Source organism: Acinonyx jubatus, chromosome A1 (genome assembly GCF_027475565.1).
Source record: "Acinonyx jubatus isolate Ajub_Pintada_27869175 chromosome A1, VMU_Ajub_asm_v1.0, whole genome shotgun sequence".
NCBI classification, from domain to species: Eukaryota; Metazoa; Chordata; class Mammalia; order Carnivora; family Felidae; genus Acinonyx; species Acinonyx jubatus.
This window is the reverse complement of record NC_069380.1, coordinates 60,472,222-60,544,310: the sequence shown is the minus strand read 5'-3', so window position 1 is coordinate 60,544,310 and position 72,089 is coordinate 60,472,222. Positions and strand designations below refer to the sequence as shown.

The following is a 72,089-nucleotide window of genomic DNA, read 5'->3' as shown; positions in this document are numbered from 1 at the left end:
TGCTTAAGATTCTCTTTTTCCCTCCCTCTCTCCTGCTGACACACTCTCTCTCAAAAAAAGAATAAAACCAATATAGCATCATTTTGAACATGTGTTTTCAATGTCTCTTCTTTAACAATGGACACAATTGGGGGCACCTGGATGGCTCATTTGGTTAAGCATCTGACTTGGCTCAGGGCATGATCTTGCAGTTTGTGAGTTCGAGCCCAGCGTCAGGCTCTGTGCTGACAGATCAGAGCCTGGAGCCTGCTTTGGGTTCTGTGTCTCCCTCTCTCCCTGCCCCTCTCCTGCTTTTGCTTCTGTCCCTCTCTGCTGCTCAAAAATAAATAAATATAACCAAAAAATTAAAAAATAAAAACCAATGAATGCAATTTAAACACTGCCATTTCACACTTAACCACATTTGTCGATTTAACAAAAAATATGATCTTCTTTTTTTGTTTTTCTTTTACCTTTTCAATCCTGTTGAGAATGGTTAGGATGTGTTCGCTGGGCTATGGTGATATTTCCCTACATAAAGTTTGGTAAGACATTTTATGATTGTTCATACCATTTTCTAACTAATAGCAAAGGGAAAACCTCTGCGGATACTCTTTGATTTGAATGTTAGGAGATCCTTTGTGACATAGGGGCTTCATATTCTATGTGCATTGATAGATTATATAACAAATGAATTTGATTGCTGTAGTCTGATGTTTCCAAAGCTTGGCTGGCAATCAGAATTATATGAAGGACTTTCTAAAACTCACTTCTAGGCCCGACCAGTGAGATTCTTTTTTTAGGGCTGGAATTCAATTAATATTGGTTAAAGAATTAATTTTCTTCAAAATCTCTATCATGATGTTGATAGAAATCATGATCAATAAAAAATATCCAAGGTTTTAAGAAATGCTTATTTCAGGTTCTCAGGAATTTTTGGTTCTTAACTGCAGTGAGAAAATCCTATTGTCTGGTTTAGATTAAGCTATTTGACAAGTGAAAATAAGAATATGACATCAATTTAAAAGTCAAATATATTTGTAAGCACAGATAAAGTTATCTTATGTGGGAAAATAAAAATATATGCATGATTATCTCTGAATTCATTTAATTACTCCCCTATTTCACAGTATTGAAACAGCCATCTGTTTATTTGATGCAGAAAGGAAGAGAATGTTTATTCTGGCAACTTACATACTATCATAATAAAAAGAGCAGGAAAGACTTCATAAATATCTACAAATGAAATTATGTAGATTCAAACTGGGAACAGGATAAAACGAAGACATGATGTATACAAGTAAGAGGTTTAATTTGAAGGAAACATCAGGTGATACAAATCGGTGTTGATGTTGGTTAAAGAACTGACAGGATAGGGGAAGGTGATGGTAGTTCCCAGAGTTGATAGATATTCTCATAGTGTAGTCCATACTGTGATGCATGTAGTCCATGCTGTGATAGAACCCTTAGCTCCCAGACTAAACCACTGTTGCCCTAGGCACCAGAACTGTTGGCTGCCAATGGCTCATAGCTTAATCTCTTTCTAGATACTGCTTCCATCTGTACCGAGTGGCCAGCAGGTTCGAAGCCCAGCCCCAATTGTCCACATCCATGATAACTCTGCGTTTCAAGATGTTCCCCTAGAGCTCTCACATTCCTGCACGTCTTTCAAGCACAGGCACTAAGTATGCATGCATAATAAACTCACTTGCCGTGAATTCACAGATATAGGGCACCTCTCTGGAAAAAATGGAAAGTTTGCCCAACATCTTGGAAGACAGATAGTATCTCCTTCAGTAGCAGCTACAGCATATATACTGCCACTATAAATGATTAGACTTCCTGAAGTTCAGGGTTTCTCTTCTGTACCACAAGCCACTGAGTATGCAGCCATTCACCTTTACCCACTGCGTTGCCTCCTTGGGGTTTGGTGGCAAGGGGAACTGACACACATACGCTGATGCTCATTTGCTGCTCTCTGTGAATAACGGAGTCCTTTTTCTCTGGCCCAGGAATCTTGTGCCTTCTGTCAACATCCATAAAACTGTAGGAGGGTAACTGGTAAACTAGCAAATAGGGTAAAATCTTAGACTCTTCAACCTTCTGAAGGGTCCATCCAGCTGCAGATCTTCTGTGTGATAAGTCGAGGCCTCTGTTGCAATCTGAATCCAGATGAACTTTTTCCTCTAAGATTCCCTCATTTCTTTGCAGTGATATGTTTGAAAGCACTCTTCGATACAATTCCTACAAGCAGGTGTCTGTCTCAGAGTCTGTTTCTGAGAAAACCTGACTTGAGTCAATGGATGCTGAGTTATACAATGAAACAGATCCTACAATGATATTTGGGGACTAGACATCTCCTAACGCAGTAATGCAAAATAGGGCCTCATCACTAACAGTCTGTGGCATTCTGTAGTAATGACGCTGTTAAAAGTTCTATTGTGATAAACTGGAATGAGATAATGCACTGGTGAGCGCTTTATCAGTCAGGATTTAATCCAAGAAGAACAACTAGAAGTTATATGTAAGGGATGTGCCACAGGGATCCTATCTTACACAATTGTTTCCGAAAGCTGTTGTGTTTATATTGTACATGGAGCTTGGCGTCCACAGGGCAGCACTTAGGAAGAAGACAGATGTGAGCTGAAACTGCAGAGAAGAAACTAACAGACTAGAGCTCATGCTGGTTATCTGCACCTCTACTCTTGGTGAAGTGAGTTTTCCATGGAAGAAGCTGGCACCATTTGTCATAGAACTAAACATACATCTGTCCAGGAGTCAGAGAAGCTGAAGGAAGATCCAGGGTAGGGTGGGGCACTTACAGGCATAAAGGTCCCATGTCAATAAGGTAAGCCAACAGGTAAGTGACATGTGTGAGTTGCAAAAGCATTTTCAATGAACTTCTCAAAGAAAATTAAACAACAACAAATAGGACTTCTGTTTCATTTCGGCCCTTCAAGTTTCACACAAAATTGTCTCTTGTGGCCCATTCTAATTAGAACAATACAGGAAAAGTTCTGGGAAACAGTTTAGCTCCAAACAAACTGATACAATTTAAAGCCACAACATGTAAAATATCCAATGTATATGGAAGGTTCAAGGAAGTATGATTTATAAACACAAAGAGATGTGATGCCTATTGCTAGCTATTGCTGAGTATTATTGATGCTCTGGAAAAGATAATAAATGGCTGAACAAGATTAATTACCAGAGTAAAACCAAGTAGGAGAGTCATAGAGCATTGGTCAACACATTTAACGGAATTTTCATATTTATTAGTCAGAGAGCAATTTAGTTTAAGTTTAAGACCTAGGAATTCAATGGGTGGGAAAGTAAGTGTAGGTTGAATTTTCAGTAGATCATGGTCCTGGTTGGGGAGGAATCAGACCTTGAGACTTGGAAGGGAACTCAAGGTCTTCCTGTATTCTCTGGGTATGCAGAAATGGGCCCTGTGTCTCTAATTTAATGAAATTCCTTCCTTGAATACCAGTACGTGCTCTCCTCAGGATCATCCCTAACCTCCCTATTGCTTGGCTGCCAGATCAATAGCTAAGGTCAGGTCACAATGTAATGTGGTCAGAGATATGCTGGGCCTGCTAAGGGAGGTAAGAGGTGATATATGTTGATGAGAGTAGTATAGACTCTAGCCAAACAGAGTCAGGAGAGTGTCAGGATCCTGAGGATCCAAATGAATCCAATGAAATGGAGAATTATGTTGGAAGGTAGAGCTTTTTAAAATGACACCACTGGCCCATGATAGATGAAGTAAAACCTGGCAAAGACTAATGTGCTATTCCTGTTTAGTTCTTGGAAGCAATACAAATAAAAGTAAAATAAAAAAACTTGATCTTTCACTTGTGACTCTCATGGCAGTTGGCAAAAGGAGAAACCAACAGGTTTAGAGAAGTACGTGTGGGACACTGAAACTGCCACATCTGGCCTGAACACAGACCACACACTATCTTCAGGAGAAAGACCTGCAGAATCTGCAGGACATTCTATTCACTAAATGACAAGGAACATACTTGTGCAAGTGGCATAAGCATCATTGAGAAGCTCCGAGGACGCTGCCATCTGTAGGATAGGGCTGAGGAAAGGAGATACTTACATAACCAGAGCATATCAGAGCCGTGGTGATAACAGAATGTCAAACTTGAGGAGGTCAGGAGATATGGCTTAACAATCAGAATCAAAGGAAGTCAAAAAACAGAAATGAGCAGCAAGGTCACAGTGGCAGTCAGCGAGGGTGTAGGAAGGATGTTTGAAGACATTTGAAGATGGTTAGTAGAATATATAAAGCTTAAGGACATACATACATACACACATGCACACACACACACAAAACAAAAACAAAAACAAAAACAAAAACAAAAACAAGAAAACAAAACAGATAGCAACCAAGAGAATTTCCAAAGTTAAGCAACCTACAGAGATTAAGGAAAGAATGGTCAGGAGGTTGAAAACAGATGTCCAATATTAAGCCTTGACCCTTTCCCTAACTTCTAAACCTTAGCCAGTTTTCAGACCCAGAACTCATCAACTAAAGGAGAAGCCAAATCCTCATGAGGAGTGTCGGTAACAACCATGTAATATATGGTTATGATTTCCCAAGTCCTAAGGGGCTTACAGCCATTTATTCAGATAATTGAATACGTGGTAAAGAGAATATTTCCACCTTTAAAGCACTGTTGAAAACAGTGTCCACCTCTACATTTATATCCAGGGATCCACAATATCATCACATTATGTTCCCCATTCCATTTGGGGACAAATGGGGCATACATAATAAGAGGAGTACTGAACCAGGTCCTTCTCATAGTCATTTCCCCATCTCCAACTGTGTAATTAGAATCATCATACTTGATCATTAACAGAAGCCTTATACTGAAAATCTCTGAAATCTACCACAATATCACATTGCAGGGGAATGGCAGAGTTTAGTGCCCCCTTGAAGACTAGAGCATGACTGAGGTGATGGCTCCTACGCTATCACACTTGATTCATCATTCTAGCCCTTAAAAAAAAAATTCTTCCAGATGATATTTGACAATATATATTCAACCATGTGGTAGCCTCAATTTCAATTTTGTGAAAACATGTGTTTTCCAGAGCAGATGAACACAGCCTCATATACATAGTATGTGGCATAAGTTTTGGCTATAAGGAAATAATAATCACCTCTACTCCACATACCAAATGTTCACATTCAGAATAATGTAAATACATATAGATATTGAATATAGAATATATAGAGATATAAATATACATAAGTATATTATGTAAATTATATTACATATATGCTCTATATTACATACATATAAAGATAAAATCAAACATCGATAAATATGAAAACAGAAACGTTACAGATAAAATAGCTATATAAAATATAGGTAAGTTAATATGAATATAGATATTATTAGATATAACATCTAAATAAATATACAATAGACAAATTAAAAACTTAAAATTAACTCATGTTAATAAACACATATATTAAAAACAACACTATGTGTAAATTTCTTTTTATCTTTATTTTTGGGATATTACTTAGATGTTTTGATTGGTTTCTTTCATCACTTCTACATATATTTTCAATATTTGTGTTGCAGTGTGGACTGTGTCCATTTTTTACTTCCTTTCCTTAGGGAATTCCCATCATACTTATATTACATAAATTACAAATTATCTTTCCATATCTTTAGGGTCTGTTCCATATTTCCCATTTCTTTGAATACCTATGTTATATTGTATAAACATTTCTTCAACTATATTTCCCAGTTTTTTAATTCTCTCATCAGCTACAGTTATATTGCCCTGAAGCCTGTGTTTGATTTTAAATTTCAATTATTCAACATTTTATTTCTAAAAGTTCTAATAGTTCATTTTCCATGCCTAGCATTAAATATAGTCTATTGCTTCTCATGTATTTTAAAATGTGTAATTCTTCTTTTTAAGAAAAATAATCTTAGCTATTTTTAATTTTCTATATCCATATCCCAGTATCCACAGTCTTTGCAGAACCCATCTGCTGGTTTTCATTATGGCAGCTCCTTCCTTGTGTGCTTAATAACTTTTTACTGTGAGTAGCTCATTTTAATTGGAATTTATCTGTGATATTAATTTGAATCTGAAACTATGTAAGGGCTTCCATGAAGAACTGATAATTATATATAGTGATTAACTAATTCCTCTCTCAAGAATAAATATAACCTCATTTTAATTGATAATTTTGGACTGCTGAAATGCTAAATGAAGACTATATTATGTTTAAATATTACAGGGGTGAGATTTTGGTTTTTTCCCCTAATTTCTTATAAAGCCTAAGATAATTTCCCTTAAATTCCCAAGAGTATTGGGGTATTATTTTTATGTTTACCTTTAATTTATGAATAGTTCTACAGGGTTAATTATCTTATAAACTCATACATGGCTGGGCCTAGAATTTTATTTTCTGAATCATAAACTCCAAGAACTAGTGAAAACTGAAACCCTAATTTATTCCTTCCTCCCTTCCTTCATTTCTCTCTCTCTTCCTCTCTCTTTCTTTCAGATGATTTAGCAATGCCCTTATCACCAAAACCCTCTTTAATGCTCTGTTTGCTTTTCTCAGTTCCCAATTTGTTAGAATTAGCATGAGAATTCCTTAAATTTTAGTGAGCTCATTGATATGTTTCATACCATATTTTAAAATATTTTTCCACATTTTATTTGTTTTCTCTTGAATGAATTTGTATAGGCACCTAGTATAATAGTTTCCTAATCAATAACTACTTTAATCTAGAATTTGTTTTTATTTCAGAGAGGGGATTGGAATACTCAAATCACCTATCTAAGTCAGCTGCTCCATCTATTGTGATCCTTAATTCTTTTTTTTTTTTATTTTTTTTTAACGTTTATTTATTTTTGAGGCAGAGAGAGACAGAGCATGAACGAGGGAGGGTCAGAGAAAGGGAGACAAAGAATCTGAAACAGGCTCCAGGCTCTGAGCTGTCAGCACAGAGCCCATCGCGGGGCTCCAACTCACGGACCGGGAAATCGTGACCTGAGCCGAAGTCGGCCGCTTAACCGACTGAGCCACCCAGGCGCCCCATGATCCTTAATTCTTAAAATAATCTCAAAACAATGTTTTTTCTCATCAACTTTAAAATCAATAATTTATCTATGTTATATGAGATGAAATTACTTTTATTACATCAGGGGCACTGTGGCTGGTTCAGCTGTGCTGCTCTTAATCTCTCCTGAACGTGAATTCAAGCCCTATGTTGGGCATGGAGCCTACATAAAAAATAAAAAAATGAATAAAAAATAAAACCCTTTATTACATCAACTTCCACTGGCTTCCATTCCATCTTTATGTTACCTGTATGGTTACTTTAATATTGTCAAAGTTTGCAGTTTTTAGAGTCTTTTCATTAAATATATGTCTCTTCTGTGTTTTTCTATAGAAAAATTGAATACTCTTAAGAATACTTCTATCATTTTTATGTCACTACTTATTTTAATGTTTATTTATTTTTGAGAGAGAGAGTATGAGCAGGGGAGGGGCAGAGAGAGAGGGGGACAGAAGATCAGAAGCAGGCTCTACACTGACAGCAGTGAGTCTGATGCAGGGCTCAAACTCATGAACCAGGAGATCATGACCTGAGCCAAAGTTGGACGCTCAACTGACTGAACCACCCAGGCACCCCTGTCACTACTTTTACCTGCAGTACAAAATGGCAGTATTAGTTAGAGGCTTACAGATTTAGATTATTTAGCCTATTAAAGTAAAGGTTTACATTTTAAGACCTCTAGGCTCCTCAATACAGGGCACATGCTTTTTGTCTTATAACTTGACTAACTCACACAGCATGTATTCCTTTTTTACCTGATAATTTCAATAAACTCATTAAATGATATGTGTTTATCACTTGCATGTTGGATGCATAGAAAAGGAAAAGCAATCATGTGTCACTTTAAACCCGTTCCTCTGAAGAAATTACGCTAGAAAACAATTTCAAATCAGTTTTCTTTTCATAAATCATGTCAGTTCCTTTAGCATTTTGTTTCAGTTTGTTTTTGTATTTGAAATGTGTTCATATAGGATAAATTTTGTGTGGTATGTGTGTGTTGTAAAGATTTTCAACACCTGTGCTTTTCCCTAATAGAGAAAATACATGCTTACTTTCCCCAAACAATATAGTTTTTGCCCTTCTAATCATACTATTAAAAAAAATGAACCTACTTTCGTTGTGAAAACACTTTTAAAGCACTGTGGATTCCTGTTACAATAGAGACCAATTGCTGTGCAGATACCAACCTCAGTCTCCTTTTATTGAATTTTGGCGATAGAACCTCAATCGGCTCTCTTTTTTCTTTCTAAAACTCTTTTAAGATGTTGTTTCTTTTACACAAATGATGAATGACATTTAAACTTTGAGTCCTTGATTATTTAAAAAATCTTATAGTGTCCATTAATGTAAAAATTTCATGTGGTATTTAAGAACCAAATCTAAGGATAAATTACAGTAAAACCTTGGTTTGTGAGTATAATTCATCCTGGAAATATGCTTGGAATCCAAAGCTCTTGTATATCGAAGTGAATTTCCCCATGAGAAATAATGGAAACTGAGATGATTCATTCCACAACACAAAAATATTCTTATAAAATGATTACAATACTGTAATAGAACACAAAATAACAAGAAAATGCAAAATATAAAGAAAAATAAATTAATCTGCATCTACCTTTGAAAACCTTTGCGCTGATGTGAGGAAGAGAGAGAGGAGGATGGAGTATGCTCACTATCACTAACGGCATCATTGCTATCTATTGGCTCAACAGAATCTTTTTCTTTTCGTGCAACTTTAACAAGGAACCTATCCAACGACACTACCTTTTGCCTCCTTTTGAAGATTTCACGGAAACGTGACATTGCATTGTTGTTAAACAGATTCATCGCTCACTCTGCTACAGCCTCGTTTGGGTAGTGCGTTTCTACAAAATTTTGCTGTTCCCAACATTTTACACATCTCCCTAATGTCATTTGAAGTGAGGAATCCCTCCGCCTTTTTCTCCTCCTCCTCTGCATATGGGATGCAGACGAATACTTCTTATAAAATCTTGCAGTTTTGACAAGTTGTATACCTCATTCATACTTCTCAATGATTTTCTTCTTAACTTCCACCATAGTCATCTCCTCCTTCTTTCCGCCTTTCTTTTCACCTTTTTTTTCTACACGGGGGCCATTGTATACGCTCCCATGGATATTGACTACAGTAGAGTATTAATAAACTTTTGTCATACGCTATATTGAATGTAATTGGCAATAAGGCAGCAGAGGAAAGGGTCTATATCTGCAGACAGCCTGACCTAGAATGAAGCAAAGCCTTCCTAAGCCTACTCTTATGTAGAAAGCAAAAAACTGTCCACAGGTGCTGTGAAATGACAAAAATACACCAGTGCCAGTTGTGGGCACCTTCCAATGTTCTGAAAAAACACTGACTTATGCTAAATACCGTGGCTTGAGACCTAGCAGCCAAGCACGGGAGATGATCACCCACAATCCCACAGCGAGAGAGAGAGAGAGAGACAGAGACAGAGACAGAGAGACAGAGAGAGAGAGAGAACCATTGGTTCAGTAGTGATCATGTGAAGTTCCGTATCATGAACTACTTGTATTGCAAGACATTGCTAGCTTATCAAGTTACAATTTAGTAGAGAGGCACCTGGGAGGCTCAGTAGGTTAGGTGTTGGACTTATATATATAAATTACTAAAGACTCTTGATAGTTCTGACATGTATAATATCTGTGTGCATATTCATCTGTCATTTGAGGTCATAAGTATAGTAAAATTTTATTTTCACATTTTCCAACAGACTTGAAATTGACTTGAGATGTCATACTTTTGAAGAAAATTATAGAACAAGAACTATCTCTATAAATATAATTACTATGATTTATAATATCAAACTATGCATTTATCACAATCAAACTAAGTTTTAGTCACAAATTAATTCACAGTGTTATATATTTCAGCCACAAAATTATGTATCATAATGACAATATGCAACTTCTTGTCCAAATAATAACACCTCTAGGCAAGAGTAAGCACTTAATCCAGACAATACTGTGAACCCTTCTAGGAAAAAAATATATATTAGGAAATGAGATTTGTTATGCTTCACTGAAGAATTCTTATAAATAGGGTCATTTAGAGTCATTGCAATTACATTGAAGGTGACAACTGAGGACGTTCTTATGCACAAAATGTCTTAATACACAATAAAATATTTTGCCAGTGGTATAAGTACTGAATTGTTTTTAAGTTGAAGCAATTTTCCTGTGTTGTGAATATTTGATGTATTATCTTTAAATACTTCATATGCAACATTATTTTTCTTATTATGAAACTTTGAATTTCAAAAAAGATATGATACATATAATTCAGAAAAGGGACAAGTAGAGAAATATCTTATTATGTGTATGTTGTTCTTAACAGCAGACCAATCTATATAGAGTTTGGACTTGAAAAACATTAAAAGAAAACTCTAGATGAAACTGTTAGTGTCACTGTTTATGAGTGTTCACTGAAGTCCTCCTCGTGTCCATCTTTTGCCATTTCAATATGAAGCTTCTGTTATGTTAGGAAATCTATTTTTGTCATCTCTTAGGTCCAGATGGAGAGTCCACCTGTATTCCAATCTGCTTTGATTCTTCCATGGTTTTCTGCATATTTTTTTCCCTATGGACCACTGGTCATTTTAAAACTGTTTTTGGATTAAAATGACCTTTGAAAGTTAAGGAAAAGTATTTCCTCCATATCTTCTTACCAAAATAATATTTTAAGTTACATGACTAATATATGAATAATCCATATTTATTTATTATGTCTGTTTGTAAAGACACATTAACGGAACAGAAATCACAGAAGTTATTTGAACAGGGAAAATTTTAAGATAAAATTATTAATTTGTAGCCAGAGATAAACTAATAGTATGAGTGAATAGAAAGCTGAAAGGTAATTTTTTTTTAAAGAGCGTATATAAGAGGCAGCCACTTAGAGGAGTTTCCCACCTCCCAGTGCTTAAGACTGAGGCTTAGATCTCATTCAGAAGAGTGAAGTTGTGGTCCACTAAAAGGCAGAACAATTTGTTGAGAGGTTGCAGGCTGGGGCTAGCAGGAGAGAAATCTCCTACTGGGATAACAGTAAAACTCAGTAGGAAACTGTCCACTAGAGTGCCAGCAAACTTGCTAAGAAGCCATTCACTGAAATATAGCAACATTCACTAATATGCCTCCCCCACTAGGGGCTTGAGAAACTTAACTGAAGGATGTTCACCATCGGGGTCACCTACAGACAACTGACAGGGAATGCTCTCACTAGCAAGAAACCTGCTGGCAGCCACATCCTTTGAGCAAGAGTAACCAGAGGCAGCTCAGGCCCATCTCCTACTTTTAAATTTCTCCAGCCAAGAGTTAGAAATGTTTCTTTAGCTGAAATCTACAGAGAACTTGGAGTTTAAACAATGATTTTACTGCAAAGAAAACAGTTGTGAATGTGTGTGTGTGTGTGTGTGTGTGTGCGCGTGGGTGCGTGCATGACTGTGCCTGCCTAACATGATTATTTGTTTCTTGCTTCATCTTCAAATGCCACTGAATACAGAAGATACCACTATGCATTTAAGATTATACAAACCACCAGAAATAATCCATTTTACTTTCAGAAGACAAGATTCTTCACCAGTTTAACTAGGCTCTCAAGGAGAATCTTGTTGCTTACAAATATCAAGGAGGTATTTATTATAAAGCAAAAAGCTTTGTGTATGTCTTTCTAAAATGTGCAAAGAAAGGGAAAGATAAACAATTCCATGCATAATTGTTGGAAATATTAATATGAGTTATACTTTACTTAATGCATGTGATATTTTCATTTTAACTTTAGTATTTTACTGTTACTTTTTTAAAGTTTATGTATTTGAGAGAGAGAGCATGAGCAGGTGAAGGGCAGAGACAGGGAGAGAGAAAATCTCAAGCAGGGTCTCCATTGTCAGTGCAGAGCCTGATGAGAGGCTTAATCCCATGAACCATGAGCTTGTAACTGTGATCATGACCTGAATCGAAGTTGGATGCATATGAGGCTTTCTTGTTACTTCTAAAGGAAAAATCTGTGTTTCTTAATATTGTGAAGCATTTTATGTGTCTGATAATTCCTTAACATTATAACATAGTGGAAGTTGAAGCCTGAGGTTTCAAAAAAAAAAAGAAATGATTAGTATTACCATAGTTCACAAATAACTGTAATAACAATAATCATGATAACAAAAAAAGTGGGTGAAAAATATAAAATGATATCTTGTTGCCAGTGTGAATGACAAACACTTTCAAATCAATTGGTACAAAAGTCAAAATGATAAATTGAAAGGAGTTCACACTATTTCAAGCCTCTGCCTCAAATGAGGTACTGTTGTGATAGACCAGCTATGAATTAGTAGAGTTCTAAATCTATTTTCTAAACAGATTTCTAAGTCATCCTTATGATTCTAAAATAAAGTACCATTAAATAAAACTAACTTCTTTGATTATCTTACTAGCATTTCTATGATTATTTTATTATGTTTTGAGATTTGATATGTAAGCATAACGAAAGAAGTGTCAGGAAAACACATGCACAATGGTATTTTTAAGGAAAACAGAAAATTCTAGATCTCAGATTTTTTTCTATAATATAATAAGAATAAAGAACAAAAAGAAAAGGAACATTTTAGTTTCTACCATTTCCTACCATACTATTTCATTATCTCAGTCCTCTCAGAAACTCCTGGTTGTTATGTATCTCTGGAGTGACCTTTACCTTCAATACAGTATCTATAACTTATGTGAATTTTTTAAATTGCTGAATATGTATGGGTATATAATGAATATCATTATTTTGCACATTTTCAAATATTAATGTGACAGTGTATTAGTTTTCTATTGCTACATACAAAATGACTCCCAAGTTTAGCAGCTTAAAGCAGGAAACACTTATGTCACAAAATCTCTGAGGAATCCAGAGTCCAGGAGTAGCTTTGCTTCATGGTTCTAACTCAAGATCCGTCACAAACATTCAATCCAATTGTTGACTGAGGCTACTGTCATCTTAAAGCCTTGCTTCCGACAAGTTTAATTGGTTACTGGCCACTCTCTGCACTCTCCTTCCCACCTTCCTTAGCATAATATGCACTTATCAGACAATTATGGAATAATGCAGAATAAAAAAAAATTTGGTATAAAGCCATTGACTCAAATCCTAGAAAAAAAGGACAATGAGATGTAAAGCTAGGGGCCTCATTGTGCTATAAACATGAATATTAATTGTGATAACACATATATCATGATATACCATAATGCCGTCCAGAGCAGTTATTACTACCATAAATATTTTAAAAGCAAATGGAAGGCAGGATAATAATATTAGACAAGACAACACAAAATAACTCAAAACCGTTTTTATGATTCAAATATGTTAATGCTTTAGCAAGAAAGAAACAATTTTGACATCCATGTCGATGCTATGGCTAAAAAAATGAGAGTCAAGGACAGTGAGTGAAATGTATGGGAACAAAGGGTTAATCAGAGCATGTCAGTCAGACCAAGTTTGAGTTTATTTCCGATTTTATGTAATACTGAAGAGACGTTATTTAATCATGAAATTCTCTGTCAACTACTTCAAGTTCTCTGGGAATAAAAGACCTAAATATATGTTTTTTCTCTCCACTTTCAACTCCACTTATCTCACTTCCCTCAGCTAAGGTACTGATGAGACCATGAGCAGCTGAGCACATGTGAGAACTTAAGACTCTGCAGGAGTCAGGATGAGAATCGCCGTAGAACTTCATCTGCTGTAGGATTTACACAAAAGACTACTTGAAAATTCTGGGCACTGTCTTCAGCTTGCCCAGCAGCGATGTATGAAATAATTGGGGAAATATTAAAATCAGCCTCATATTCCTATGACAGGTTTCTACTAAAAAGCCTAAAAAATGATGTCCCTCCCGAAGGAACAGCTGTGCCACGCAAGTCCCTTTGGTGTGAATGTGGCTTGCTTGTTCAAGGGACACCAGAGTGAACAAGTGCAAAAGTGGTGACAACAAGAGGGCAAGCAATAAGTGTGAGGTCACAGATGTCACTTGAGGCCACAGACTCAGAGCCATTGAGCTACTGGAAGGACTCCACTCTTTCCTCTGAGGAGTCTGGGGATCCACTGCAGGATTTTGAGCAGTTGTGCCAAATTGTCTAACAGATATTTTAAAAGAATCGTTCTAGCTACCTCTAGATGACTAAAAATGGAACATAGGTGGACAAGTGGAAAAACAGTAAGAGATTATGGAGATACGATGGTTACAGATGATGCTGACCTGAAGGAGGTTGAAAGGGGTGGAGAAAGTTTCTTGATTCAGAATATATTTTAGAAACAGAGCCAATGTGGGGCACCTGGGTGGCTCCATGGGTTAAGCGTCAAACTTCCGTTCAGGTCATGATCTCACGGTTTGTCCGGCTCTGTGCTGACATCTCAGAGCCTAGAGCCCCATTTAGGATTGTGTCTCCCTCTCTCTCTGCTCCTCCCCACCCTCACACTATGTCTCTCTCTCCTTCAAAAATAAATAAACATAAAAAAATTTTTAAAGAAACATACCCAATGAGATCTGCTAGCAAATTGGGTATAAAGTGTACAAGAAAGAGAAGAGTCAGGAAGAGCCCAGTCTTCTAATAAAAGCAACAAGACTGAGCTGTTATTAACTGGAAAGAGACAATTTGCATAAGAGGTAGATTTTTGCAAGGTAAAGATAATTTAAGATATATACAAACATATATCATATGCAGTCCCTTGGAATCTTGCAAGTTGAAAATATCTGTGCTTGTACATGTCAACTAAACACATAAATAATTTCCATGCTTATCCACAAAGAAAATAGTTTCTAATATCTTGTGTTCTTGAACAAAAAATAAAGTAATAATTCTTCCGAGTTGATTTATTACTAATTGGAACTGCTGTGAATTTATATCATAGATATAAAGGTACTAATACACATGTAGAAAATTTTTGCTTCAATATTGTGCCTACTAGCTAAAATTTAAAATGGGTAAAAAAGGAAAAGGTATCACCAACAGTGAAATATTCATAATTAATCAACATTATGGGAGGTTTTAAAGCAAATGAATGGTATTCTACTAGTGGATTGAAAGAAAATTCAAGAGGTGTTTTCAATAATAAATACAAGGTAAATGTTCAGTTTTATACATATAATCACAGTTAATATGTGTGTAAATGTGTTTATAAATATGCATCTATGTGTATATTTATTTGATTATATGACCATGGTTAAAAGTATACTGAGGAGGCATAGAAAGCAACTGTGTATAGAGAGTATGAGAAGCAACGGAAAAGAGTAGATGAAAAGAGGGAAATCAAGTAGATTAAAAAAATGAGACTATTAAAGTCATATGCATGGTGTGTTTACATTATGAATTTATTATTCTATGTGGCAGCATATATGTTTAAAGGCTTTTAAAACTTAAAGATGTAAAGAAAAAGGAGTGCAAAATATTCTCATAATTCTGGAATGTTCATCAGTAATGAATCGGTTTAAAGGTGGTGATATTCCACACCCATTCCAAGTTCATCCTCACTAAAAGAAGGGGCAATAGGATATGTATTAGTTCAGTTGAAAACCAAAATAATAAAACAGGGAAAGAATAAAACTGGCATGAAGGACAACTAGATCCAGGTGTTAGAATGCTGTAGCAGCTCTTCTGCAACTCTGATATCTTTTTTGTGTGTATTGGTAGGCTTGATATTTCTTAATCCTTCTTTAATGGCTTCCTTCACATAGTTGGGAATGTTCCTATAAATGAGTGTGCTTTACCCAATCCCTGCTTAGCAACACCAAAGAACAGAAGGAACCGTTCTCTCTCTGTCAGTCCGTAAAACCCAGAAAAGATCTCTGATGGGTCTGACTTTGGTCATGTTCTGTCATTGCACCATTGTTGCCATAGGGACAGTCTATTATCATCTCCACGGTTACTCTCACTAAGTGTGGTCCAGGGACCAGTTAACACTGATATTATTTCAAAGCTTGTTAGAAATATATAAGCTCAAGGGATGTCTAGACCTACTGATTCAGAATGTGCATTTTAAAGAGACTTCCAGATTATTTGCAAGCACATATAAAATTTGGGAAGTGCTTTCCTGACAAATTGAGCAGTATATTTGGACAGAATATTCCAATACATTTCATTTTTATTCTTATCTTTCTCTCCCAGCTTCCATTTTTACTCTCACCTCTATTCACAGCTTCTGTCTGCCCATGCTGAATAGCTAGGGGAATGTGCAGAGTGCCGGGAATTTCTGGGGTTGCCACATGATGATCCTGAACCCCACAATTCTATAGCCCCAAATAGCTTAATTCCTAAAATGTATTTCTGTGTGGTATGGTTCAAAATGAAATTGTTGGGAGCATTCTTTTTGAGAGCTTTTTATCTAAAAAAACATTAAGATTGTCACACAATGATTTAAGATTTTGCAAACAGAGAAAATATCCAATATTCACATATGAAATTGATTGAGGTTGACCAATGGACAAACATGATACAGTTTTGTGCAAGCAGGTGTGCATGCCGAAGATTCGAAACAGCTTGTTGCTATGATTCCAAAGTTGTAATTTATAAACTTACTTAATTATTTGTGGAGATAAAATGCTGCTAAAGATTATCTCTGAATCTTGATTTGTTCAACTACCTGAATTATTTATAATTCAAACATGTTTGAGGAATGTTGGGCTCATTGGACAATCAAAACAATTACATTGTCAAGGAGAATTAACTTTCCCTTATTAATCACAAGCTTTCTTGCACAAAAATGCTTATAATACTGCTATGATTTTCAAGAAAGGCTTATGTTTCTCACATAATTCATATCTAAAAGGACTTTGACTTAGTGCCTAGAAAGCAATTTAGCAAGAGATTTCATTTTTCAAGAAAGTACTAAAGCTCTAGTTCTTGAGAAAGAAAAAAAAAGCCTGAAAGAAAAAGATTAATGCCTATTTTATTTTATTTTATTTTATTTTATTTTGGTGAAAAGTACTTTCCAATACATTGAACTGTGAGAAGGTAATCTACAGTGATCTTTATGTGATGGGGAGAAATACTCTCATTATTATACTCTTAATACATAGAACCAAAGGAAAAATCATACTCAATTAGTTGTTACAGATATGAAGGCATTTACCCAAGTAAACTAAAGTTCTTAAAGCAGAATGTAATAGTTAAAATAATATTTATATGTGCTTATCCCTTCCACAGTTTTTTAAATTAGGCTTAATTTTTCTAAGTATAATTTTAATTTATTCAAAATTTTACACAGATCATTATTTTCCTTCACATTTTAAATATATAAATATAATCTTATGACAAATATTATTGCCTAAGAAAAAGCTTTGGAATAATATTGGTTTAATTGGTTTAATTGGAATAATTATTGGTTCTGTGATACACATTCTAATATGAACACCAATGCAAATATTTTTCTAATTTATGTCTAGGTGTCTTTTTTTTTCAACATGAATGTATAGATTTTACAATAGCATTTGCCCTAGTTATTGACATAGTGTATACATGGTCTCCTTGAGTAGAAAATATTACTTCTCATCTTACTGATGAATATATGGTGTTTAAAACAAGTTGATTTCCCAGATTCACAGGCCTAGCAATAATTAAAACTGAGGTCTGGCTTCAAAACTCATATTCATGACACAGTACAAGGCTACCTCACTATCTACATAGAAATTTCATTTACATTATCTCATCTCATCCTCTCAAAGAACTTTTGGAGCAATGCCTTCCCATATGCCTATAGGAAATGACATTGTATATAAACACAGTTGTTATTGTTCCCTACTCCTTCAAGGCAGGTAGTCAAGTGAGGGGGATGATGATGAGAGAAGAGAAAAGATACTAACCTGATCCATTTTAAAATAACTCTGTAGGGGGGCTTGGGTGGCTCAGTGGGTTGAACATCTGACTCTTGATTTCAGCTCAGTCATGATCTCAGAGTCATGGGATCAAGCCCCATGTTGGGCTCCACACTCAGAGCGGAGCTTCCTTGAGATTCTCACACTCTCTCTTTCTCTCTCTCTCCCCCTCTGTCCCTGTCCTCTGCTCCACACACACACACACACACACACACACACACACACACACTCTCTCTCTCTCTCTCTAACATAAAATAAAAAATATAAAATAAAAATAAAATAAAATAAAATAAAATAAAATAAAATAAAATAAAATAAAATAAAAACACTATAACACATGCCACTACTATTCGGACCACTAACTTTCCCCTAACATTTATTTGTGTGATCCACTGGGCTAACTACTTTACATTTTAATTATACTGTATTATTATCTTGTTTTGGAGATGGGAAAACTGCGATAATGTATAGTAATTTTTTCCACAATCATACAAGTTGAGAACCTAGAACTTGATTGTAAGTTATTCTGATTCCATAAAACAATATAGTCTCCCGGAATTGGGCTATAACATATGCATCTGATGATCAATGACTGTTTCACTGTAAACAAGGAAATTATAGTATCAGATTTGTAGAATTCAAAAGTCAATTTAATTGCAATGTAAATAATGAGTTTTAGGGGAATATGACTAAAGGAAGAAAATTTAGTTAGAGGATTATTTTAGTAATCTAGTTAAGACTATGATTGCTAGACATCTGGCTTGGGCAACAGGGTGGGGAGTATTCCCTTTCATAAATTAAAAACTCAGTCGGAGAATATTTCTGTGCAAAATGATGAGATCAGTTTGGAGTAATCTGACTATGACATGCCTGTTACATAGCCTGGTAGGGATCATCTAGATGGAGATGGCTGAGTAGTTCTGGAGTTCTCCATCTGGCCTAAACAAATTTGGTAATGATCATAAAAAAATATAGTTACTGAAGCTTGGAGCAGTAAATACATCCAGGAAAAGGATTTCAATTTTCTCAATATAAAAAAAATCTATGTATACATATCATTAAATGCACCATGTTGACTGCAAGCTGTGATAAAGAACTGTGGCTAACTCACTAACAGTGACATAAAACAATTGGCAAACTACTTATAAATAATGTTAGAGTTGTCAGGGAGTTTCAATTAAGCAAAAAGAAAAAAGAAAACCTGGAGGTGTTCCTTTGGAGATTTCTTGAAAATAAGGCAATAGAAATATATTTCATTCTGAGGAGTTTAGGAGTTAAATTTTCCAAAATAGTGATCATGATGATCTTACCAGAGGAAAAAAGAAAGGGGGAAAGGAAATGTAAAGCTTGTCAAAAATATATACATTAAACTGAAGAAAAAAAAAGTGAAATCTCTGAAAACAAGTGGTCCTAAATTAAAAATAATTTTGTATATAATTTTGAAAGTAAAAGGTAATAACACTGTTAATAGTATTGAAAAAGGTTATCAACACTTCTTTATGGTTTGTACTTATGCAAAACTGTTTGATAACAGAGCTTCAAAAATAGCTAGCTACATGACTATATCTTATCAACTATATGATCTTTATATTTCAGTTGGATGTATTTTAATAAATTTTACAATGGGGAACATTAACTAAGGGAAGTGTCATCAATAAAAAAGAAAATTAATCCACTGTTACATTGTAGTTTACTGTTTTGATGAACAAATGAATAGGTGACTGAATAAACAGTATAGATTTTCAAGTAATATTGATAAAAATATCAAGGGCAATATCACTGGCTCTAGGCATGCAACTGTCTCCTATGTAACTATATAACAGTGAATAAGATATATAAAGTAGTATCATATATATATATATATACATATATATATATACACACACACACACATATATATGTATATATATGATAATACTTTTGCTGTGAATTTAAAAATGTAAGTGTGATCTTACTATCTACTGAGATAGCTGTTGCACCTAGTTTTTTTGCAGTAATAGCACTGAGACAAAAAAAATCAGTGGGGGATAACCTACTTTAAAAATTATAGCTTTACTTCTTTTTTTAAATTTAGTTTAACTTCTTAATTATTTATTTTCCATTTGTACTTCTTTATCCTCTAGCACAAGTGATCACCAAAAAATCATGGAAAGGGAAAGATAAAGAAATTATAGTTCCTGTGGATTACTATTTCTTACTTCAGCCCTATGTCAATTTCCTCAACCTACTAGAAGCTATTCTTTGTCTCACTGTTGCATTAGTTATATATCCTGATATACATACATATATAGATACACTTCCATATATATACAGAAATATACATATATGCATATTCTTGTACATACATTTGCATATGCATATTCTTTCAGAAGTGACTGCAATTTATGTAGATCTGTGTACATACTTTAGCTAGGAGGGGCATATGCATACATGCATATAATTGCCTTTTGCAGAAACTCATATAATTTATATAAATCTAAATGTATTCTAGCTCTTCATTACATAATAGGCAACATTAAATGAACTCTTCTATCATTGATAGTTGTGTTCTAGTTTTACTAGGAAAATTGTGTAATACAGTGCAAAGGGCATGAGAAAATCTGAAGTTCAGTTGTTGAATTTACAAAAACTGGAGTTTTTAAGTGGCACTGGATTACTAATGAAAGGTATTTCTTATACACTAGCCATATATGCATTTTTAAATTTTATTTTGTTATATTTAAATTTTGCTATAAGTGAAATATAAATTAAATTTCTTACATTATCTTTTAAGTTATTATGACAATATCTAGTTATTTTTAAAAATATGCAGAGAGAACCATAATATAAACTAGATAGTTAATAATAATCAATATTGGGAAAGAGTATATGAGAACTCTATACTATCTGCCTAACTCTATTCTGAACTTAAAACTGCTCTAAAAATAATGTATTCTAATGTATTCTAATAAAAAAGTGCAAATTCCATTTTACCTATAATTCCACTTGTAGATATCTATTTTAGGTAAGTTGTCAGAGATGTCAAAGATGTCTGAGAAAAAATTTCAGGATAATTAAGAACTATGACATTGTAGCATTATTTTAACTAGAAACTGGAATCATCCTAATTTTTATTTATTTATTTATTTATTTATTTATTTATTTATTCATTCATTCATTCATTCATTCATTCATCTATTTATCTTTTTAACTTTTAGTTTATTTACTTTGTGAGAGAGGGAGAGGGAGCGCATGTGAGGGAGGGGTAGAGACAATTTCAAGTATGCTCCTCACTGTCAGTGTAGAGCCTGATGAGTGGTCGCGAGATTGTGACCTGAGCCGAAATCAAGAGTCAGACACTTAACAGACTGACCAATCCTAATTCTATACATATGTTGAAGAAATAGTACAGACATTTTTAACTATAATATACTAATTTTGCTTATGACTTAAAAGAATAATGACTTTGGGGAATGGTTATACTTGTACATAAATGAAAAATACTATATCTATCAACAAAATTATAACAAAAGGTAAAGAATGTATCAAGAATATTACCATCGCTTATTTTTGGATAGTGAGATTATGATGCTATTTATATAATTCTTCCAAAATAATTTCAAAGTACTTTTTTCCAAGTATTGACTGTAGTAATTTAAAAAATACACTTAGTTTTATGAAGACCTGCTGTTTATAAAAACACGCCTTTGTGATATTCATATAAATGAGCTTTGTCTTTCATTTTGTCAGGCCAACTTTGACACACACATGATGTCTTGTAAATTTAAGAGCCACAGTGCTACTGCAGTCTTGGTGGATGTAAAGTAATCCCATAATGATGCTAGGATTCCAGGCTGAATGGGGATTCTCTTTTCAGTTGCTTCTGTTAGCATTGCATTTATTATCTCCTGCTGGCTCTGTGGCATAATGTTCATATTTCCTTCAGGCTTTCATTTTAGTATGAGCCAAATGGGGGCAGTTGTGCTTTGCAGTGACTAATGAACCTTTGAAATACAACAGCAAGACTGTGAGTTTCCCAAACTTGTGCTGTGCTCTTACTGGTGGGATATACACATTAATCAACATTTCTTTGTTAAGAAAGGCTAGTGCAACATATCTTAAATAATCATGCTTCCAGGCAAAGCTCTCCATTGAGCACAAGTTAAATAAACGTAAGATAATGCAGATATTTACCTTTTAGAATTAATTAAATTTGTACTAGGAAAAACATCCAGATTGATATGCAAGAATAATGTTTAAACATTGTTCTGTAGCTTTCATTTCTTCTAATTTGAAAATAAAATCTTCAAATATTATATCATGTATTCACATTTTTATGTATTCCTATTTTTAAAACTTTTTGCATCAACAGTAGTATAGATAAAAGATACTGCGACAAGCTACATTGATTTATCTAACTGCATGTGAAATAGAAAAGGAGTGCATGTGAGCTCTGTGGATTGCAGTCTGAAGAACAAATGAAACGTTTCACTAATCTTTGCTGGGAAATTCAGCCAACTAAACCTCTGTTACTAACTCCCATTAGCAGTACTGAAATTTACACATGAAATTAGCCATGCATTTATTCATTTGCAGAAAAATGAGGACAGAATTCTATAGAGATAATGCTAGGTCCACAATAGGGACATTGAAAACGTATTCAAACTAATAAATGAAAACAATGAGCCAAAAGAATGATCTTCACTCACACAAACTGTGTGACATGAGCTACACAATAGATTTACTACATATGAACCACTTGATTTCAAATTCTCAAACAATGTGGCAAAAACGTATTTTCTTATTTATGGATGTATTAGCATATTCTAATCACACTGAAAATCCTATTAAATTTTAATCTAAGAGAAGGTGGTATTTTCCCTGCTAGCTTTTTAAAGCTATATTAATCAAGGGAATTAAAATTTCTATTAAATTCACATGAGTTGCCTATTAGGCTATTGGAGTCTTAAATGGAAACCTACTAAACCTAAAACTGCAAAATAGAGGTAGTTCCATAGGGCAGAATATACTAGAAAGCAATTTGTTATATTAGAAACTCTATCCTTAGGGTTGCATTTTTATCACTTGGGAGAATATAACTATAGAATACATCAATTTTGATGAATGAGCTTCTCTTTCTGAAGTTATATGTCAAAATGTATGAAACAATAAATAGGAAAAAACATACGGTAAGTTTTTCAGGAAATTCACATTTCATAGTCAGCTACTGTTGTTTTCTACCATTTAATTACATAAACATAAGGCATCTGAAGCATTTAATAATCATGCATGATTTCCCGCTTAGATTTGGAGTAAAAGAAGGGCTGGTGCATCGCATAATTTCAAGCTGAGTCTTGCAAAGCATGGTCTATATGACTAGTAGACTCTGAAATAATGCATTGCACAGTCAGCTTGGCCACATGCTGTGGTCTTGGACCCTGAAAGGAAATATGAATTCTTACTTTGTGCCACAATGAATTATTTGAAAGTATTATAAAATGTCTTGCAAGAATATGGAAATTTATGTTTTCAAGTGAATGGTATTTTAATTGGGCATCATATTGAACCAGAATATATGTACTCTAAAAAAATATACACAATCTTACAGGCTTTGGTCTTTTAAAATAAACACAATGTACTAAGAGTTAGAGTAGTAGTTTTTAACATATATTGAAGAGAGATTAAAGAACTCATCTACTTTAGAACCCATTTAAAATAAATTATTCACAAAGTCTCCGGAACAGGAAGTTTTAAGATAAACATATGTAAGTTCTAATGCCATTAACAAATTTCAGCTTTTTGAACTTAAAAAACTAGGCAATTAAATTGATCATTTGAAACACAGATTCTTCCACTAAAAATGAAGAATTTACAAGGTCTAACTATTAGGGGTATCCCAAAGATAAAAACGGAAAATATTTACAAGATGCTCAACTGAATGCTAGTTACACAGCAAACTTCTTGTTTGTGCCCTTCTTGTCTATTCCGGCAAATTAATGAATGTCATTTATTTTTCCTTTTATTCCTATGATCAGTCAGTAATCACTTCCTTTAGTGCCTATTAAACTATGGATTCTTCGAAAACTGTCTTTTTCATTTCTGTGATCTAAAACTGGAATGTATTAGGTATTAAGGAACTATTTTTGAAGCACACTACATCCCCAATTTTCTCTTTCTGTATTGTTATTGTATTTCTTAAAATAATCTTTCTATCTAGCATCTACATCTTTGAGATAAATTAAGAATGAGATAAATAATAGATTTATTCTTTTTCCTATGCTGTCCCTTTCTTTATATACAGCTGAGTTACTGGCCTTTATCACGTGCCTTCTCACTGAAGAACTAACTACTTTCAACATTTGTCCAGGTCAAATCTGCTGATAATGAATTCCCTTAGTTATTTTCTAAGAAAAATCTTTATTTCTCCTTCACTTTGGAGGAATAATTTCACTGGTCATTGAATTCTAATTTGGTGCTTTTTCTTTCAACACATTAAACACTTCACTCTTCTTACATTGTTTCTGATGAGAAGTCTGCTTTAATTCTTATCCTTTTCTTCTACAGGGAAGATTTTTTTTTTATTGTTTATTTTTATTTTTTATTTTTCTGACCACTTCCAAGTCTTTCCCTTTGCATTTGATTTTCTGCAATTTGAACATGATACGCCTCAGTGCAAATTTTTGGTGATTTATATTTTTAATATGCTTTTGTCTTTTAAAGCTACCTTGTGTTAATTTTTGAAATATACTTACTTTGAACAATTCTAGAATGGATACATTATGCAATATTACAGCAACTTATTCCAATATATTCACCTTTAATTGCACATTTGTTAATACATATGTAGTCTTATATCTCGATATATATTTTGAATAAATTTTATTATGCAAATCAAACTTTTTACCTATCAGAATAACCTGCTTCCAAGAACAAAAACAGCAGGTATTTTTACTGCATTGTAATAGGTTTAACAACAATGAGTCTCATTTATCAAAAGTAGAAGAAATATGAAAAATTAAATTTTAGGATTTTTCAGAAGCAGAAATTACTATTTCTGAGTTGAGCTTGGGGTTGACGTATTGGGACAAAGGACATTTTCTTGTTTTTGTATGCAGCTTCTTCACGTTGCATTCCTTTATAGTTAATATAAATCTCATTCAGAATATTATGCTATTAAACATTTATCAGAATAAATATTAGCCAAAAAATAATAACAATATCTACATCTCTCACAGTTTAAAATTGGTTGCAATGATTCTTTTAATTGTGAAAATCCTTTTGGGGGATTAATAAGTAAGAATCTAATTTATAAATGAGGATGGGAACCTCTGTCAAAGCCTGGACACACCATTCACTTTTAGCACACATTTGATGAAATTTACAAGAGATGATATATTTATGAATCAGACCTTTGGGTATATATTAGATATAACTCAGTTCCTTAATATTCTATCTGTACACTGTCGCCTCCATTTTAATAGCTGCTTACCCAAATACACATGCTTTTAACACTTAATTTAAATGAATTGAAATGTGTTGAAATTCCAACATATTAATTAGGGTTTCCAGTTATGACAGTTTCTTTCATATATATATATACATATATATGTATGTATATATGTATGTATTATGTATGTATGTGTGTGTGTGTGTATATATATATATATATATATATAATTTATTGTCAAATTGGTTTCCATACAATACCCAGTGCTCATCCCAACAGGTTCCCTCCTCAATGTCCATCACCCACTTTCCCCTCTCCAACACCCCCATCAACCCTCAGTTTATTCTCAGTATTTAAGAGTCTCTTAGGGTTTGCCTCCTTTCCTCTCTGTAACTTTTTTTTTTCCCCCTTCCCCTGTCCCCTGGTCTTCTATTAAGTTTCTCAGGATCCACATAAGAGTGAAAACATATGATATCTGTCTTTCTCTGTATGACTTATTTCACTTAACGTAACACTCTCCAGTTCCATCCATGTTGCTACAAATGGCCAGATTTCATTCTTTCTCATTGCCAAGTAGTATTTCATTGTATATATTAACCACATCTTCTTTATCCATTCATCAGTTGATGGACATTTAGGCTCTTTCCATAATTTGGATATTGTTGAAAGTGCTGCTATAAACATTGGGGTACAAGTGCCCCTATGCATCAGCACTCCTGTACCCCTTGGGTAAATTCCTAGCAGTGCTATTGCTGGGTCATAGGGTAGGTCTATTTTTAATTTTCTGAGGAACCTCCACACTGTTTTCCAGAGTGGCTGCACCAATTTGCATTCCCACCAACAGTGCAAGAGGGTTCCCGTTTCTCCGCATTCTCTCCAGCATCTATAGCCTCCTGATTTGTTAATTTTAGCCACTCTGGTATGAGGTGATATCTCAGTGTGGCTTTGATTTGTATTTCCCTGATGAGGAGTGACATTGAGCATCTTTTGATGTGCCTGTTGGCCATATGGATGTCTTCTTTAGAAACGTGTCTATTCATGTCTTCTGCCCATTTCTTCACTGGATTATTTGTTTTTCAGGTGTGGAGTTTGGTGTGTTCTTTATAGATTTTGGATATGAGCCCTTTATCCAATATGTCATTATGTCATTTGCAAATATCTTTTCCCATTCTGCCAGTTGCCTTTTACTTTTGTTGATTGTTTCCTTTGCAGCGCAGAAGCTTTTTATCTTCATGAGGTCTCAATAGTTCATTTTTGCTTTTAATTCCCTTGCCTTTGGAGATATGTTGAGTAAGAAATTGCTGCAGCTGAGGTTAGAGAGGTTTTTTCCTGCTTTCTCCTCTAGGGTTTTGATGGTTTCCTGTCTCACATTCAGGTCCTTCATCCATTTTTAGTTTATTTTTCTGAATGGTTAAAAAAAGGGATATAGTTTCATTCTTCTGCATGTTGCTGTCCAGTTCTCCCAGCACCATTTGTTAAAGAGACTGTCTTTTATACATTGGATATTCTTTCCTGCTTTGTCAAAGATTAGTTGGCCGTACATTTGTGGGTCCAAATCTGGAGTCTCTATTCTATTGCATTGGTCTATGTGTCTGTTTTTGTGCAATACCATACTGTCTTAATGATTACAGCTTTGTAGTAGAGGCTAAAGTCTGGGATTGTGATGGCTCCCACTTTGGTTTTCTTCTTCAATATTACTTAGGCTATTCAGGGTCTTTTGTGGTTCCATGCAAATTTTAGGATTGTTTGTTCTAGCTTTGAGAAGAATGCTGGTGCAATTTTGATTGGGATTGTGTTGAATGTGTAGATTGCTTTGGGTAGTATTGACATTTAACAATATTTATTCTTCCAATCCATGAACATGTAATGTTTTTCCATTTCTTTGTATCTTCTTTAATTTCCTTCATAAGTTTTCTATAGTCTTCAGCATACAGATCTTTTACATCTTTGGTTAAGTTTATTCCTAGGTATTTTATGGCACTTATGGTATTTTATTCCTAGATATTTTACGGTATTTATTCCTAGGCATTTATGGTAATTAATGGTGCAATTGTGAATGGGATCAGTTACTTTATTTGTCTTTCTGTTGCTCCATTATTGGTGTATAAAAATGCAACTGATTTCTGTACATTAATTTTGTATCCTGCAACTTTGCTGAATTCATACATCAGTTCTAGCAGACTTTTGGTGGAGTCTGTTAGGTTTTCCATGTATAGTATCATGTCATCTGCAAAAAGTGAAAGCTTGAATTCATCTTTGCTAATTTTGATGCCTTTGATTTCCTTTTGTTGTCTGATTGCTGATGCTAGAACTTCCAACACTGTTAAATAACAGTGGTGAGAGTGGACATCCCTGTCATGTTCCTGATCTCAGGGGTGAAAGCTCTCAGTTTTTCCCCATTGAGGATGATGTTAGCTGTGGGTTTTCATAAATGGCTTTTATGATGTTTAAGTATGTTCTGTCTATCCCGACTTTCTCGAGGGTTTTTGTTGAAGAAAGGATGCTGAATTTTGTCAAATGCTTTTTCTGCACTGATCCTATGGTTCTTATCTTTTCTTTTATTAATGTGATGTATCACATTGATTGATTTGCAAATATTGAACCAGCCCTGCAGCCCAGGAATGAATCCCACTTGATCATGGTGAATAATGCTTTTTATATGCTGTTGAATTTGATTTGCTAGTATCTTGTTGAGAATTTTTGCATCCATATTAATCAGGGATTTTGGCCTGTAGTTCTCTTCTTTTTGCTGGGTCTCTGGTTTAGGAATCAAAGTAATGCTGGCTTCATAGAATGAGTCTGGAAGTTGTCCTTCCCTTTCTATTTTTTGGGACAACTTGAGAAGGATAGGTATTATCTCTCCTTTATATGTCTGGTAGAATTTCCATCTGGTCCTGGATTCTTGTTGAGAGATTTTTGATAACTGATTCAATTTCTTCACTGGTTACGGGTCTGTTCAAATTTTCTAATTCTTCCTGTTTGAGGTGTGGAAGTGCGTGGGTGCTTAGGAATTTGTCCATTTCTTCCAGGTTGTCCAGTTTGTTGGCATATAATTTTTCATAGTATTCCCTGATAATTGCTTGCATTTCTGAGGGATTGGTTGTAATAATTCCATTTTCATTCGTGATTTTATCTATTGGGGTCCTCTCCCTTTTCTTTTTGAGAAGCCTGGCTAAAGGTTTATCAATTTTATTTAATTTTTCAAAAAAACAACTCTTGGTTTCATTGATCTGCTCTACAGTTTTTTACATTCTTCTATATTGTGTATTTCTGCTCTGATCTTTATTATTTCTCTTCTGCTGCTGGGTTTGGGGTGTTTTTGCTGTTCTGTTTCTAGTACCTTTATGTGTGCTGTTAGATTTTGTATTTGGGATTTTTCTTGTTTCTTGAGATAGGCCTGGATTGCAATGTATTTTCCCCTCAGGACTGCTTTTGCTGCATCCCAAAGCGTTTGGATTGTTGTATTTTCATTTTCATTTGTTTCCATATATTTTTAAATTTCTTCTCTAATTGCCTGGTTGACCCATTCATTCTTTAGTAGGATGCTCTTTAACCTCCATGCTTTTGGAGGTTTTCCAGACTTTTTCCTGTGGTTGATTTCAAGTTTCATAGCATTGTGGTCTGAAAGTGTGCATGGTATGGTCTCAATTCTTTTATACTTATGAATAGCTGTTTGTGACCCAGTATGTGATCTACCTTGGACAATGTTCCATGTGCACTCGAGAAGAAAGTATATTCTGTTGCTTTGGGATACAGAGTTCTAAATATATCTGTCAAGTCCATCTGATCCAATGTATCATTCAGGGCCCTTGTTTCTTTATTGATTCTCTGTCTAGATGGTCTATCCATTGTTCTAAGTGGAGTATTAAAGTCTCCTGCAATTACCACATTCTTATCAATAAGGTTGCTTATGTTTGTGATTAATTGTTTTACGTATTTGGGTGCTTGCGAATCAGTTCATAGAAAGTTATAATTGTTAGCTTTTCCTGATAAACTCTGTAATTATCATATAGTACCCTTCTTCATCTCTTGTTACAGCCTTTAATTTAAAGTCTAGTTCATCTGATATAAGTATGGCTACTCCAGCTTTCTTTTGACTTCCAGTAGTATGATAGATAGTTCTCCATCCCCTCACTTTCAATCTCAAGGTGTCCTCAGGTCTAAGATGAGTCTCTTGTAGACAGCAAATAGATAGGTCTTTTTTTTTTTTTTACCTATTCTGATACCCTATGTCTTTTGGTTGGTGCATTTAGTCCATTTACATTAAGTGTTATTATTGAAAGATATGGGTTTAGAGTTATTGTTATATCTGTAGGTTTCATGCTTGTAGTGGTATCTCTGGTACTTTGTGGTCCTTGCACCATTTCACTCACAGAGTCCCCCTTAGGAACTCTTGTAGGGCTTGTTTAGTGGTGATGAATTCCTTCAGTTTTTGTTTGATTGGGAAAACCTTTATCTCTCCTTCTATTCTGAATGATAAACTTGCTGGGTAAAGGATTCTTGGCTGCATATTTTTCCTCTTCATCACATTGAAGATTTTCCTTTGTGGCCTGCCAAGTTTCAGTAGATAGGTTTGTTACTACCCTTTTGTGTCTACCTTTGTATGTTAAGGCCCATTTATCCCCAGCTGCTTTCAGAATTCTCTCTTTATCCTTGTATTTTGCCAGTTTCACTATGATATGTCATGCAGAAGATCGATTCAAGTTACGTCTGAAGGGAGTTCTCTGTGCCTCTTGGATTTCAATGCCTGCTTCCTTCCTCAGATCAGGGAAGTTCTCAGCTATTATATGTTCAAGTACACCTTCAGCCCCTTTCTCTCTCTCTTCTTCTTCTTCTGGAATCCCTATGATACGGATATTGTTCTGTCTGATTGCATCACTCAGCTCTCTAATTCTCCCCTCATACTCCTGGATTTTTGTATCATCTCTCTTTTTCTCACCTTCCTCTTTTTCCATAATTTTATTTTCTAATTCACCTATTCTCCCCTCTGCCTCTTCAATCTGTGCTGTGGCCACCTCCATTTTATTTTGCACCTCATTTATAATATTTTTAATTCATCGTGACTATTTTTTAGTCCCTTGATCTCTGTAGCAATAGATTCTCTGCTCTCTATGCTTTTTTCAAGCCCAGCAATTAATTTTATGACTATTATTCTAAATTCATGTTCCGTTATATTGCTTAAATTGGTTTTGATCAATTTGTTAGCTGTCTCTACTTCCTGGAATTTCTTTTGAGGAGAATTCTTCTGTTTCATCATTTTGGCTAGTTTTCTGTCCCTTATGCATTTTAAAAGCTTGTTGTGTGCTCTGCACCTGCAAGCCCTGCTATATTAAAGGAGGGTCATACACTGTCCACAGCCTGGCCCTTCAGGAGGTATTTTTTCGGATATTGTTACTTGCTCTCTGCTGTTGTGACTTTGATTATTTTATTATCCTACTTGTAGTGATATTTTGGGCCCTCCACCAGGTGTTCTTTGATTTGTTCCTTGGAGTAGCCCTATCTTTTTTCCAGCTTTCACATTTTCTCCTAGTAAATTCAGTCTCTTTTCCTCCCAGGCTTTGGTGTTCAAAGTCCTTTGGCTTCTGCACTTCTTTGTTTGAGAGATGCAAGAAGTATGGATCCCCCTACTTCTCCGCCATTTTGGCCCCTCCAAGTTGAATCCTTTTAAAATGGCATTTTGACATTCAGGAAAGCACCATGGATGAAAGGAACTGAGCAATATTTACCTAAAGCAGAGAAACTCCAGAGGGAACTGCTGGAGTCTGAAAAGTGTGGGTCTGCGGGCGCCAGACCCTGTGTCACTATGACAGTTTCATAAACTTGAGAATGAAATATTGGCTAGAAGGAAATCTCATTGCTCAAGCTCAAGGAAATGATAATTCTTAGGACTTTTTATCTAACAAACTCAAAATTTTTGTTTCCCAAGACATAATTGTAGATATAGAGTCCTGTGTTCTGTTTTGTCATGCTATAACGAATATGAGTTATACATCACTATTGAAAGTAATTTCAGACTGTCCCCAATTTATGATGCTTTGACTTATGATTTTCTACTCTACAATGGTGGGAAAGCAATGTGCATTTAGTAAATACCCTGCTTCAAATTTTCAACTTGGATTTTTTTCCTGGGGTTAGTGATATATGAGACAATATCACATCTCTCATAAGGCTGGGCAGTGGTAGTAAGCTGTAGCTCCCAGACAGCCATGCGATCACAAGGGTCAACAATCTATACACTGACAACCATTTTATACCCATTCAGTGATTCTGCTTTTTCACTTTCAGTACAGTATTCAACAAATTACATGAGCTATTCAACACTTTATAATGAAATAAGCTTGGTGTTAGATGATCTTGCCCATCTGTAGGCTACTGTGTGTTCTGAGCACATTTAGGGAAGGCTAGGATAGCTGTGATGTTTGGTAAGTTAGGTATATTTAATGCATTTTCAATTTACGATATTTTCCACTAACAGTGAATTCACTGGAATGCAATCCCTCTGTAAGCAAAGGAAGATCTGGAATTTACAAGTCTACTTAAAAAAAAAAAAAAAGAAAGAAAATTTACCTCAATAAAATTGGTTTAGGACTTGAACTAAATAAAAACATGTTTCTTTCCCAGAAGTAATTGTTCAAAAAATATAAGATTTTTTTCACTCTACTCCAGCCTCACTGGCTTCCTTGTAACTCCTCCAAAAGCTAGTTCTTCTTCCTGGAAGTTTTCCTTAAAGTATTCATTTAACTAGCTTCCTCATATCTTTCAAGACAGAATAAGGGAAATCAGAATTACTATCCCATATGAAACAACACCAGGCCCCAGAATTGGACAAAATATATGAAACAATGGTTTTCAACAGCGGATATTAGGAAATGAAGGACAATAAGCCCTTAGAAATGGTAAAAAAAAAAAAAAATGAGGTAAACTTTCATTTGTCACACTTTACTGCCTCAAGAAAACTCCTTAACTGAAAGACCAAAACACCTTAAAAAGATTTAGTCATTAAAAATGAGGAAATCCGGGGAACCTGGGTGGTTCAGTCAGTTAAGCATCCCACTCTTGGTTTCGGCTCAGGTCATGATCTCATGGTTTGTGAGTTTGAGCTCTGCATCAGGCTCCGCACTGACTGTGGGAAGCTTGTTTGGGTTGGGATTCTCTCTCTCTCCCTCTCTCTCTGCCCCTCCCTGCTCATTCTCTTTATCTCTCTCAAAATAAGTAAATAAACATTTTTTTAAAAATGTGGAAATCCTACCATTAATGACAACATGAATGAACTTGTAAAGGCATTATATTAAGTGAAATGAGTAAACAAGAGAAAGACAACTACTATATGATCTCACCTATTTGTGGAATCTAAAACAAACAAACAGACAAACAAACAAACAAACCCAGATTCACAGAAAAAAGATCAGACTTGTGGTTACCAGAGGTAGATAGTGGTGGAGGAATGGAGGGGGATGGAGGAACGTGTCCCAAAGATACAAACTTCCAGTTATAAGTTTAAATAAGAAGTACTAGGAATATAATGCACAATATGAGGTTTATCGCTAACACCACAGTACAGGAAAGTTCTTAAGAGAGTATTAAGAGTTCTCTTAATAAGGAGAACTTTCTTTTTTTTTATTATACCTATATGAGAAGATGTATGTTAGCTGCACCTATTGTGGTAATCACTTCACAATATATGTAAATCAAGTTGTCATGCTGTATACCTTAAACTTATATGGTGATATAGATCAGTTATTTCTCAATAAAATTGGAGAGGGGGAAGATGTTACAAAGATCTGATGCTGAAATTGTTCCCCCTTAACAGGTTTTAAAATCTTTAATTTGCACTTGTAAATAGACACATGTCTTCTCAGTGAATTAGTGTAAGGGACTGGGTTAATCATTCAGAAATGAGTAAAATTATTTGGTGTTATTATTGTATCTATTATTATTATTATTATTATTATTATTATTATTCCTGCTGTTATTATAGAAAAATTAGTTGCTGTTACTGCTGCTATGGTTGCTTTCAGTGCACTGCAGGTTTCAAATTCATCGGATGTTGCCATATATTTTCCATGATTTTGCCAGAGGTCTTTGCCCAATGTTTGAGCCTCTTGCTAAACATTTTGTTGTCTCCTTGGGGGTTGCTGTCTGTACCATGGCATCCTAGACAAGGACTCCACAAGAAAGGAGAAGCAGAGTTCCAACCAACACAAGAAAATGGGTGAAACAATCTTTAAGATAATATTGCCAAATTGTACAGGACTATTAAATAATATGGTACATAATGACAGATGAATTTTAAGCTGTGCATACAAGTTTGGTTTACTAATAGCAAGTCTATTATGGAATTGTACTGTATTAAAAAATTAAACCAAAATACCACTTAATCTTTTCATTAGAAACAGAAAGTACATTCAATAAAGTGCAATGCTGATTAATCAGAAAAGCTCTTAATAAACCAAGAGTAGCAGAAAACTTCTTTACACTGAATAATGGATACCTACTCCAATCTAGTGTAATTATCATATTTAATGTTGGAATGTCAGAAGCATTCATTTTAAAATCAAGAGGACTAGGTACCAACTATTTCCCATTTTATTTTTTATTGAATGATGATTTTTGACAATGCAGTAAGACAGTTAAATGTAGTAAAAAGCTAAGGACTAGAAAGAAAGAATAAAAAAATGTCATATTTCATCGATGAGGCAATTATCTTCATAGAATACCCAAAATAATTTTGTTCTAGGACAATTATTTTTTTGACTGCATTTTTTTCTCCTGTCACAGAACAATAAGCTCAGGAAGATGATTAAAAGTTTAAAATATGAGAAGTAAAGATTGAAAATGTTAAGAGAAGTATAACATACAATATATTTATCATTTTGGAGTAGAGGGGATATGTTAAGCAAGTTTAAAATTTATGTTTGACACAAAATATGGATAAATTAAATTGTAATTAATAACATACTTTGAAAAAAATTGAAGCAAATATGATCAGTGCATGTAGCCAAAACCAGCATTTTAATAGATAATTCCTAAAAATCAATACAAAAATAATTGAATAACAGGTATTTTGTTGGAGAACAAACACAGACATAAAGAATTATAGCCTACTTTCTAAATCATAGGGAAAAAAAACAAGTTTAAAATCACAATGAGATGCCACTTTAATTCATCAGTTATATTATGCAATATCCATCAATTTGAGTTTGATATTTCCTAGTAATAATTTCAGGCTACTCTTTTTGGAGAAATGAAACAAAAAACAAAAGTGAGTCGTATCCTTCTCTTTGAATCCTAACATATGGCACATGCTTTTTATTTCTCCTTTTTCTGTAGATAATTTACTTTGATCACCTGATTAAGGTAGCATCTGCCAGGTTTTATTCTGTAAAGTAATCGTTTCCCCCATTGCTATTAATAAATAATTTGTGGGTAGACATTTTGACTATGTAAATGTCCTTAACCTCAACAAAATTTCATTCATTGGTTTTACCATCCATGAAAGCTTCTTCATGAATAATTATTAACAGGATGGCTTTCAAATAATGACTTTTTTTTTTAAATTTTTTTTTCAACGATTATTTATTTTTGGGACAAAGAGAGACAGAGCATGAACGGGGGAGGGGCAGAGAGAGAGGGAGACACAGAATCGGAAACAGGCTCCAGGCTCTGAGCCATCAGCCCAGAGCCTGACGCGGGGCTCGAACTCACGGACCGCGAGATCGTGACCTGGCCGAAGTCGGACGCTTAACCGACTGCGCCACCCAGGCACCCCTCAAATAATGACTTTTAATCCTAGCAGTTCATCTACATGTATTTTTTTTTATGATACTGTATTGAAGAGCTTTGTCTTCTACCCTATTTATTTTTATATTCATTTATGTAAGTGTGGACTGATGGATTCTTTTATTCTATAGGTTATAAATATTTAATTGTATTTATTTTAATTTAATGCCACTTTAATCTGTCTCCTTTATGGATTGACAGTTCCCCATCTTTTTTTTTTTCAACATATTCTTTTTTTTCTGGTACAAAACATATTCTTATATTTTCTAGGTTCATCTTATACTTTTCTTGTCAAAAACTGGGATCAACATTATTTATTTCTTTACTATTAAAGCCCAATAGTTTTTTTTTAATGTTTTGTTTATTTTGACAGAGAGAGAGGTCGGGGGGGCAGAGAGAGAATCCCAAGCAGGTTCTGCACTGTCAGTGCAGAGCCCAATGCGGGGCTCAAACTCACAAACCTTGAGATCATGACCTGAGCCAAAATCAAGAGGCACTTAACTGACTGAGCCACCCGGGTATCCCTAAAGCCCAACAGTTTTAATAGTAATTGTCTCAGTGTTTTTTGTAAATTGTCCTATGTATCTTTATCAATTCTTCCTTTGTTTCTCAAAAATTTTCTTAGATTATAGATGTAAATATAATTTCCTTTTCATTGTTTCATTTCTCCACTAAAAGAATTTAAATTATAATGATTTGATTACCGTTGCTTCTCTTCCATTTCAATTAGTTTGTATTTGACACTTCGTATTCCTTTCCTTATTTTGTATTTTCTTTCTTATTCTTCTAATTTTATTCAATTCATTTTATTCAATTTTCATTGGAACTTATTCTTCACTGAACACTTTGTAATTTAGTTTTTATTCCTGACACTGTTTTGGTATTTTTTCTCCTTTCCTCCCTGATTACACTCTCTTATTTTCCTGCTTTTTTGCCCATTTCTTTGTTTTGGGATTTAGGATTCACGGTGATTTTTGAATACTTGTTCAAGAATATTCACTTCATTTTGTAGTGTGTTTAATTTATTTCCAAGTAGTGTCATTTTGGAAGGAAACTTTCATTGACTAAAATATTTTGATTATTTTCCATATTACAGTAGATATGATTAGATTAATGGTCATAAACTATAGTCAAGAGATCAAATCAGGCCTGGCACTTGTTATGGTTAACAAAGTTATTGGAATAAAGTCATGTCTATTATTTATCTATTATCCATGGCTGACTGCATACTATTAGTACAGTTGAGTAGACATGACAAGAATTGTATGTCTCACACAGCTGAAAATATATAATATCTAGTTATGTTGGGGAAAAGTTTGTCAACTTCTAGTATAGGTGTAAACCACTAGTTTTTAGACTTGGCACTTTGGGGTAGTTTACAAGATTTTTAGTTCCAGAGTGCCCTCTTCCGTTAGTGTAAGTTCATGCAGCTGTTTTAATGGATGGTGTTTCCTATTTAGAAAGTTGCTGTTACTTTGTTTTTAGTTTCTTTTGTTGTTGCTGTTGTTCTTTTTAATTTTTAATTTAAGTATATCTGACATAGGGGCGCCTGGGTGGCTCAGTTGGTTAGGTGACCGACTTTGGCTCAGGTCATGATCTCAAAGTTTGTGAGTTCGAGCCCCATAAACTGTGCGGACAGCTCAGAGCCTGGAGCCTACTTCAGATTCTTTGTCTTCCCCTCTCTCTACCCCTTCCCTGCTCACGCTCTGTGTCTCTCTGTCACTCAATAATAAATAAACGTTAAAAAAAATTAAGTATATCTGATATATCTTAGTTTCATATGTGAAACATAGTGATTCAGCAATTATATACATTATGATACACTCACCACAATAAGTATAGTTACCATCTGTCATCACACAATGTTATCATCATATTATTGGCTGTATTCCCTAGGCTGTACTTGTCATCCTCTTATTTATTTTATAACTGAAAGTGTGCACTTCTGAATCCCCTTCATCTATTTTACCTCTCCTCAAATCCCCTTCCCTCTGGCAACCACTAGTTTGTTCTCTGTATTTATCAGCCTGCTTCTTTTTTAGATACTGTTTGTGTGTTTGTTTTGTTTCTGGTATCTGTCTTTCTCTGCCTGATATATTTCATTTAGCACAATTTCCTCTAGGTCTATCCATATTGTCATAAATGGCAGATTTCATTTTACTTGTTATTTTTTACTAGTTCTCTAAATAAATAAAAAGAGAATAACTTTACTTTTGGTATACAAATAAAGACATTGTTTATTAACTCCCCTCCAATTAAAAAAAAAATCCATATGCTTAGTTATCCTTCCCTCTCTCCATATGTAATAAGTAGAATTATATTTTAGTCTTATATCTAAAAGTTAATAAACATTACACTACCTTTTCCTATCATTTTCTCTCTTAGTTTTAGCTTCAGATTAAATTATCCAAAGCATACTACTGGACACGTTGTCTATTATTTATTCATTTATTGGTTGCCTAGATTTAGTCATCAAGTTGCATTTTTCCTCTCCAACATAAGCTCATGGGTTTTATATTCCATGACTCCTTGTATAATTAAGATTTTCTCTGTTGCCTTTGTAGTGTTAAGACTACTAAGCTGAGAATAACCCTGTTAGGATATACTATTTTTCTCTTCATAAATTGCCCCATCTGGCTTTGTAAAATTCTATACATAATTTGGAATCCAGACTGAATTTTCCTATTAAGTGCACGGGTTTGTTTGTTTGTTTGTTTATCCATTAACTCTGATATTTATTTCTAAAATTCAACAATGTAAGTCAGATTAGGTAATTTTTCTAAATCAATGTGTACTTTTACTTGCAATATATGAATTCATTTGTTGATTCATCTCAAGAAAGCAATTCTTCAAACATTGAAATTTTTTATTTTCCTTAGTGGAGTTATTGTACTTTAGAAACCTCAAATAGCCAAATGTTTTATATTATACTCTTTGTCCCACACATGCATTAAACTACTTATTTAATAATTTTAATCTCTCTTCCTCTTTTTCTTCTGGATTCATTACAATTATATTAGCTTCCCCCCCCCAATCTCAATGTTTTAATTATCACCAATGTCTCTTCTGTTTGTAATTTATGTATTAGGTATTATTTGTTTAATCCTGTTTCTTCCATTTTGGTTAGTTTCTGTAAGTCTTAAAAGTTCATTTTACCTCATCAGACTTACTTTACATATTATCTCAACTTAGAATTTTATCTTATAATGTAAAGCACATAATGATTTTTTAGTATATTTCTCTAGTTATTTTTTCTTCTAAAATTGATTATCCACCAATCCCTTGTATGCTATATAACTCTTACTTTAATATTTTCCCCTATGTTATGTTAGCACAGTTTACTTTAACTTATTTCCCTCTATGGAATTTTCTTTGACATTCCATTTGACATAGTATGGCAGAGCTGAGTTTTTCCTTGACTTTGTTATATATGTTGTGTGTGTGTGTGTGTGTGTATTGAATGAGGACTATTAAAAAATCTATTAAGATTTTAAAGATTAATATTCAATTAATATAAAGTTACAAGTAAAATTATTTATTCATTAAGCTTTTAAATTTAGGATACAATTCATAACATTCTATTTATATCTCAAGCAAGCATTAAAAGTTACATTTAAGAGTACTTTAGATAACATAAAATCCATTTACAAACTTCGTTAATTAAATTTCTTTGAATATTTTAAGCTGAATTTACAGTTTTAATATATTAAATATTTTTCATTTCCTTAGCATATTTTAATTAACACAGAAATAAAACATTCCTGAGTAGTCAAATAACATTTATAAGGCTAATATTTTAAATTTATATATTCTAAATTGTTAGTTGTTTTATATTTCCATATTCTGTGGAAATTACATTTCAGCTATTATCATAAAGTGACTTTCATTACTTGAGTGTATATTTAAAATTGAAATGACCTTGCACACTTTCTAATAAGTAAAATTATCTTAAATATTATATATACTTAGATTACCAAAATGCACATATTCCTTAATATAAAATTTTATAGTTTTTACTCTCTCAAAAAAAATATATTTGAGGTTTCTAAGTTCTCTCAATCTTCCTCCCTCTCTTATATCTTTCTATATATTTCTAAATCTTTCTGATGACTGTACTTGCAGTATTAGGTGATTCTGAGTTGCATATAGAATATCTAGCTATTACACTGAGAGATTCTTATTGAAGATACTAATAGGACATGTCAAATTATATTAATAGCCTTAAGGTGTTATCTTTCAGCTCTTTTTTTTTAATTTTTTTTTTTCAACGTTTATTTATTTTTGGGACAGAGAGAGACAGAGCATGAATGGGGGAGGGGCAGAGAGAGAGGGAGACACAGAATCGGAAACAGGCTCCAGGCTCTGAGCCATCAGCCCAGAGCCTGACGCGGGGCTCGAACTCACGGACCGCGAGATCGTGACCTGGCTGAAATCCGACGTTTAACCAACTGCGCCACCCAGGCGCCCCATCTTTCAGCTCTTAATACCAGGTAGTTTATATTTCCATTAAACTATTACACATGGAATATGTACAAGTCTTACTCACTTGATTGTTTTCTCTCTTTTCTTCCTAATAGGTTTGAATGCATTTCTATGTAGCACTGAATTAATTTAAATTTGAAGGAAGCATCACTTTTTCATATTCTCAGGAAATTACAACTTAAAAATATTGAAATGACAGATAAATCAATTTGGTATATCCCTTATGACTTTGTCCGAAAATTTTTAGTATATTTATATATCTACTGTATATATATTTTTTATTTAAGCAATGATTCTGTGTTGGATATTTATAGAGAGATATTTATATCTATATTTTTTTCCTTCTTTAATTAAACTTTTTATTTTGATAAAGTTGTAGATTCATATACAGTCATAAATAGTATAGAACAATATAGAAAGAAAGTATGTGCCCTTTTCCAAGTTTCCTTTAATGAAAAAATCTTGTAAACTATAATACAGTACCACAACCAGGATATCACCATTGAGAATGTCAAGATAGAGAATATTCCATCAACACAGGATTCTCAATGATTTCACTTTTATAGCTACATTCTCTTCCCTCCCACACCTACCTCTTTCTTAACTCCTGGCAACCACTAATACGTTCTCTATTTCTATAATTTAGTTATTTCAAAAATGTTGTCTAAATGGAATCATGTAGTATACCACTGTGTGATTTTGAGGAGTGGCTTTTTTTCATTTGGCATAATTATCTGGAGATTCATACATATTTATGGTATATCAACAGTTAATTCTTTTTTATTGCTGACTAGTGTTCCATGGTATTGACGAACTACAGTTTGTTTAATATCTGGGTTTTTCCAATTTGTGGCTATTGTGAATAAGGCTAATATAAACAGTCAATTACAGGTTTTTGTGTCAACATAAATTCCCATTTCTCTTAGATGAGTGCCCAAAAGTGTAGCTGCCGGTTACAATGTTTTGAGTTTAAGAAACTGCTGAGCTGTTTTTTAGAGTACATACACCATTTTAGATTCCAACCAGAAATGTATAAGTGATCCAGTTATCCTGAATCATTAACAGCATTTGCTGATGTCCTTATCTTTATTTTAACCATGCTGATTAGTACACACTGATATCTCATTGTGGTTTTAATTTACATTTTCCTAATAACTAATGTCATTTTAATATATTTTTATTGAGCTTGTCATTTGTATGTCTTCTCTGGTGAAATGTTAATAATGTCTTCTGCCCAATTCTTTTGCCGTTTCTAATATATATGTGTGAGTTTGTGTGTGTGTATGTGTGGGTATACATATTACTGTTTAGAGTTCTTTATATATTCTAGATTTAGCCTTTTCTTGGATATGTGCTTTACAAGTACTTTTTACCAGTTGATAGTTGCTGAATCAGCTGACAGGGTCTTTTTTAGGGTAAAATATTTCAATTTTTAATGAAGTCAATTTGATCATTTTTTCGTTTTATGGATCATACTTTGCATTTCAAGTCTTAGAACGTTATCTATTCCAGCTCTAGATCATAAAGATGTTCTCTTACATTTTATTTTGTATTTTATTTAGCTATACATTTGACAATTAAGTCTGTGATGCACTTTTGGGTTAATTTTTTAGGAAGAAAATCAAGTCAAGATTACCATTATTTTTTGTTTGTTTTGGCCTATGGATATCTGGTACCACCAGTGCTATTTGCTAAAAATGTTATCTTTTCTCCATTTAATTTCTTTTGCACATTTGTCAAAAATCATTTGGCATACTTGCATGGGTTTATTTTTGAAGTATTCTATTCTATGTCATTTATCTTTGTGTCTGACCATCCTCAAAACAGCATGCACTTGGCCTTAATTAAACTATCCCTCTATATGGAATCTTGAAATTAGGTAGATTGATTCCTCTGATCATATGTTCCTTTTTCAAAATTGTTTTGGCTACGCTAGTTCTTTTTTTCCATATACACTTTATAATAACCATGTCTGTATCTAAAAAAAAATCCTGCTATTATTTTCATACAAATTGTGTTATGTGTGTATATCCACTTGGAAATAAATTATATCTCTGCCATATTGAGAGTTCTAACCCATAAACATGGTCTATTTCTCCATTTATACATACCAGCATTTTCTAGTTTTCAGCATGAAAGGCTTGTACATGTTTTTCTAGGCTTATAGCTAAGTATTTAATTTTTTTTAAATCGCTAGGCTTCATGTTTTGATTTATGTTTACCAAATATTAGGCAGATGGTGCAGAGTTCTCATTAATTCCCTCTTTCTTAGGCTCCACAGTTTCCTTTTATTACTAACATCTTCATTTAGTGTCATACATTTGTTAAAACTGACGAGCAAATATGGATGCATTATTTTTAACTAGAATTTGCAATTTACATTAGGGACCACTGTTTGTGTTGAATGGATCTATGGATTTTGATAAATGCGTATCATGCATCCTCCACTTTTGTATCAAAGAGAATAGTTTCACAACTCTAAAAATGCCCCATGCTCCACCTATGCATTGCTACCAGTAATGCACCAGTTCCAGTTGTTCCCGCACCCTCATCAGCATTTAGTGTTGTAAATGTTTAGGGTTTTGATCGTGAAAATATACTGTTTAATTGCTCCGTCAAGCTTATTTATTGCCACTGCTTTTCTCATAAAATATTGGGCAAGACTTGCATAGATGTGAAAATCAAGTTTGTTACATGCTGTTATAAATTTTACCTATCATAGACCTATTTTGTGGTAGAACTTAAAGGCGCACTGTGATATCTGCAAGTACAAAAATGAACTTAACCTTAAAATAAGTGGGAAAGGTGCTTTAACAAATAACTTTAATTTTCCTTGTATATCTATTGGTAGAATGTTTATGGATATGATCACTGAGAAAAATCTCAAAATACTTAGATGCAAAAGAAAAAGGATATTTTTAATTACTCAGAGGGAAAAGGATTGTCCCCCAGAGAATACACTTAACATTAAAGAAATTTCTGTCACAACCTGGAACGTTATTTCCCTAGAAAAGACTGAGCCAGGAGTATGCAAGTACACTTAGGAACTGAAATATGAGAGAAATGCAGGACCACACTACGTGGATCTAACCAGGAAGGATTCCAAACGGATAGGAAGCTCATTTCAGAAAGCTATATCTGTGATCCATGTTTTTCTATTAACCTTAATGCCTACTATACTGTTTGACAGAGAGATAATGGTGAATGAATAGTGTAATAATATTATAAATTAACTGAGTTAGCAAGCGGGGAAAAAAGAAGCCTTTCGAGAGAGAATTAGATATCCAAGTAATTTTGGAGTTTAATTGGTAGAAGTAACAACTGGAATGACGATTTTGATATCAGTTTTTCCAATAGCATAATATTCTAGATTTCCAACTAAAGGCCTCTATTCTTGACATCATAAAATCCCAAAAGATAAACCATCAGTGCTAACTTGTTTGAGAAAAACCGAAGTTGGGAATTTGGTACACCAGAAGTAAGGGCAAAATGTATAAGCTTCATTAATTTTATGTCATGAATATGCATTTTGTTAAAAATGTAAATGTTTATTCATTTTTGAGAGACAGAGCATGAGCATGAGCAGGGAGAGGCAGAGAGAGAGGGAGACACAGAATCTGAAGCAGGCTCCAGGCTCCGAGTTGTCACTGCAAAGTCTGATGTGGGGCTCAAACCCACACACTGTGAGATCATGATCTGAGCCAAAATCAGACACTTAACTGACTGATCCACCCAGGCACCCCGTAAGCATCCATTTTTTAAATGAACATGATAACATTGACATATGACAATCAAATACATGAAATAATCTTTTCATTGAATTAAGTCCAGAAGGACACATGTTTTTATACTTGAACATTTAAATCTTGAACTTTTCTTTTAATTCTATATGGATTTCTAATTATTTGAGAAGTAGCAAACCTAGAAATTATACAGGACCAGGACTAACATGGTTAAGGTTTTATTTTATACTATTTGTAAAATGTAAGACATGGATTATTCTCTTTCTTCCCTTCAGTTTTCTTATCTAAATATGTGGAGATTATTATACCAGGTAGATCTTTTCTAAACGATTTCTATGGAGCGGCATGTTCTTGCAAAAGTTCCTCTGGGGATGCTAAAAGGTACTGGTCATAGACATGAAGATTTCTGAGTCCGAATCCTTCTCCAAACAGAGACACTAAGCTTTAGTTTGCTTTGCATATTAGTTTTACATGTGACTGTGCATCCAAAGAAAGGTTATACCATTAGAAATAACTGTAAACCATTGAACTTCACTGGGGAAGACAGGACTAGCATCTTATATAGATTAGCATGAGGGTCCTCTGTTGTGTCAGTATAAGAGATATGAGAAGTTACAAACTAGACTACAAGTGGAACATATTTTCCATATATTGTAATGTGACAATGAAAAAAATGTGTTTAGATATGAGTATATCATATTACAGTAAAGTTTCCTGGTAGACTTTTGTTAAAAAAAATAAAGTTATCAATTCAAAGAGAGACAGCCTTTGGAAAAAATGTCTTCCTGGACTTAATGAGGTAAGGCTATTTCCAAAGGGAAAAGGAAATGCATTAGGAAGATTTGACTCTACATCTGGAATATGAAAGCCCTCTTTTTATAAATGTGAACTCTACAGTGGGAACTCATTAGTATAATGATTCGGCATAGATAATGTGCAATTTCAAAACATGAGGCCTTTGATCCCTAACCTTTCAAATCTCTTTTGGAACTTCTGCAGCTTTTTAGAGTCTATTAATGTCTCATTTTTTCCCCTGGATTCTTTATTAATTTAGCTTTCCATTGCATTAAAAAAAGTAGAAGATAGAAGAGTGATAATTTAGACAACAATGTTTCATATTAGTCAAAAATTTCTGGTTAGAAAAAAATAATGTGCAGTTAATAGAGATAAGTTTGAATCTTGGGTTTACCATAAATGGACTTATGAATTTTGCCAAATGTCTTAAATCACTGAGATTCATCTGATTGGAAAGAAAATAATGTCTGTCTCATAAGATTGCTGTGAACACTGGTGCAGATGATGTATATTGACCTTAATGTTATCCTTGCCTTCACAGAAATTTAGACATGCTTCTTCCTGACTTGTGGCCTCTGACTTCCCTGCCACCTGGCTCTTACAGAATCCAGATGATCTTGCCATAGAGTTTCCTTCATCCCCTTTCTTAGGTATTTACTTTAGAAAATCTGTAACTGCAAATTATTTCTCTGTCCCTTTGAGATGTAAATATTTTTTAAAAGCCTCTTGGTAGTTTGTGGGTTTTTTAATTAAAAAATGTTTTTAAGTTTATTTATTTGAGAGAGAGAGGGAGAGGGGGAGAGAGAGAGAGAGAGAGAGAGAGAGAGAGAGAGAGAGAGCCAGAGCCAGAGAGGGGCAGGGAGAGAGAGAGAATCCCAAGCAGGCTCTGCACTGTCTTCACAGAGCCTGACACGGGGCTCAAACTCATGAACCCTGAGATCATGACCTGAGCTGGAATCAAGGGTTGGATGCCTAACTGACTGAGCCACCCAGGTGCCCCAAAAGTCCCTAGGTAGTTTTATAACTGGTCTTTCTCAAGGAACTGGGAGGCATCCATTTAAAATATTATTAACAATATTATGGGTGCATATATCCTTTGAATCATTGCTTTTATATTCTTTGGGTAAATACCCAGTAATGAGATTACTGCATCATATGGCAGTTCTATTTTTAATTTTTTGAGAAACCTCAATACCATTTTCCACATTGGCTGCAGCAGTTTGCATTCCCACCAACAATGAAAGAGGGTTCCTTTTTCTCCATCTCCTCATTGACACTTGTTTCTTGGGTTTTAATTTTATCCATTCTGACAGGTGTGAGGTGATATCTCATTGTGATTTTGATTTGCATTTCCCTGAGGATGTAATATATTTACAATAGAATATTATTCCCCCATAAAGAAGAATGAAATATTTTTATTTGCAGCAACATAGATGGATTTAGAGAGTATTATGCTAAGCAAAATAAGTCCTTCAGAGAAAGACAAAAATACATGATTTTACTCCTATGTGGAATTTAAGAAACAAAACAAATGGGAGAAGGAAAAAAAGAGACAAACCAAAAAACAGACTTTTAACTTACAGAGTAAACTGATGGTTACCAGGGGGAGGTGGGTGGGGGGATGGGTGAAATAGGTGAAGGGGTAAGAGTAAAGGGTAAGGTAAGAGTACACTTATCATGCATGATGAACACTGCATAATGTACAGAATTATTGATCCACTATATTGTACACCTGAAACTAATGTAACACTGTACTTTGACTATATTGGAATTAAAATTTTTAAAAAAGATTTTATTAGCAAAATAGATAGCACCTCTATATCATAGTCTTTGTGGGAGAGCAGGAGCCTAAATTAAACAGGGCCCTTGCTTTCAGTTGTAAAACTAACTCATGTTACGAAGATAGACCAAGTTTACTTTTTCTTTGGGTGAGACTAATTAGGAAACAGAGACGGCCTGTGTTCCCCCATCCCCATCCCAGTTTTATAATCTCTCCAGCCCTTTGTTTCAATGGAGTTGAGTTCAGACTGAATTTTAGTCTCTCTCCCCCATTGCAATAGCCTTGAGTATAGTCTTTCTTACCTGTTGAGCTTTGTCCAATGAAAGTTTTGCTTACAATACCTACAACACTCCCTGTTCTCTTTCCTGTCCCTCCTTGAAAAATCAATTTTCCTTGACTATGCAAGGAAACAAAGTTATAATATAAGTTCATAGCACACATTGCTGTTACAAGGTATAGTGTAATAATTTACAAAAGAATGTTTTGCAGAAATTTGTTAACATGTACTGTTCGCCCTTCAGAAACAAACTAATAATAATCCAGAAATTTAAATCTATAAAAACATTGTTTAAGGAGGACATAGTTGGTAGTCTTTAGAAACTAATATAAACCTTAACCTTTCATCATAAGAATATAACCCAAAAGGTAGAAGTCTGAGAAAACGGCTTGCCAAGAGTTCATATGCACTTGATCTCTTTTTGGAAGACTTTGTTTTCATTAGTTTAGTACTTCTTGGAAATTAATTTTCAAAGCATCAATCATTCATATCACTGTCACCTTCCTCCTCCTTCTCTTCCACATCATTGCCATTATCTTCATATGATAGAATATTCACCTAGTAAAAAAATAACTCTATTTTCAAAGTATATGCCTTATTCAGACTGACTTAGGAGATAATTAATAAAATCATTTAGTCATGAGCGCTAAGATGCCCAACTACCAAATTTACTCACATATACCAGGATGAATCGGCATATGTGTGTTGGGAATGAAGGCAGGTGACCATCAGCCAGTTAGTGTCATTAAAGACCTTCAGAGTGTATGGGAACAGATGGGGCCAGATTTGACCAGGATAGTTACAAAAGGAGACTGCAAGAATGAAGGTACTGATATAGGTTCCACTACAAGAAACGACAGATATTACAACAGAACTGAGAAATACATCAAGAATTTAATTGGAGGAGACAGAGAAACTGGCATCTGAAAATTTATACAAGGTAGGGAAAATTTTGTCTTGGGAAAATCTAGGATTTTGGTTTTCCTGAATGAGGATGACCCAGCAAAAATACTCTTTCATTCTGCATTCTATTACTACCTTATAACCAAACATATAAAGGTATAGTGTGTAAGTTGATAAAAAACAACACAGTGGTCCTTTTTATCACTACTCTTCAGATGAGACAACTATTCAAGACATACCCATCTTATAAAATGACAGAGAAAACTCATGCTAACTACCTATATTAAAAACAAACAAACAGGGGCGCCTGGGTGGCGCAGTCAGTTAAGCGTCCGACTTCAGCCAGGTCATGATCTCACGGTCTGTGGGTTCAAGCCCCGCATCAGGCTCTGGGCTGATGGCTCAGAGCCTGGAGCTTGTTTCCGATTCTGTGTCTCCCTCTCTCTCTGCCCCTCCCCCGTTCGTGCTCTGTCTCGCTCTGTCCCAAAAATAAATAAAAAACGTTGAAAAAAAATTTTTTTAAATAAAAACAAACAAACAAACAAACAAACCTAACCAGTCACTCTTTAATAGAACAGAACAACAACAAAAAAGCAAAAATGTTTTCAGAGAATTAATGGCAAAAGAGAAGTGAACCCTGACGAAGAGATTATATTCTATATTAACAGAGATAATATAGAAAATAAAATTATTTAAATGACCAGTAAGAGTTTCACAGAAATTTTAAAAATGACTAAGGCCACAAAATAACACAAGTTGTGATGAAAAATAAGTATCCCAAATAATAAATATTGAATAGAATTCATAACTATTATAATCAAATATATATTCATTTGTGGACAATAAGACAATGGATTCATAATTTAGAATAAGCAATGACAATTCAATAGTTTGAAGATTATGTTTCCAATTAATGGTACTGGCACATTGCAAAAGAAATGCATCATGACCCTTATCTCACAGCTTTAACCACTTAGGTAGAAATGAATACTAGATCTAAATGTAAGAGCTAAAAGTATCTAACTTCTATATGAAAACATAACAGAAAAACCTTGTTGACCTTGAGTGCAAAGATTTAACTTTTAAACAGGATCCACACACATTACAAAAATGAGAGACAGAGAGAGACAGAGAAAGGACAGGAGGAGGAAAAAAGAAGTAACAATAGATGAATTATACTTTGACACATTTACTTGCATTTGCTTCTGCAACAATACCTGTTTTTTTTGATGGTCCCTCCTCTTCATCCTGAACTCTTGTGATGAAGTGCCCAAGATTCAATCTCTCATTCCCTCCTTGTCTAACTACACATATTTTCCTGATCTTGTCTGACGTAATTATTGTAATTTATATTATTCTAACTTTCAATTTTTATCTCTAGCTGGCATTGATCTCTCATTTCCAAATGTATATATCCCAGGGGAAGGGCACAGAGAGAAAGGAGTAGGAAGATTATTTAAAGAAATAGTGGGTGAGGGGCACCTGGGTAATTCAGTAGGTTAAGCATCTGACTTCAGCTCATGGTCTCACAGTTCATAAATTCAAGCCCTGCATTGGGCTCTGTGCTGACAATTTAGAGTCTGAAGCCTGCTTCAGATCCTGTGTTTCCCTCTCTCTCTGCCCCTCCCCACTCATGCTCTGTCTCTCTGTCTCTCTCTCAAAAGTAAATAGGGGCACCTGGGTGGCTCAGTTGGTTAAGCCTCAGACTTCAGCTCAGGTCATGATCTTATGGTTTGTGGGTTTGAGCCCTGCATCAGGCTCTGTGCTGACAGCTCAGAGCTTGGAGCTCACTTCCAATTCTGTGTCTCCTCTCTCTGCCCCTCCCTCACTCATGCTCTGTCTCTCTCAAAAATGAATAAATGTTAAAAAAAATTTTTTAAATGTAAATAAACATAAAAAAAGAAAAAAAAGAGAGTGGCTGAAAACTTCCTAAACATGGATAGAAAAATGGACATCCAAATCCACAAAGTCCAAAGGATTTCAAATAAGACGACCCAAAGGAATTTATATCAAGGCACATTGTAGTCAAGCTGTCCAAAAATCAGACAAAGACAACATTTTGAAAGCAGCAAGAGAAAAATGATTCATCATGTACAAGAAAGCCTCCATTGGACTATCAGTAGATTTCTCAGTAGAAATCTTACAGGCCATAGTGAGTGGTAAGATACAGTAAATGCTGAAAGAATAAAAAAACAACCTGTCAATGAAGAATAATATACCCAGAAAAAAATGTCCTTCAAAATGAAGAAATGCACCAGACAAATAAGTTCATCACCACTAGACCTTCCTATATAAATGCTAGTGTTCTTCAAGATGAAATAAGAGGATATTAAACAACAAAAAATATGAATGCATAAAACTCACTGTAAAGGTAAATACATAAACAACTACTGAATACTGTAGTATTGTGTAGTGGTATGCATATTACTTCCAATTATTTTCTTGACATCTCCATTAGAATATTTAACATATATCAAAACTAAAATTTCTATTTTTCCCCTACATCCACTAATAAATTCCTTATTTCAGTTGGTGACATTCCATCCCTTCAGATGTTGAAATAAAAAACTGTGGGGTCAATTCTCTGTTTCTATTTTACTAACACCTCATATCCAATCTATTAAGCAAATCCACAACTCTCTATCTTCCCGACAGTTCCATTTCAAGCACTTTAAACTCCTCCACTCCCACCCCATCAGCCCATAACTGAACTATTGAAAAAGTCTTCTATGTGGTCTCCCTGCTTCTAATCTTGTCTCCTTGTGTTCTATTCTGAACACTGAATCATATTATGTACATATATGCATGTGTACATATATATGTATGGGTATGCATGCGTGTACATTCAGATATACATTTATATATGTATTATATATGATATATAGTATACATAATGTCAAAGACTGTAATTCATTTCAAAATTCTACAATGGCTCTTTGTTTCATCCAGAAAAAGGCAAGTTACCTCCCTTACTCATCCTCTTCTACCCCAACCTTTCCATATTATTTGCTCCAGTTTTACTTTTCTTGAGCACAGCAATCACACTCTCGCCACAGAGACTTTGTGCTGGCTGTTTCTCCTTCAAACCTTTCTTTCACCAGATGCCCATTTCCTTTACTACAGTCATGTCTTTTCTCAAATAAATCTTTCAGTGGAGAAAGCCCTATTTTAAATACAAGCACACATTTGTTCATCTTAGCATCTCAATTCCCATTATACTGCAAGATATTTTATTTCTTCTTTTATTTAGTTCAAATCCTTTGTAATATATTATATTTATTTATCTTGTTTATCTTGACTATTATATATTGCCTCTCTCCTCAGTAGAATGAAAATACCACAAGGCCAGGAAATTTTATCTGTTTGGTTTACTGAAGAACCCCAACCACTTCACAGAGTATCTAATATGTAGGATACATTCAATTAAAAAAAATTGTTAAATAAATGCATGTGTTCAAACTGGTTTACTTGTATATATGCAGTAGTACTAAGTTCTGATTATTTTTTGTTGTTTTTTTCATTTTGCTTTTTTTTAACGTTCATTTATTATTGAGAGATAGAGAGAGACAAAGCATGAGCAGAAAGCTCATTATTGAGAGATAGAGAGAGACAAAGCATGAGCAGAAAGCTCATTATTGAGAGATAGAGAGAGACAAAGCATGAGGGGCAGAAAGATGGGGAGACACAGAATCTGAAGCAGGCTCCGGGCTCTGAGCTGTTGGCACTGAGCCTGATGCAAGGCTCGAAGTCACAAACTGCAAGATCATGACCTGAGCCAAAGTTGTTTGCCTAACCGACTGAGCCACCCAGGTGCCCCTACCCCTTGTTGTTCTGAGCACTATGTCAAAGTTATTTTTTTTCCAGATTAAAAGTACATAGAGTACATGGAAAGGATTCAATTTAAGAAGAAAAGAAAAGAAAAGAAAAGAAAAGAAAAGAAAAGAAAAGAAAAGAAAAGAAAAGAAAAGAAAAGAAAGCAGATTATATATTTCAAAAATAGTACCTACCAACAGAATTAAAGTAAATATACTCATTTATTAAGGATGTGGAATGGTGACTTAAAATCAGTATTTGAGGTTAAGAAGCAAATTAGAAAAGGATAAAATGATCTTTCACCTCCCAAGTTACATTTCTAGTTTTTTTCAATATAGTTATATTCAGTTATCTTAAGTATATATTCAACATATGTACTTAATATTCAGTAATTTTTATTTCAATTTGAATACACTAGCACAGGACATAATTAAGCAAACAATCTGCAGAAAAAATTATATTCATTTCTTTACAAAATGTCAACAACAGAATATCCTTCTGTCTTTCCAACTCTGTGACAGCCATGCCTCAGCTGTGCTACCACAATTACCACCACAGCAACAACAACAGCAAAATAAATAATAAAAGATGCACAAATTTAATCTCATTTCACATGAACTTCAGAGTAAACTAGAAGTTTGTTAGACTGGATGTTATTACTAATGTGACAGTTTATAGAGAAAAGAGACAAAGCCTATGATGAGGTCACATGGTTAGGATGTGTTGAAACTAAGACCCAAACCAGTCCTTTACATTTGCCGAGGAGCACGCTGGTTTGCACAATTCTAAAGGGACAAACATTTCTTCCTTTTCTGTTTTTGTCTTCGTACAAGTGGTCAAGAACGTAAGTCTCCCTTTATTTTCTAAAACTTAACTTGGGAGTTAAGACTGGTGAAAGACAAGTCTATTTTTGTTGTACAAATATCTACTGTGATATCAATTTTTAAATTTATAATCCATGTAATATCACTTTATTTCCTGATTTTAAATTCTGAAAATAATCCACATCTATAAATGTCAACATACATCATATTCCACGTTTGTCAAATATCATCCATCTTTATTCTCCCAGGACTACCACAAGTGCCCAATAACTCTTACACAGAACTACTCTGTGAGCCTTCTAACTGCCTTACCTTTTTCCCCAGCAAACCCCGAAAATCTGGTAAAGTCTGGTATGGAGGTGGTTTTTCAAGGAATCAATGCCTGAGAAACTATCTAAAGAAAAGGAATTACTTAGGACACCCACAAGGATCTTTTAATATAAAGGTTACATGCTTGACCTGTGATTAGAAGTGGCCAAAAATACAGAACCTCATTAAGGTGTGAAATATACCCAAAGGAATACAAAACTTCTCATGTAATTTGAAAATGTCATGAGTGGCCCTATCCTTACAACATCATACAAATAAAACAAGAGATTTAACTTTGGTAAGGCCTAATGATAATGATAAGGTCTAATTCCTTTAGATTTCCTATTTAGTAAATTTGCTACATGTTTATCCAAGCAATATGCACAGTGAAAAAAAGGGTTTGTAACTCCTTTCATGTGTTTGAAGGCAACTTATTGTTATATCACAGACTGAGTTTATCACTATTTTAATAATAGTTTAAAACCTTAATATTTGGATAGTGCTGGTCTACCTTACAAGTATATTTCTATTTTCTCCTGACCATTATAATGCAGCTTTTATGTTTTTAATCACCCTACAAATCATAAAGTTACTGTGTATTTCTGAGAAGCTATATTGAAGTTGGTGGTGGGTTAATTTTTTTTTAATGTCAGATTAAAAATTTGTAATGTTTTATAACATCTCATGTGTAGCAAATAAACTGCTAAACATTGTGTCAGGTTTTCATAGGTTTGTGAGAAAATGCAATTCTTAAAAAAAACTAGGAAAACAAGAAAATTAAGACATGAATGAAATTGTACTTCTAGTCATTTAAGCCTTTTTATTATAATCAATATCTAGTAATTAACTTAAATAAATAATTAGTTACTTTTGAAGCTGTCTAAATTCAGAATTACTATTGTAAAACAGGAAGGTATTTTAAATATTATCTTAAGGTTTTTATAATATTCCAACGTGTAAAGTAGTTTCAAACAAATCTCTCTTGAATTTTATTATTCGTCTTTTATATAAAGAGACAGATTGGCTTTGACAGTTCTAGACGAGTGTGAATACAGTAATTTATAAGATACTTAATATTCCATAGCATTATGTCTTAAGAATGTAACCTTAAAAAAATCAATCCTTAAACCATGCAAACTTTCTTGTCATATTGAATAAAATCCCTATAAATGTATCATGTTAATGCATATTTTCTATTATATTGTGAGAAACCACGATATTCAATTAAATGATAAAGATAATTGCATAAACATATTTCCTACAATTCAAGCGGTAAATTTTATAGTATTTAGAGGAGTCTGTTTACAAACTGTAATGGACTCCAAGTAAATTTAATAATGATCATTCTTCTAATTATTCATCTTCAAAACAACAATTGTATATGGTAATAGACATTCTTTTGGACAGAACACATACCTTCAACTGGCAGAAAAATAATAAACATATGAAATAAATTTCAGATGTAAATTTGGATTTAATGGCTATTGGAAAAATCCAAGATCTCTATTTTACATTTCCATAATCAATATTAATTTTACTACAACAAATCATTATTATCTATATAATAACTATTGAATCATGGTAAGTGTTTAAGCTTCAAATGTTTATATAAGAATTACTGTTATAAAGTGAATTTAATCTTTCTGTATATATTCTTTCTGTTTATTTTAAAATACAATTTCGTTATTTAGAATTATTTTACTAAACATCTATTCATTGTACACATAAATGTATATATACATACATATATACATCATTATATACTCCATAATATATATGTGATATATATAAAGAATACATAAACTGTGTATGTGTGATGAGAATATCACTGCATTATGGGAGAGAGCCAGGCTTACTAGAGGGGCTCTGAAGCTTAAAATGTCAAGTATGATGTGCAAGTAAGAAGGTGGAGCTAAAACAGGTAATGGACATCTATTGCAGTTGTGTGTGCCTTCATCCTTTCCCTATTCCCTAAGGGGTGAGCCTCCATTGCTGTATGGGTGGTCTCTCAATTCCTTAGCCTCCTTCCCATTTATTCCTTCACAGGTGATTCCCTTCAGGAAGACCCTCAGAGAACCTGAACTCACACATAGGTTAACCGATCAGGTGGTGACAATTAAAAAGAACCAGAAGGAATGACACATTCAAGAAATGTAAGAGGTTAAGGATATTAATGTAAGACTAGAGGGAAAAGCATATGCAAATGCCATCCTGGCTCATGGTTGAAGAAAGTGGGGAAAAATATTAAAGACATAGGCAGTAGTAAGATGAAGCAAAATCTTATGGTCAAAAAAGGCTGGTTGGATATTTTTTTCTCCTAAATGCAATGATAAATTCTCAAAAGCAAAAATTTATATGTGATTTATGTTTTGACAAGATCATCACACTGAAGGAAAGAATGAACTATTTTTATTTTTTTCTTTTTTTTAATTAAATGTTTATTCTTGAGAGAGAGAGAAAGAGAGACAGAGAGTGAGCAGGGAGGGGCAGAGAAAGAAGACAGAATCTGAAGCAGGCTCCAGGCTCTGAGTTGTCAGTACAGAGTCCAATGCAGGGCTCAAACCCGTGAACTGTGAGATCATGACCTGAAGTTGGACGCTCAAACTGACTGAACCACCCAGGCACCCCCAAGAATGAACTATTTTTAAAAGTAGAGTCCAATACACACAGAGTGCACTTTTTTTTTTTTTTACCTGTCCATATATTTCATCAACCTTTTAAGTTCCTACAAACAGCTTTCAGTTAAATACTGCTGCCAGGATCTGTAACTACCTTAAAAGATATCATGAAGAAAATGTCCTTAAAAAAAAAAAAAGTCCTTATTATTTGAGTACCAATGGAATGATTTTATTCTAATTTAATAATAACATTAAACTAATTTTAAAAAGTCATATGTAATCAATAATTTAGAATGTATTGACTGTATTTAATGGTGTGAAGGAGGATCCAAATCAATTTATAGGTACTCAATAAGAAAACTGGAAAATATACAATGTTCAATATAAAAATAGAACTACTTTGAACTCTATTCAATATGTCTTGGGCACAAACAGACTAGAGAGATATGAGATATATAAGCAAGAAATACTATTAAATATTTATGAACAGCATTAAAGAAATAAATGAAGTGATTTAGGAAATTATATCTGTGATACTTAGGACTCTGACTCTGGTTAAGATCCAGAAAATCAAAACAATGTTATAAATATTTACTCTTCCAACTAACAATTCCTTCTTAGATGGAGGCTATAAATAAAATATAAGAGCTAACATTTTCTGGAAACTTTATTAGGATTTATCTTCTGAGATATTTCTTTCTCCTTCTACTTTTCTGAAGTCATGACCACAAACTGTATAACCTGAAAAGTGTGTATAGTCATTTTGGTTCTGGCTTCATAGTTAGTTTCCCTACCTGTAATCTTGTTCCTATGATATCTGCACTTTAGAGAAAAGCAGTGAAAACAAATTTTTTAAACTTAAATCATATTAAACTTTGCACAAAATGTTCTAAAAATGTCCCATTACACTTACAAGAAAATAGAAGCACTTTACCCCTGTTTGCAAAACCCCACATGCTATGGCTCCTGCCTAACCTGCCAATCTATTATTTATTGGTTGTCTTTAATCATTCTGCTCCAGATATATTGACTTTCTTTCTTCTCCTCAGAATGATCACATTCTTTTCTTAGGAAATTGTTTTTCTTGACCAAAATGTCTCCTTTATAGCTGTTCAGGTATCTTACTCAAAATGTCATATCCTGACATAGGCCTTATATATTAGCCTCTATTGCAAGATACTGAAGACCTACAGTACTGAGCTTTAAAAGTACTTATTTAGCTCATAGTCTATAGATCACTGAATTATTATGGATTCAGCTGGATGGTTCTTTATTTCTTTTGTTTGGACTCAGTCACATATTTGCTGATAAGCTAACTTTTAGTTGGGCCTAAAAAGATGACTGGGTCATGAGTCTTTCATTTTCTATGCAGGCTCTTCAAAGCATACTTTTATGGTGGAAGCTGAGGTTGAACCATGAGAGTGAAAGCCTTGGCATGTATCCTATGTGAGGATATCCCATTAGCCAAAGTAAGTCAAATGGCCAAACCCAGAATCAACTACTGGAAGAACCAGACTCCATCACTCTAGTGAGATGATCACAATATATCAAAGGGCATGAATGCAGGGAGAAACCAAAGATTGCCACCACTAATGAAATTAATCTTCCACAGCTTTCCCTCTGGCCATAATTATTTACATCCTTTTTACCTGCAAAAAACTCATTCCCTACCAAGCCCATCAAAGCTCCATTTAATCAGGTCAAGCTCAAAGTATAGGCCCTCATGACCAAATTCAAGTCCAAATAAATCTCATCTTTATCTGGGGATGAGGAGCTAAAAAAGACACCCCCTTGGGGCGCCTGGGTGGCTCAGTCGGTTGAGCGTCCGACTTCGGCTCAGGTCATGATCTCACGGTTCGTGGGTTCGAGCCCCGCGTCGGGCTCTGTGCTGACAGCTCAGAGCCTGGAGCCTGCTTCAGATTCTGTGTGTCCCTCTCTCTCTGACCCTCCCCTGTTCATACTCTGTCTCTCTCTGTCTCAAAAATAAATAAACGTTAAAAAAAATTAAAAAAAAAAAAGACACCCCCAGAAACTTAAAAGATGCAATGACAAGAGACAGGCAGAATAACCACACAGATTGTTTCATTTGAAATAGAGATGAAGAATGGATGGTATAGAGCAGTAGCTTGTCCACATCAACTTCCACATCCTGCTGGGATAGTGTTGTCTGCGATGCCTACTCTAGGAATGGTAAGTATCCTTTTAACAGACCCTGATTCTGTTCCAGAAGACTGGTTTTTTAATCCATTTTCTTTCATTTCTTTTAACTTCACTTCCTTGGACGTCATTTTTTTTTCTTTCCACTAGACTTCTTGGGTCCCTCTATAAAAGGTATTAAAGCATACTACAGAATTTTCTCAGCCTATTCCCTAGTAAAATCTTGGAGGTTCAGAGATTTGCTTTACTCCAGAATAAGCAAACTCAGTCCATTTTAGCTCAGGCTGTAGAAACCTTTTCATTATTAGTTCCTGAAAAACCTTAAATTTTATTATTCACTTATTATAATCCAACCCATACAGCAAAAGCCATACTCATAATTACTTTCTTGCTAAGCCTCCCTCTCTGGGTTTGTTTTTTGCTATTTTGAGACTAGGCTTCTGTGTGCTATGAACTAAAGCTTCCTAGAGGTTCTTTGGGGAAAGCTGAATGTGTCTAGGAGGCACTGCCTTAATTTAGTAAAAGGTCATTACAGAGATTCACACCTCAATGGTTGTGAGATCTGTACTCTGAGGCCATATCTTCTTTGAGAGTATTATACTCGCCCAGGGTAAGAAGCAATGTTATTATTCTAACTTAGGAAGTCTAGCCGTCACTTGCAAACTTCATACCACTTTTTCTGTTTTTCTTATGAGTACCCCTCTTTCTCATAATATTCAGTTAAAAGGAATCAGTTGCCTCTTCCAGTAGTTAGCTCGGAGACATTTTTTTTACATTAAAAATTTATCATATAAAACTTTGTTAACTTACAGAAGAATATAATTTTATAAAATAGTCCCCCATTACATAGTACAGGTACTACTATCTGTGTGTTTTTAACACCGAACTTCTGACACCAAATGTATGTTCTTTTTTTTCCCCCCCACACCAACCAATTATGCAACTCTCCAGGTACCAACTGGATGTCCTACGAGTTGATTCAATTTTTTGACACTACCTCGAATTAGTGCAGACCCCACAGGTTAAGGGCTCAGTCTGAAAAGACTGCCCCTATTCAGCAAGAAATTTCAAGTCAGAGCGACCCAGGCTTCTGACCAATTGACTATTTCAGTCAAGGGTTTCCCATTACCCCCTCCTCAGGCTTGATAATTTGCTAGAACTTCTCACAGAACTCAGGACAGCACTTTATTTACATTTATTGACCTATTATAAAGGATACAACTCAAGAACAGCCAAACAGAAGAGATGTACAGGGAAGGTGGGAGTGCGGGGTTTTCCTTGCTCTCAGTTGGCACACCCTACTCTCAGCACCTCGACACACTCATCAACCAGAAACTCTTCAAACCCCATCATTCACAGTTTTTATGGAAGCTCCATTACTTTTCAGGGCATGATTGATTAAATCACTGACCCCTGTTGATTAACTCCATCTCTAGCCTCTCTCTCCTCTCCTTAGGTTAGGATGTGGGGTTGCAATTTCCTTTAATCACATGATTGGTTCCTCTGGTAGCCAGGCCCCATCCCTGGAGCTATCTAGAAGCTAACTGAGTGTCACCTCATTAGCGTAAACTCAGGTATGATTAAAGAAGCTTGTTATGAATAAGAAAAGATGTACCTCTCACACCTATCACTTAGGAAATTCCAAGGGTTTTAGAGAATCTTGTGCCAGAAACAAGGAGTGAAGAATAAATATAAATCTCTTATTATGTTCCAATATCACAACAGGTTGTTAGTTTTCCTGGATGCATAGAGTATCGTGGTCATTTGGAATACTCTGGCAACCAACATAATATATTTCATTATATTTTATATTTAATATGTCAGCACTCCAATTGTACTGATTTCTGCATCAGAACTCTATTACTGCAAGTACACTGTATAACAAACCACCTTCAAATATCAGTGGATTAAAACAACGAATTTGGCCTGTGTTTCGATGTGCAGTTCTCCCTATTCTGGGTTCAGTCACTCACATCTGTCAGGCAGGCAGTTTGCTGTCAGACTGGGTGACACAATGATTTCTCGTTGCATTTATCATCCTCCAGCAGTGGGCCCCGGCATGTTCTCTAAGCAACGTAGCTTCAAAAGAAGCAAAGGACTCTACTTCTGTGAAATAGGCTTTTATAATATTGGCCCAAACACGTCAAATGTGTGAATTCAGAATCCTCAGATTCAAAAGATAGCAAAAGAGACTGTCTCTCCTCAGGGAGATGGCCTGCAAAGTCACATGGGGGATCTGGTTAAAGACAGAGAAGAACTGGGGCCAAAAATACAATCAATCAATGACATCTTTCTTGACTGACTAAATTTAAGAGCTGCACATTCTTCGTAAAGGCTAGTTAGCATTTCCAACTTTATTTCCTCAGAAGGCACTGCAATTCTGAACTTACCTGGTTTTAGACCTTAGAGTTTTTATTAAAACCAAACCTTTAGATCCAGGTGGTTCATTATTTCTGGATTCCCTCAGCAATTTAGTTCTTGTAACTAGGCCTTGTGGAATTATTAAGGTTTGGATATGAGATGGCGATGAACTGTACCACAGAGTGCGAGAGGGGCCGAGCACTGCACTGTCTCAAGTCAAATGCCCTATGGAGACTGCAGAGACTAAAGCATAACTGTGATCAGAAAGAATCCCCTTCACAGTATAGTATTAGGGAGAGTGATCTTAGTGCTGTAGTACATAAGAGAGAGGTAGACACTTGTTTAACGCGTATAGTTATAACTTAATTATAATGTAACAATTTATAATTTCATACAATTATAATTTAAATCAGTGCACAACTGATGACAAGCTAATGGTTGTTTAGGTACCTACTCAGCAGCGCGAGACCCTTTCATTTAACACTGTCAAAAATTCACTATAGATATCATTGAATAAATTGATACACAGTGGAACCAAAATTACTGAACATTCACCTCAGATTGCCAAATGAATAACAAACTAACAGAGATATTACTTTAAACTTCGAAGGGATTCCATAATAATTTAAAATTAGTAGAGATCCTGGGAAGATGGTGGCGTAGGAGGACACTGGGCTCACCGCGTGTCCTGCTGATCACTTAGATTCCACCTACACCTGCCTAAATAACCCAGAAAACCGCCAGAAGATTAGCAGAACGGAGTCTCCAGAGCCAAGCACAGACGAGAGGCCCACGGAAGAGGGTAGGAAGGGCGGAGAGGCTGTGCACAATACACAGACTGGCGGGAGGGAGCCAGGTCAGAGGGGTGGCCCGCCGGCCAAACAGAGCCCCTGAGTCTGGCTTGCAAAAGCGGAGGGGCCGGACAGAGTGTGTCCCACAGCAAGCAGGACTTGACATCTGGAAGGTTATAAGCTAACAGCTCTGCTCTGAGAATGGGTGGGCTAGAGGAAAAGGGGAGGGAGAGTTGTTGAGCCCCAGACAACAGAGCTCAGCTTGACGGGGAACAACGGCGCTCGCCAGCGCAATCTCCCTCCCCCATCCCCCAGCCAAAATCCCAAAGGGAACCAGATGCTGCCAGGGAACTTGCTTGCACCGTGCAAACACCCAACACTGTGCTTCTGTGGATCCATCCCTCCAGTGGTGGGTCTGACTCCCTCCTGGTGCCGCAGGGCTCCTCCTGAAGCGGATCTCCGAAGGAAGAGCAAGCTGAGCCTGCCCCTCTCGCCCCTGTGCACCTTGCCGATCCACCCCAGCTAATAGGCCAAATCCCCAGCACCACAAGCCTGGCAGTGTGCAAGTAGCCCAGACGGGCCACGCCACCCCACAGTGAATCCTGCCCCTAGGAGAGGGGAAGAGAAGGCACACACCAGTCTGACTGTGGCCCCAGCGGTGGGCTGGGGGCAGACATCAGGTCTAACTGTGGCCCCGCCCATCAACACAAGTTATTCAAGACAGCACAGGGGAAGTGCCCCATGGTCCCGCACCACTCCAGGGACTATCCAAAATGACGAAACGGAAGAATTCCCCTCAAAAAAACGTCCAGGAAATAACAACAGCTAACGAACTGATCAAAAATGATTTAAACAATATAAAAGAAAGTTAATTTAGAATAATAGTCATAAAATTAATCGCTGGGCTTGAAAACAGTATAAAGGACAGCAGACAATCTCTTGCTACAGAGATCAAGGGACTAAGGAACAGCCAGGAGGAGCTAAAACATGCTATCAATGAATTGCAAAATAAAATGGAGACAACTAAGGCTCGGATTGAAGAGGCAGAGGAGAGAATAGGTGAACTAGAAGATAAAATTATGGAAAAAGAAGCTGAGAAAAAGAGAGATAAAAAAATCCAGGAGTATGAGGGGAAAATTAGAGAACTAAGTGATGCACGAAAGAGAAATAATATACGCATAATTGGTATCCCAGAGGAGGAAGAGAGAGGGAAAGGTGCTGAAGGTGTACTTGAAGAAATAATAGCTGAGAACCTCCCTGAACTGGGGAAGGAAAAAGGCATTGAAATCCAAGAGGCACAGAGAACTCCCTTCAGACATAACTTGAATCGATCTTCTGCGTGACATATCATAGTGAAACTGGCAAAATACAAGGACAAAGAGAAAATTCTGAAAGCAGCTAGAGATAAACGTGCTCTAACATATAAAGGGAGACCTATAAGACTCGTGACCGATCTCTCTACTGAAACGTGGCAGGCCAGAAAGGAATGGCAGGAGATCTTCAATGTGATGAACAGAAAAAAGATGCAGCCGAGAATCCTTTATCCAGCAAGTCTGTCATTTAGAATAGAAGGAGAGATAAAGGTCTTCCCAAACAAAAACTGAAGGAATTTGTCACCACTAAACCAGCCCTACAAGAGATCCTAAAGGGGATCCTGTGAGACAAAGTACCAGAGACATTGCTACAAGCATGAAACCTACGGACATCACAATGATGCTAAACCCATATCTTTCTATAATAACACTGAATGTAAATGGACTAAATGCGCCAACCAAAACACATAGGGTATCAGAATGGATAAAAAAACAAGACCCATCTATTTGCTGTCTACAAGAGACTCATTTTAGACCTGAGGACACTTTCAGATTGAAAGTGAGGGGATGGAGAATTATTTATCATGCTAGTGGAAGTCAAAAGAAAGCTGGAGTAGCCATACTTATATCAGACAAACTAGCCTTTCAATTAAAGGCTGTAACAAGAGATGAAGAAGGGCATTATATAATAATTACAGGGTCTATCCATCAGGAAGAGCTAACAACTATAAATGTCTATGTGCCAAATACAGGAGCCCCAAATATATAAAACAATTACTCACAAGCATAAGCAACCTTATTGCTAAGAATGTGGTTATTGCAGGGGACTTTAACACCCCACTTACAGAAATGGATAGATCATCTAGACACACGGTCAATAAAGAAACAAGGGCCCTGAATGAGACATTGGATCAGATGGACTTGACAGATATATTTAGAATTCTGCATCCCAAAGCAACAGAATATACTTTCTTCTCGAGTGCACATGGAACATTCTCCAAGATAGATCACATACTGGGTCACAAAACAGCCCTTCATAGGTATACAATAATTGAAACCATACCATGCATACTTTCAGACCACAATGCTATGAAGCCTGAAATCAACCACAGGAAAAAGTCTGGAAAACCTCCAAAAGCATGGAGGTTAAAGAACACCCTGCTAAAGAATGAATGGGTCAACCAGGCAATTAGAGAAGAAATTAAAAAATATATGGAAACAAATGAAAATGAAAATGAAAATACAACAATCCAAACGCTTTGGGATGCAGCGAAGGCAGTCCTGAGAGGAAAATACATTGCAATCTAGGCCTATCTCAAGAAACAAGAAAAATCCCAAATACAAAATCTAACAGCACACCTAAAGGAAATAGAAGCAGAACAGCAAAGACACCCTAAACCCAGCAGAAGAAGAGAAATAATAAAGATCAGAGCAGAAATAAACAATATAGAATCTAAAAACACCGTAGAGCAGATCAATGAACCAAGAGTTGGTTTTTTGAAAAAATAAACAAAATTGACAAACCTCTAGCCAGGCTTCTCAAGAAGAAAAGGGAGATGACCCAAATAGATAAAATCATGAATTAAAATGGAATTATTACAACCAATCCCTTAGAGATACAAGCAATTATCAGGGAATACTATGAAAAATTATATGTCAACAAACTGGACAACCTGGAAGAAATGGACAAATTCCTAAACACCCACAGTCTTCCAAAACTCAATCAGGAGGAAATAGAAAGCTTGAACAGACCCATAACCAGCGAAGAAATTGAATCAGTCATCAAAAATCTCCCAACAAATAAGAGTCCAGGAGCAGATGGCTTCCCAGGGGAGTTCTACCAGACGTTTAAAGCAGAGATAATACCTATCCTTCTCAAGATATTCCAAGAAATAGAAAGGGAAGGAAAACTTCCAGACTCATTCTACGAAGCCAGTATTACTTTGATTCCTAAACCAGACAGAGACCCAGTAAAAAAAGAGAACTACAGGCCAATATCCCTGATGAATATGGATGCAAAAATTCTCAATAAGATACTAGCAAATCGAATTCCACAGCATATAAAAAGAATTATTCACCATGATCAAGTGGGATTCATTCCTGGGATGCAGGGCTGGTTCAACATTCGCAAATCAATCAATGTGATACATCATATTAATAAAAGAAATGATAAGAACCATATGATCCTGTCAATCGATGCAGAAAAGGCCTTTGACAAAATTCAGCACCCTTTCTTAATAAAAACCCTTGAGAAAGTCAGGATAGAAGGAACATACTTCAACATCATAAAAGTCATTTATGAAAAGCCCACAGCTAACATCATCCTCAATGGGGAAAAACTGAGAGCTTTCTCCCTCAGATCAGGAACACGACAGGGGTGTCCACTCTCACTGCTGTTTTTTAACATAGTGTCGTAAATTTTAGCATCAGCAATGAGACAACAAAAGGAAATCAAAGGCATCAAAATTTGCAGAGATGAAGTTAATCTTTCACTTTTTGCAGATGATATGATATTATACATGGAAAATCCAATAGATTCCACCAGAAGTCTGCTAGAACAAATACATGAATTTAGCAAAGTTGTAGGATACAAAATCAATATACAGAAATCAGTTGCATTCTTATACACTAATAATGAAGCAACAGAAAGACAAATAAAGAAACTGATCCATTCACAATTGCACCAAGAAGTATAAAATACCTAGGGATAAATCTAACCAAGTATGTAAAAGATCTGTATGCTGAAAACTATAGAAAGCTTATGAAGGAAATTGAAGAAGATACAAAAACATGGAAAAAACATTCCATGCTCATGGATTGGAAGAATAAATGTTGTCAAAATGTCAATACTACCCAAAGCTATCTACACATTCAATGCAATCCCAATCAAAATTGCACCAGCATTCTTCTCGAAGCTAGAACAAGCAATCCTAAAATTCATATGGAACCACAAAAGGCCCCGAATAGCCAAAGTAATTTTGAAGAAGAAGACCAAAGCTGGAGGCATCACAATCCCAGACTTTGCCTCTACTACAAAGCTGTAATCATCAAGACAGCATGGTATTGGCACAAAAACAGACACATAGACCAATGGAATAGAATAGAAACCCCAGAACTAGACCCACAAACGTATGGCCAACTAATCTTTGACAAAGCAGGAAAGAACATCCAATGGAAAAAAGACAGTCTCTTTAACAAATGGTGCTGGGAGAACTGGACAGCAACATGCAGAAGGTTGAAACTAGACCACTTTCTCACACCATTCACAAAAATAAACTCAAAATGGATAAAGGACCTGAATGTGAGACAGGAAACCATCAAAACCCTAGAGGAGAAAGCAGGAAAAGACTTCTCTTACCTCAGCCGTAGCAATTTCTTACTTGATACATCCCCAAAGGCAAGGGAATTAAAAGCAAAAATGAACTACTGGGACCTTATGAAGATCAAAAGCTTCTGCGCAGCAAAGGAAACAACCAACAAAACTAAAAGGCAACCAACGGAATGGGAAAAGATATTTACAAATGACATATCGGACAAAGGGCTAGTATCCAAAATCTATAAAGAGCTCACCAAACTCCACACCCGAAAAACAAATAATCCATTGTAGAAATGGGCAGAAAACATGAATAGACACTTCTCTCAAGAAGACATCCAGATGGTCAACAGGCACATCAAAAGATGCTCAACATTGCTCCTCATCAGGGAAATACAAATCAAAACCACACTCAGATATCACCTCATGCCAGTCAGAGTGGCCAAAATGAACAAATCAGGAGACTATAGATGCTGGCGAGGATGTGGAGAAACGGTAACCCTCCTGCACTGTTGGTGGGAATGCAAATTGGTGCAGCCACTCTGGAAAACAGTGTGGAGGTTCCTCAAAAAATTAAAAATAGACCTACCCTTGACCCTGCAATAGCACTGCTAGGAATTTACCCAAGGGATACAGGAGTACTGATGCATAGGGGCACTTGTACCCCAATGTTTATAGCGGCACTCTCAACCATAGCCAAATTATGGAAAGAGCCTAAATGTCCATCAACTGATGAATGGATAAAGAAATTGTGGTTTATACACAATTATATACACGTGGCAATGAGAAAGAGTGAAATATGGCCCTTTGTAGCAACGTGGATGGAACTGGAGAGTGTGATGCTAAGTGAAATAAGCCATACAGAGAAAGACAGATACCATATGTTTTCCTCTTATGTGGATCCTGAGAAACTTAACAGAAACCCATGGGGGAGGGGAAGGAAAAAAAAAAAAGAGGTTAGAGTGGAAGAGAGCCAAAGTATAAGAGACTCTTAAAAACTGAGAACAAACTGAGGATTGATGGGGGGTGGGAGGGAGGGGAGGGTGGGTGATGGGTATTGAGGAGGGCACCTTTTGGGATGAGCACTGGGTGTTGTATGGAAACCAATTTGACAATAAACTTCATATTTTGAAAAAAATAAAAAAATAAAGGATAGTTAATAATTTAAAACATTTTTTCTCCCTGGCGTCTAGAAATTACACTATTTTACCACTGAGTTCTCCAACCTAGCTAGCCTGTTGCAGTTCCTGTTTCTGTTTTTCATAGGAATCAAACGCTGCATAAGATAAAGAAACTGAAGAACGGAAAATGTGATTTATTTATCGTTGCCCTTTCTTCTGTGTGTTTTTTAGTTTAATTTGGCTAACTATAGTGATATAGGAAATGTGAAAAAGTGAAAGAGTTATCAGGATTACTTTCTAAATCAAACCGTTTTCTATAAATAGAGCTTATCGTCTGTATCTTTTAAAAAATACTTTCGTGTTATTGGTATTCCTAAATGAATGAATGAATTCCTCAAGGAATAAAATGTTGCATTGCAAATATGGGGATTTAGTAAAAATTTAATTAGCAAAAATATTGACACGCTTTCCATTGCAAATTCTAGTGAGACTTAATCAAGTATCCTTCAGATTGCCTTTACTTATGATGAAGCTCTTAAAGTTATATAAAATAATTTGCTAAGGAATTCATTACAGCTAAGTTTGGCTATAGTGTACATTATAAGAGTTATCATAGAAATGATGATCATATCCTGAAGGGATGTTTTGTTTATCTACTAAAAGTTTATATATGAAACCTTTTAATGTTAAAAGGGCTATTTGTTCTATTTTTATTTTGTGATTTGAGATACCAGAAGATTGAGAGCATGGTAGAATTATGCCTGTCTCTTTCCATAAATACTGCTTTTCTACTCTGAAGATTATGTTAGCAGTTATTGAATAAGGGATTTATAATTTTTCACATTTATGTTCCTTTAATATTTGTGCAGCAAGCTTTATAAATTCTTACTGATGCCATTAGACTTTCAGATTACATACTTATTTGTATATATACATTCTTAGGTCTCTAGTTGTAACTTTATTATTTTTGATTATAATGCTTAAGGTTCTTTTGTCAGAAAGAATTATTTTGTGGATTGTTTTGCACAATGTCTTACAAAAAATCCAATATACACAAATACAAACCAATATTTTAAAAATACTGACATTTAAAAATAACAAACCGTTTGGGTATAAAAACTAGAACTATAGTATCTCAGCTTTTCTTTTAGTATGAGTTTAAAAAATGCTTCTATCTAGTATAGAATTGCTGAGAATTAGGATAGGAAGATGGCATAGACAGCTGAGCATAACAAGAAGCTCTAAAGTCTACCAAAATTAGGAATAGGGATTTAGTATATTTGGACATTAATTTACTTCTGCCTTAATTGGGCTCAGACTAGGAAATCTATGGAATGGTATTAAAACTAAAATTTTATAACTTATCTTCTACAATTTTCTATCTCCCTCTCTCAAAAATAATTAAACATTAAAAAAACATTTAAATAAAAGTTGGGGGTCACCTGGGTGGTTCAGTTGGTTAAGCATCCGACTTTGGCTCAGGTCATGATCTCACAGATCATGAGTTCAAGCCCCACATCACATGGGGCTCGGTGCTGACAGCTCAGAGCCTGGAGCCTGCTTCAGATTCTGTCTCTCTCTCTCTCTCTGCCCCTCCCCCTACTCACTCTCTGTCTCTCTTCCTCTCTCAAAAATAAATAAACATTAAAAAATTTTTAATAAAAAATAAAGTCCTATTTTCTTGGCCACCCAAAATTTGTGAGCACTTTTAGTAGTCTATGCCCTATGGACATGTCACTATTCAGGGGCACTTGTTATAATCAGAATGCATCACAAATTCAAAGTGTGTTTCTCATTCAAGATTACTTAGGAAAATGCTAAATAAGACTGGCTTATCTGCCACTTTAATAGAAAAGTGGCACAAATAATCACAAACAGTAGGTAATCCATAAATCATTTATATTTGATTTTAGAATTTATTATGTAAATTGCGTTCTACAGCAGAATTATCATTCTAATATAATTTGCTTAGGACGATATTTAAATTAGTTTGCATTCCCTCCTCATCCACAACTGAAGGTGAAATGAGTCAGCACACATTTAGGTGGTGAATAAATCTGTTTGGAAATAAAACTTTGCTGTGAAAAAATACAAAACAATAGTTAATAGAGCAAGATTTGCTTGGAGAAGAGCCCCATATCAATGATTGAATCAGTCGTAGAAAGTTTTGATAGAAAGATAACGTGGAAGTTTTTTAGTAGAATTTCTTGTCACTTTTATATCATCCCACAAATATCACTACTTCCACATTTTCCTAAATGAGACCACTTTCTCATACCATTCCTAAAAATATAAGTTCTACCCTAAATTCAGTTTTTAACATTTTGAGGTTGTGTACACTCATGGGGAATACTGGAAATCAGCGGCTTAATTGATCTGAAGAAAATAAGAATAGAGGGCAATGAAAATCAAAAGTTCAATCATGCATTAATCAGAAAACAATGAAAGCAGAAGGTCATAAAACAAAGAACACATGATAATAGCTTTTCTTTTCTTTCTTTTTTACACAAAGGAGAAAATTTTCATCCTTAACTCTTTCTTTTTTGTTGTATCACACTAATACCTCTGTTAAAAAAGAAACATTAGCACTTCACCAAAAGCTTGTTCAGTCCCCTCTTCCCACCATCTTTAAATTTCCTCATCTAATCACTTCTAAATATGGTCTCATCTATTTATCTTAAACATTAAAGAAAATAATCAAATTTTAAAAAAGGCTTTCATGACTCCATATCTTCTTCCAGTTTTGTCTTTTCTCTCTCTTTCCCATTCCTGCCAATTTTCCTTTAGGAGTTGGCTCTGTATTAATCTGCTTATAAAATAACTGTAATTGCATGAATTTTTTTCTCTATCTTCCATAGTGTACTTTCATAATCTGAAGGGAAAGCCCTGAAATTTATTCTCTTTATCTTCAGTAAGTAGCACAGTTAATGGAATGTAACACATTATCAGTGATATTTGTGAAAGAAAAAATAATTCCCTTTGTAAATAGTCAGGTCTTATTACAAATAAATATAAATTCTAAAATACTAGAATTTAAATATTAGAATATTATATTAATATTAGAATAGAAATGTGTGAAATATTTGAAACAAAATTCCATAAATAGTAAGCACAGATGATCACTGAAGGTATACTTTGAAAGTAAACAGCATGAAACATCAAAAAATGCAAATTTGGAAGCTAAAATTCTAATTTTTTAAGACAATGATTAAAATCAAAACAATAAGCTTATATTATTTATTATTTATGTGGCCTCAATTTCTTCCATTTCTTTCATATTAACATGTAGATTTTGAGTCACAATGATTGACAAAGTTTTGCAAGTGATAACAACAGACATACTGAAAAGAATCAAAGAAAGAATCATGAAAGGCAAAAAAAAAAAAAAAGTGGGTACAGATCAGCAGAAACTTAGAAACTGTAGAAATTTTAGATAATATGTCATCTATCATTAGCATCACTTAAGCCTACACTACTGATAATACATTTTATAAATAATAAGTGATTAAAAATAACAGCTAATCTCCTATGTAAATTTTCTTGCCTTCATTGAAATTCGGGTACAGATTGTCTCCAAGTATTAGTGTAGAACTATTTTTCCTTTCAATTCTGTCAATACTTACATTTTGCAATGTTTATTTGTTTTGGGACTGTGTTTTTCAATGCATATATGTTTACAATTGCTGTATCTTTCTGATGAGTTCATACTTCTATCAAAATCTATTATCCTTATTGATCTCTTATGATAGTTTTTTTACTTAAAGGCTATTTTATCTGTTATTAGTACACCAATCCATCTCAGTTTTGGTGACTGTTTACATGGAAAATAATTTTTAATATTTTCACTTTCAACCCAGTTGTGTCTTTGTATCCAAGGTAAATCTCTTCTAGAAAATATACCATTGGATCATAGGTTTTTTTAATGCATTCTGCAATATCTGACTTTTGATTGGAGAGTTGCATTCATTTACATATAAAATAATACTTTATGAGGAAAAACTTACTTCTGCTATTTTGCTATATGTGTTTGGTATGGGAGATCTTTGTTGTCCCTCACATGCTCCATTAGTGACTTAATTATGTTTAGTTGGTTTTGTATTGAGTTATTTTGATTTCTTTCTCATTTCTTTTTGTGTATATTAGATATTTTCTTTGTGTTTACTATATAGATTATATTTAACATCCTAAATTTAAAAGGCTATAATTTAAATTGCTATGAACTTCACTTCAACAGCAACTTGACTTCAAAAGCTCTAATGTAGAAATCTGCCCTCCTTTATGCTACTGTTTTCACAATTACATCCATACATTTTGTGCCCTAAGACACAGATTTATAATTCTTTTCATGCATCTATCTAAATCAGGTAGAAATAAAACATAGAGTTATAAAACAAAAATACAATAATGTTGGCTTTTATATTTGACTATGTAGTTACATTGTAGGATATCCTCATTTCTTCATAGGACTTTGATTAACTGTTTAATGCCCTTTCATTTCAGCCCAAAGAATTCCATCTTGCATTTCTTTTGGGTAGGTTTAATGATAACAAATGCCCTCAGCTTTTGTTTATCTCTGACTATCTTAAATTTTCTCTCCTTTTTGAAGGACAATTTGCCAGATACAGAATTCTTGGTTGAAAGGTTTTCTTTTTCTTCCATCCTTTTATATTTGCTATCCTACTGTTTTCTGGGTTCCATAGTTTCAGATGAGGAACGTACTGTTAACCTTTTGTGGATCCCTTGTAAGTGCTAAGTCTCTTTCCTCTTGCAGATTTCAAAATTCTCTATTTCGACTTTCCACAGTTTCATTATAATGTGTCTTGGTGTGAGTCTCTTTAAATTTATCTTGTATAAACTTTTTTTTAAGTTTCTTGGCTTCATGTCATTTATCAAATTTGGAAAGCTTTTGGCTATTATTTATTCAAATTTCTCTGTTCCAGTCTCTGTGTTTTTCTCTGTTATCTATTTAATTGGTGTTTCACAGGTCCCTTAGTCTTTTATTTCACTTTTCTTCATTATTTTTTGTTTTCTTCTCTTCAGACATGATCATTTCAATTATCGTATCATCAAGATTGCTGATCTTCTGTCTATTCAAATCTTATGTTGTACTCCTCTAGTGAAATTTTCAATTCAGATATTGTAATCTTAGGAACAGAATTTCTTTTTGGTTCCTTTTTATAATTTCTGTCTCTTTATCAATATGTTAATTTTGTTCCTCTATCATTTGGCCCCTTTTCAATAGTTTATCTTTAGTTCTTGGAGCATATTTAAGACCGTTGTTTTACAGTCAGACATCCGGGCTTCTTCTCAGGGATGGTTCTATTAATCTATTTTTTTCTCCTTTGAATGAGCCAATTTTTCTGTTTCTTGTTATGCCTGTGATATTTTTGATGTTGTTGTTGGAAAAGGCACATTTTAGTATTATAATATGGTAAATCTGAAAATAATATTTTCCCTTCCCCTATGTATACTGAGGATTTAATAACTTTTTCAAACTATTTTTGTAAAGACTGCATTCTTTCTTTTCTGTGGTCACTGATGTCTCTGTTCCTTTAGCCCATGTTTTGACAGAGACTTCCTTGGATGCAAGGAATTTTTTAAAAATACAATAATAAAACAGACAAACAAATATCTCTCCCTTGTTTTTCCGTATTGACTCAGTGCTGAGGTACTCTAACACTTATGTAGGCTTGCAAAGAACATAGGAAACAAGCTAAGATGTCAGTTAAAGGTCTTGCAGGGTCTTTTCTGAGCACGTGTCTTGCCCGGTTCATGCATATGTCTTTCTAAATTCCTCTGTGTAGAGGTGCCTGGGTGACTCAGTCGGTAAAGCATCTGACACTTGATTTCAACACAGGTCATGATCTCACAGTTGGCAGGTTCGAGCCCCACATCAGGCTCTCTCCCTCTCTTTGCCCTTCCCCCACTTATGTTCACTCTCTCTTTCTCCCTCTCCCTCTTAAAATAAATAAATAAACATTTAAAAAGATAAATTCCTCTGTGTTTATGTATATGGGCACTTCTGAATGTCCCAATTTTCCAAAAAGAATACAAACAGCTGTCCTCTCTTGGCTCTTGGCTGTTTATGCCTTGACTATAATCTTATCTTTCAGGCACACGTTGGTTGTTAGGTCACCTGTGGCATTTCTGAGCAATGCCTGCTACTTTTCCAGCCTAATTCTGAGTTAGGCATACAGAGAGGAAGGAACACCTCGTGCCAGTTCATCAGGAAGACCTCAGAGCAATTAGAACAGATTGCAAGTAAGTGTGATCTGGCCTTTCCAAAACCAGAAACCATGATCCCACACTGGG

At 34.7% G+C, this 72,089-nt stretch overlaps 1 long non-coding RNA gene across 1 annotated transcript; it reads right to left on the bottom strand.

The window, feature by feature from the left end:
• Positions 1 to 28,287: 28,287 nt before the first annotated feature.
• LOC128314495 (uncharacterized) lies at positions 28,288 to 45,490 on the bottom strand. The gene is made up of 3 exons (XR_008296211.1): positions 39,635 to 45,490; positions 35,164 to 39,397; positions 28,288 to 34,926 (listed from the first exon to the last, which is right to left on the bottom strand). It is a non-coding gene; the product is annotated as an uncharacterized LOC128314495 (long non-coding RNA).
• Positions 45,491 to 72,089: the final 26,599 nt, after the last annotated feature.